The following is a 72,089-nucleotide window of genomic DNA, read 5'->3' on the forward strand; positions in this document are numbered from 1 at the left end:
CTCAGATAATAAGTCCCATAGTGCTTAGAGCCTTTTGAACTATTTGAACCATCGCAAGCGATGTCGTGCTGCTAGTAAAGGCACTCGCATCGCTCGTCTGCTGCTATAGCTCATTAACACCGAATTTCGCTGCACTGTCTTAACGGATACGTCGTACGTCCCATATTGATTTCTGCGATTATTTCATGCAGTGTTTCTAATCTGTTAGGACAGACAACTCTACCCAAACGCCTTTGCTCTATGTCGTGCCTTGTGCGGGGTGAGAGGCACAAATGGCTCTGAGCACTATGGGACTTAACAGCTGTGGTAATCAGTCCCCTAGAACTTAGAACTACTTAAACGTAACTAACCTAAGGACATCACACACATCCATTCTCGAGGCAGGATTCGAACCTGCAACCGTAGCAGTCGCGCGGTTCCGAACTGAGCGCCTAGAACCGCTCGGCCACCGCGGCCGGCGATGGGTGAGAGGTAATGCCAGAAATTTGGTATTCTCGCCACTCTCTTCACACCTTGGATCTCGGAATATTGAATTTCTAACGATTACCGAAATGGAATGTCCTATGCGTCTAGCTCCAACTACCAGTCTTGTTCAGTGTCCGTTAATTCCCGTCGTCGGCCATAATTACGTCGGACACCTTTTCTTATGAATCACCTGAGCACAAACGACAGCTCCGCCAATGCACTACTATTTTATTCCTCGTGTATGTGCTACTACCGCCATCTGTATGTGTGCATATCGTTATCGTATGACTTTTGTCACCGCAGTGTAACCAATCACGTTGAAGAACGATGCATCTGTTGGAAATGTTCTTCGCTTTACAGTGCTAGCATTAAAATCCAATGAAGATAATGCACAACGGCGATCAAAATTTAAATAATGCTACGCTTCTTCTTTAATGAGACACTCATTCGTTTGATTCATGTACATTGCATTTGTCAATTGCAACATAAAAAATGTTAAAGGTAAAGAAATCTCCGGCATCAGCTACTGGCTAAACACCGCGTGCTTTGACACAACGAATAAATCATGTTGTCAATGTCAAAACATTTCAAAAAACTCTCACTCACTCTGATATATAGTGCTTCATGCTGCAGCCGGAGGGAGCGCATGACAAACAAACGGCGCGATCGCAAGTTCAAAAGTTATACTTTCGGAAGGTCATAACTGCAAACTATGAGCACGTAAGCAACAGCTCGCTGCCGAAACGCCGTGATCAAACGGTATTATGTGGGGCTCATAACTCGGTTTCTGTTGGTGCTAGAAAGGTAGGGTAAAGTGTTTTGGATAGATCTTGCGCTAGGGATCATTTCTGTACCAAACGGAGGGATCTCCTTACTGCAACTATCCTACAGTACATAGTCAATTTTTTGCTATTACGCACTTCATCAAGTTTAGGAAATGGAGCAAATTGGTTGGTTCTTTTAGGTTTGGCTGTGGTATATGGGACGCCTTAAGGGGCATAAGGAGGTGCCATTTAGTTCATGGGCGGGTTATTGAGAAAACCCGAAAAACTTGGTTTTTGTGTACCAAAATAGAGCTGTTGATTCCTGGATGGCTCTTGACGACAAATGGCTCAAATTTTTACTACATATTCGTAACATCAAGGTCCCGAACAAACTTGAAAACTTTCTTTATCTTCATTTCACATAAAATACGCACGTGATATCCGGTGTGAGGCGAAAATTATAAAGTGATGTATCACAGAGAAATATGCTGCAAAGCGCCTCCGTTATCATCAGAAAGTTTCTGGGGACCCTACGATGTAGTACTGAAGCATATGCAAAATTTTTGGGCACCAAAAATCCAGTGTGAGGTATGGAATTAGTTTTGTGTTATTTCAGTTTGTTAAAGTAAATCACCAAAATTTTACTACACCGTAACGTTCTTCTCATATGAGTCCTCGCTGTAGCAGAGGACGAAGGGAACTAGCCGAAAAATGATCCTGTCGGGATACAGAAAAGGTTAATATGCGCCAATTTTAAAGAAATTTTGCTGAAAAGTCGGGTACCAACTGCCTCAGCTCCTTGAAAAATTTTTCCAGAAAATTTGGCATACATATTCGTGCTTACTGAGAGAGAATGGGATGATGGGAAAGAGATGGAAAAGTAACAAATACTGAGAGACTACACAGTGGTTCTGGTACATAAAGAGCGAAGGAGAGAATGGCATCGTGGGAGAAAAAGAGGGACCCAATGTCAGTGAAACGCAGTTGGCAGTGATAGTCCTAGGAAAAGAGTGATGAAGGAGACAGTGACAGTGACAGTGGCAGAGGAATAAAGAGACGGAGAATGTGAAGCTGGCGGGTGTCAGTGGTATGAGAGACAGAATCTACAACGATGTTAGGTAGGAAGAGAGAAATAGTGACGGGGAGAAAAGATAGCAGCGTTGGGAAGGAGTGACTGAGATAGTTTCAGTAAGAGAAACCAAGAGGGAAAGACTGGTACTAGGAAAGAACGATGGAGACTTTGGCTGTTTGACAGGAGACAGTGACGGATGAACTGAAGAGAATGAGTGAGTGAGAATGGGGAAATGAGAGTGGTATGAGCGACTTACAACGATGGACTAGAGGGTGTGAGCTACAGTCAGGGGAGCTTATGGGAGTGAGAGGTGAATTGCATGTTAAAAATAGTAAGAATACGTGTGCATGCCAAAACAATTTGGAACATTTTTAAAGATTCTGAGGAAGGTTGAATGAGCAAGCTGGTACCCCACTTTTCAGTCATAATCTAATACAGGAGCATATTAGCCATTTTTCGATTCTGATAAGAGCATTTTTCGGCTGGTTAGGATTAGGGCTCAAATTTTCTAGTGGCGAAGGTCGCTCGGGCTGATGTCTTGCTGGTGTGGTTTTCTTTCTCTTGAAAATATGAGGTCAAGTTGATGTTTCCTTGTTAGTTGACTGTTTTCGGGACCCTCGGATAAATCGTTGATATCGAAAGATGCTAACTTCGAACATCCTTACTTATTGGCAAAATAAATAAAACTTCTAATTTCACTCCCAGTAGATGATCGCGGAGGTGTACGGCCAAGTTACCGAAAGGTACACGGAATGCTTCGTTGGAGGTCCTGTGGGCGGCAGGGCCACACGCGTGGGTGAGGGCACCGGCTGAAAAAAATGGGCGTCCGCTCGGGCGAGAGCGAAGCGCATCGCTGTTGCTGTTGTTGATTCCGGGCCTGGCTCGGCTCGGTGCGGGCAGCGACGGAGAACGGCCGGCCGGGCCGAGAGGCGCAGGAATCCCGCCGGGCGGGTCCTGAAAAACACAGCCTGTCCGCCTGCCCGGCTGGCGGCTGCCCCCGGCGGCACACGTGCGCCGCCCGCGGCCCGCGGCCCACAGCTGCTGCGCCCGCGCCCGCGCCGCCACTGTACTTCCTGGTGCCGGGCCGAGGGGACGGCTCGGCTCATCCCGCCAGCGGCTACCCCCGCAGCAGCCGCCTCGCGTGAATCAGTCAGCCGTCGATGTTAAGCGTACGAAAATCGTCCGCTGCCGTCGCAAGAGTGCTTCAGGCAATAAGGGATGCACGTGATAGCGCCACGCGACGTAAATGCTCCGTAGTCAACTACATTCATCTTCCAATCTTAATGAACTCATGTACTCCTGTCTTTGTGAAATGCTTTCTTATGAGAATCAGCAACTGTATTGATATTTAAGATAATTCTCATTTATCGTTCCGTCTCAGTTGCAAATTTTGAATTAGATTACTTGTTTCGATCACTTATGAACAACTTCAGATATAAGTAGACGCGTCAGCAACCTTTGACTTGTAAGCCATGGGCAGTCACAGATAAAACGAGCCTTGCAGTAATCGGAAATATTCTTAATGCGTCCACAACTCCAGAATAACAACATTGTGAAAAATTGTTTACCTGCATGACCTCGGAATTTCAACAAAAAAATTGAGGTCGCTCTGTTCCTCCGAGCTCCATAGAGCTGTAGACCGTGGCTGGTGTCGTGTCTTTTGACTGGAAGAAGGGATTTGACACCGTCCTGTGCTGCCGTTTAGGGAAACGAATACGAGCTTACCGAGTATCAGAACAGATTTACGGATGGATTCAAGATTTCATTGCAGATAGAATGCAATGCATCACATTTAACGGAACCAAATCGACAAATGTAAAGGTAATTTTAGGAGTACCCAAAGGAAGTGTGACACGAGCGTTACTGATAACAGTGTATATAAATGATCTAAATGATCGGAAGTTCCATAAGGCTGTCTGCAGATGATAAGGTTGCCTATAAGAAAGTAGCAAGGCTAGAAGACAGTATCGATTAGCAGGATGATTTGCAGAGGATTGATGAATGGTGCAGGGTCTGGCAGTTGATCCTGAACGTAAATAAATATAACCCACTGCGCATACGTACGGAAAAGAAATCCACCACTGTACATCTATACTATTTATATACACTAATTTCCAGAATTCTGAAAGGCATGACGTCAGCAACTATTCTAGTTAACCAAATTATGCAATAAATTGCAGAGAACCGTCAAATTTGCAATATTAATTTCCTTTATTACTTGATAGCTACTTTCGACCCAAAGTTCATAATTAAATCACCCAGTAAACTATGCCATAACATACATTACGTCTGTCACATGAAAGTTCATTGTAGTTAAGCATATCTTTAGTATATACCAGTACAAGGCTGAACTTTATTCACCCAACTCATGTGCCTGTCATAATGTATGTTATTGCATAGCTTATTGGGTTATTTGATAATGAGATTAGGCTCAGAAACTAGTCATATGGTAATATTGCAGCTTTGACAATTCTCAGCAATTTATTTCGTAATTTGGTACACTATTTATGACAAATTGCTGAAAACTGTATCTACCGTAAAATATGTAGGAGTGATGATCTGTAGCGACCTTCGGTGGAATGACCACATAAAATAAATACCACGAAAAGCAGATGCCAAACTGAGATTCATAGCAAGAATCTTAAGGAAATGTAAGAAATCGTGCTCGAAAAAGGAGTATACATGAATTGTTAAAGACTAGTAAAAACAGTTTACACCTGTAGTTATCTAAAATACAAATTTCTTTACGTCTTTCGTTCCATCGGCGAAAATACATAGGCATCAAAATGAAACAGGAGCAGGAGGAAAAGGTTTGAGTATCTTGCTCCTCTCCAAAATGAAAAAATACATAAGTGTATGTTAATGACATTTCAACAAATTTTATATATGCTCTTTTCTTTTCTTCTAGTCTTGAAAAATGTCTGACATTACGAGAGAACAGATTACTTACAGCTATAACCTGTGTGGAAGAAATTGGGACAAGGGAATATTATTCTCGAAGGGGTATTTCTGTCATCAAAGCAAAATTTCACTGCCTAGATTCGGCCTTCGGCCATTTTCAAATGTTAAATGTAAAAAATCGTCCGATTTGTGTGAAGCAAAGGTCATAGAAAAGTACATATCAGGTCATACTGTATAAAACAGTTGTCTCGTGCGTAAGTCTGAGGATATATCTGTAATACATAAAAAGGCTGAAAACCTGCATGTCTAAAGAACATATTTATTTATCGTATGTCAATAAATATACAAAGATGAAAAAACTACCACATATCAACATTAAAGCATAGCTCTCCAGCACACAATAACACAATAGCTATATGTGGATATCAAGGCCTTTTATGTATTTTATAACATCACTCGTCGCTACCAGGAAATCGTCGAAAAGAGACAACATGAGGAACTGTCATTCCGCACCAAAGTCAAACGGTGGTGATAAAGATTTGTCCCAGTTGTGGAGACGGTCTGCACATCGTCCACGGCCCGTTCGGATGCGGTTCAAGGTAGTCCAAATTTCCCGAAGCTAATCGAAACCAGATAGTTTCTTCTGGAAGCGAGGCAGATTCAGGCACTGTGGAGAACAGTTTTGTTACCAGCAGCGTTTCCTTTATCGATGGTATCGAATTCAGTCTCCAGGAGAGTCCTGGCTGTGATGAGAGTGGGATGTCTTGATCTTTGTCTTTTTCGCTCCGCAGGAAATACGTCGTCCATCATTGGAAAATAGATGCTATTAGCAATCTTCTGGTATTCAGACAGTAACGCGCTCTTCCGTCTGATACGAGGTCGTGAAATGTGGCTCAAGACAGATAGCCAGTATGCGGGAGTAAATCGTATTGAGCCACTAACAATGCGCATAGCCTCGTTAAGTTGTACGTCTATCTTTTTTATACATGGACTTTTAAGCCGCACAGGGGTATAGTACTCCGCTGCTGAGTATACCAGAGTTCTGATAGCCGAAGAGTATCTGCTAACGATCCCCACCGAGGGCTACAGAGTTTATGGAAAATGTCTCTGGTTTTGACCTTAAATGAAAGTGACCTATTCAACGTGATCCCAAAGTATTTGGGATGCATATTAAGATGAAGTTGTCTCCCTTAACACAGACATCGAGGGCTCTGTGTGCCAATCTACTGGACATATGAAAATGTGAAACTTCTGTTTTGAGTTTGGTTGTAACCTCCAATTACGGAAACAGTGGCATAAGGTGTCTAAATAAGAAGTTAGGATTTTTCACTTTTTTCAAAGGTTTTGTGTTGGTAGCTGTTGCCCAGTCGTCTGCATAGCAAACCTTCTGGACTGTGTTGGAGGAATATCAAACATGCATAAATTAAACAAGAGAGGAGCAAGGACGGATCCCTGTGGCAGGCTATTATTCAATACCTTTGGGCAGCTAGTGTCTTTTTCTGTAGTTCTGTAAGTTTACTTCCAGCTATCAAGTTGTCAGTTTTGTTGTCCGTTTGCATGGGACGAGTTGTAATAATTCATAAAGCAACCCATGCCTCCAAACCGTGTCATATGCTGCACTTACATCAACGACAGCAATTGATGTCTTCTGCCTCATCTGGTTGAAAAGATAAGACTTGATCAGCGCAGCTCAGTCCTGGTTGGAATACAGTTTGCTGAATAGGAAGGCCCTGAAAGATTACTGGATTAATCCAAGTGTATAGAATTCTTTCAAGGAACTTATAAACAGTGCTCAATTGTGCGATTGGGTCATTGTTCTTAGGCCTGTCTCATGCGCTGCCGGGCTTGAGTATTGCTATAATTTTTTCTGCTTCATTTTTTGTGGGGATAAACCAGATATAATAATGACAGACACGCCAGCCACTTTTTGCTTAATTCCCACTGTGCAGAAGAAATTATGGTTTCCGTCATTTCCCTGTGCCTCTCCAGGTTTTAAAGTTTTAAGAGCAGCAGAAATCCAGATACAGAGAAAGTTCTTGAGAAGTCAGATTGTTCTTAGTGTTGTTTTTGAGCAATGTAAGTTTGTGTCTGAAGTAACTTGTATGAAATTTACCCCTTGGTGATCTTGATGTGGATAGTAAATGTGTTGCAATCCTATTAGCTGATATAAAAGTATTGTTCCCTACCTTAATTTTGTTTCCATCAAAATTCCTTAATAATGACCACGCGTTTCTACTTGCTGTTTGAAAACTGAGTGACTCAACAGTGTCTGTCCACCTAATACGCCTAGCTGTATCGCGGTTACGAAGTAGGTTATCCGCTATTTTCGGATCCCTGCTTTTTATAAATTCATCATGTTGTTCTCAGTAATACATTGCTTCCAGTAGCCCCTAGGGATTACCTTCTCTGCTGCACTTATCATAACTCGAACAAGCCTCTCATAGATTTTGTTTTTTTTTGTTTTTGTTTTTGGGAGAATCCAACCAAGACATTTGTCCAGATTTTTAGCAAATACATTCCACTTTGAGTATCTGAAGTTCTATCTGGGTCGTGTAAATGATGAAACCAGTAGGATATTTCTCCCTATTTGAATTAAGATTGGACGGTACTGCTGTGGGGGAAGTCGTAATAAGAACCGCGAGCTTTGGAGACGTAATTCATTTTCATTAGCTGTTACAAAGCATAGACCGTAATTATACTCCTGTCTCCAAATTGGTGATACAAATATTCCTTTACCCGGGATGACCTGTGCAGGCCAAGAGACAACTGGAGGTTTATATACATTAATTACTTTTAGTTCTACTATTTTAATGTAACTTCGTGCACGTAATTGAGATCAGTTCCGGAGCATACACGTGCATTGTTGATTGGCGATTGTACGTATGCTGTTACTCCGTAAACAAGGTGGTACTTTGCTCCTAGTAATTCAAAGCCAGGAATTTAACCCACTGCGATTCATTTGCTCTTCATTTTCAGTATGTGTTTCCTTATCAGCTACAACATCGATGTTATATTTTGATAAAATATTTTGTAAGACCTGTCATTTTCATTTACTATTCCTTGTTGATTTGACATCTCTTGATAACAGGCCAAAAGCTTTCCAACTGTAGCGTCCTGAGACGGATGTGAGAGTCCATGTCTTGTGTCGAATTCATTTTGGCCAGGAGGTCTTTGAGATTATCTAGCTGCATCTGCTTCTTGGCTTTATATATTTGCCTTGAAGTGATTGTTCCTTAGCACCAGAAAATATAGTGGAAGCTACGATGTCAATTATACGTCCGAAACATAGATGTAAGCTTTGAGTGTAATGTTTAGGTACAGTGAAATGAGGCCTACACCTGTGCTTTGGACAGCTCATCTACATTACAGTTTCATTAAATTTGCCAGATATGCAAGTTTTCAGTCTTATGTGTAGCAGCTACGTTCTCGCACCTCCTTACGAGATAACTGGTATGTATAACCTGAAAGGAATTTTCGACGGTGACTTGACGATTTTTGACGTTGTAACAGTTGAAAATGGCCTAAGGCCGAAATGTAGACAGTGAAATACTGTTTATATACAGTAACACTGCGGAAATATTCTTTCGAAAATTTTTCATGACTGTTGCTCCAGGGAACGAAGAATATCATCAAAGAAAATTAACTTCTCTACACTATTTATTCACAACCTTTTAAATTGAAGTTGAAAAGATAGTGCATTGTTATTCACGCTGAAGATGAAAATAAAAATGAGGAGGAGGAGAAGAAGAAGTTGAGAACGTGAGTGCAAAGACAAGAGGCAGCAGCGGCTGCTGCAGAGGGATCTCGCCAGGTGAGCAGCCTGGTCCCATTTGCATATCCTGCGCAAGGCGCAAGCGAGTCGAGCAAATTTCTCCTTGGGCCGGCGCCAAGTCAGCTTTTATTCGGCGCGTTCGTTTTGCGCCCGTTATTTTCCGTCTCTGTCGGCAGTAAACACGTCGCGGCAGACTGCGTGGCAGCAGCGCCGCCGCTCCCAGCTTGCCGTCAGGCCGCCGCACCTCGCCAGCACACCTGCGACCCGCTCCCGCCGTCGCCTTAGCTACTCTTACAGCTTCCTAACTTGTTTGTCTCACAAACTACGCTTGGCTTTCGTTAATTTTGTGATAATCATTTTCACAAACTAATTATTGTACCAATCAATACTCCTGAATTGTCCAAAGGCGACTTACAAATGCGATGTGCAAGACAGTAGTTAACAGGATTCCGTGGGAATGCAGCAAATATCTAACCGGGAAAATCCCACTCACCGTCCAGCACCGCACTGTGGAGCACCTGCGGCATAGTCAGTCGTAGCTTGGTATTAGTATTGCGCAGTAGCCTTACAGTCTTTCCGAGAAAAGGTTTTTGAACCGAATCACTCAAGACTATAGAGGGCCACTCTCACTACCATTTGACCTGCTTACGTCTCATAAGCTGTACATTGTACAGTCACATTAATGTGACCACCGCATATGTTCGACGTCAAAGTGCAATAATCACTCACAGACGGCAGCAGGCTCTACATGAAGTTTGTCGTGCGGACGTCGACAAAAGCGCAGTCGTTGTCGTAACGCAGAAACAGAGCGATTTATCTGACGTCCAAAAGGGCATGACTATTGGATTTCGGGCCAAGAGTTGAAGCATTTCCGAGACGTCTAAGATTTTAAACTACTCGCGTACCGCTATGGTTAAACTATAGCGTGCTTGGCGAAATGGCGGTACCCAAAACCGGACCACAGCAGACAGGGGTGAACGATGGTTGCAGAGATCTGTACGACGTGCAACTGTTCAGCAACTGGTGACCCAGATGATCCACGGGGCTACCAACAGTGTCTCCCCATCGACTATTTAGTGAACGTTGCTGCATATTGATTTCTGCATTCCAGCAAGTGCCCGGTTCATGTACCCATGCTGATGTTGTTCATCGTCGACAAAGCTAGAATTTGCACGCTATTACCGCAACTGGACGTCCACTGAGTGGTGACAGGTGGCTCTAGTTGACAACAGATAGCTGTTGGCCAGTACGGTGTGGAACTTCTGAAAGTGAACACTCTACAACAGCCGTCGGAAGGGTACAGGCCGCAGAAGGGAGCGCTATTGTCTGGGGAATGTTTTCGTGGCATTCCCTGGATGAATCGTCATTCGGGAACGCATACTGGGTTAACACAAGTACGCATCTCTCCTTGGGGACTATATCTACCCATATACGCAGTTTGTTTTTCCTCAGGACGATACCATCTACGAGAACGACAATACAATGCGTCACACAGCTGGTAGTGTACGCGCTCGGCTCGAAGGGCAGCAGGATGAGTTTATCGTACTCTCCAGGCCACTAAAGTCCCCGGATTTAAACCCCAATGGAGAATGTGTGACCACCTCGATCACGCTGTCGCGCTGTGTATCGTCAACAGAGAAACCTAGCGCAGCTGACCACGACACGACTGTCGGCATGTTACTAATCCCTGTCGGTAATTTCGAGAGCCTACGTCACAGATCCCCTAAACGAGAACAGAAAAGGAAAGAAAAAAAAGGTAAAGACTTATTCCTTCGAGAATAAGAATTTCCTTAGGTTGGACACGGTCGGAAAGAAAGCGTGTCTTTGCTGAATAAATTGTCGATACTGGATACGGACGTAACCCATTTTCTGCCGAATACGAAAAGTGTCCAAGCCACTAAAACACTTCTCTCGGCGAGTTTCTGGCGTCTAGTCCGTCAGATATTTTTCAGATTAGTTCTCTGCCGGTCGCGAACAACGTGCTGTGCCCACATGCCTGCTCAGTTCGACTGCGGCCAGCGTGCGGAGGGAAGGGCCTCGCACCTGCTGAGACGTCATCGCCAACCTGGTCACGACGCCGCTCATCGCCACTCGATGAAAGGCGGCCGCTTGGCTTTCGCATTCAGCAGCATGTACGCTGCTTGCGATTTAGTACGCAACGGTTGCGTAACGACTTGCCTGTCGCGCATTCACAGGCGTTTACAACATCTTTGGCTCGCTCACAATAGAATAGTGCATGGTCCAGAAAACATCACGTTCCTGGCGTCCCAACAGCATTCTCGAAAAGGAACGTGTTCGACATCATCGTCACCTAATTCGTAATCTTGTCTGCTGTGTTCGAGTGCACTGTTGCGTAAAATTCGGCAGGAAATGGGTATGATAAAGTCTGGATCATTTGTCCTTCCAGTGAATTTTCGTACCGTATTTCAAAACGAAAGCCTCCATATATATTAAAATGACAGAGGGATACATGTTTGTCTGCAAAATATACGCAAGCCTAGATACACCATGAGACAACCTGACCACTGTTATGCAATAACAACAAAGGACTGTTAACTCATAATGAATTATCCTTGTGGGAAACTGGCAATAAATAGTCAGATCGTCATATTTCGATACATACAGCTGTTATTCCTTGCTCAACAAAACACTGAGACTAAGCAAGGAAAGTTTTTCTGTACATTAGGAACCTTAAGCACTTAGCTATGGTAGCAACCAAACAGTGAATATTCACAAACATCCATGCCCGAGGCAGGATTCGAACTTGCGACCGTAGCGGTCGGGCGGTTCCAGACTGAAGCGCCTAGAATCGCTCGGCCACATTGGCCGGCCAAGTACAGTTTCTAAAAGTATTGACAACATGGAAACCACTAAAATTGCAGCAAACGAACTGTACCAAAATACTAGCTCTACGGCAGACGTCGGACTGCAGAATGAACACAATGGGAAATCGAAAAGTTCTGTTTGAGGACGTTTCTGCAGAGTGTATGCAACGTAGCGCAATCCGATGCCGGCACATAATCATTGACTTGTATGCAAGGGATTAGTGTTACATTCGTGTCTTTCCAACGCGCTTGCGGTAGATGCGGGAACGTGAACTACGGTGACGTTATTTCCAAATACATCCAAACAGGTCCAAATTCTTTTCTTAGATGCCGAAGGACAAACACCGGTAGAGATCTTTCCGGGAATGAAGAATGTGTATTAGGCATCACGTCTATAGAAAACCACTGTTGTGTAATGATGCACCATGTACCGTGCTGGTCGCAATTCGACACAAGACGGCAGTCGATCTTGAAGACCAGCTCAAAGGGGGGATACTCGTACATCAGCACTGTAGTCCTGAGCTCTTCCTAAGTGGTTATCACGCTTTTGGTACCTTTTAAGAAATGGCCTTGCAGGGTTGACGGTTCCTATCGGACGAGGATATGCAGCAGGGAGTTGCTGAATTCTTCACTCAGTGGGACAGGGAGTTTCACCAAACGGTTACCTTCAACCTGGTACGTCGGTAGGGTGATGTCTCGACGCTCACGGCGATTGCAGTGTGTTCGCCACTCTTTGCAGGTGTAAATATCCATCCGTACACCGACTCAGTGAGAAAAGAAAAAAAATGTTCAGTGAAGAAAGAAATCGGATATTACCTTGAAAACAAGATAAATTTTTCTCGATACATCTTCATTAGGTGCAATAAGTCTCTATTTGCCCCCAAGGTCCGTAGTCAGATTTTCTAAACTACCGTTCCAGGTTTATGTGTGGTAAGCCTCAGGCTGAGCTTATGGTCAGTTGGTTCTCTGTACGATATACGAGTGGACATAAGTATTGTACTTTCATAGTACGTGTCTTATATCAATGGCGTGTCGTGTTAGTTTCTACAACATGGTCGTTTGCCAAATATTCATGGTAATACCCCTGAGAGCAGTTACGACCACAATTTTTTTGAACGTATTTCCAATGTAATGGAACGAAGAGAGACTCACATTAGAACAGATACAGTGCATTACAACTACAACCGCTACGTTATTATCGCTGCCCACCGCGAATCAGAATGCTGCCTGAACGCTTTGCGGGCACGTGTTGAGGTAAGGAGAATATATACGTGGAGCAGAGTCGAACTGAGAATCATTTTATTGACGATGTGGCCCGGCGCATGGGAACGAGCGTCTTCGAAACGGCTAAGGTGATCGACTATTCGTGTGCTATTGTCTTGAACATCTAAGAAAAGTGGTTGAAGGATGGTGAAACAACGAGTAGGCAATTAGGTGTTAGACGTCCACGTCTCATCACACAACGTGTAGGCCGCAGGCTTGCCCGCTCTGTAAAGCAGGATAGACGCAGTTTTGTGCAGGCATAAGCGAATCCGAAAAAAACTGTTCAAGCACATTGTTGAACAACGGGCTCCGAAGCAGACGATCCCCACGTTGACCCAACGACACCGTCAACTAATACTGCAGTGGCAATTGGACCGTGGATCAATTGAAATGTGTCCCATGGTCGCAAGAATCACGTTTCTTGTTACGCCAGGTCGATTATCGTGTACGCCGTCATCCAAAGCGAACGGCTGCTCGAAACGTGCATCGCGCCATGGACACAGGGCAGTGGAACAGTATCATGCCATGGGGACATTCACCAGGGCTTTCAAGGGATCTATGGTAATATTCGAAGGTACCTGGACTGATCTCGATGGAACACATCTGGGACGCTATCAGGCACCGGATCCGTTTCCACAAGCCACCGGCCCATAGTTTACGGTAACTGCGTAACAAGTGCATAGACAGCTGGTGCCACAGACCTCCAGAATAACACCAAGGACTTTCCAAATCCTTACCAAGCAGAATCGCTGCAGTATCGCGTTCTGAAGGTGGATCAAAGTGCTATTACACAGGTGAACATAACAATTTATCTTATCAGTGTGTTTTCCACCAAGGCTACTGGCTTCATATGCTTTATTATTACATGCTGCAGGCGTACATGCACAAAACCACAAGTGTGAAAATTATGGACTTGACTCACAATATTAATTAGGAGATAGACATATCTTTAAGACTCAAGCCGAACTACTGTGCGCAAACGGATTACACGATAGTGTTAAGACTCTAGCTGTGAATCCTAGCAAGAAGAATTGCATAATATTGAAAATGAGCTAAACTGAATGCGTCAACAGAAACAAGTTTTAAATGAATACATTAATTTATTCAAACAAAACATAAACTTGAAACGCATGTGACAATAATAAATTAATGTTACAAAACTGCACTATATGGTTTACGCCAACTGAAACTGCTGGTTCTCAGACTTACTTGAATGGTTTGAGAATGTGCCTTGTAGAAGAAGCTGACATTTCGAAATGACGCGCGATTTTGAACTTAACAAACAGTGACTGTTTGCTCGACTGTTAGACTGAGAAATGCATGTATCTACCATTGCATTAGCCGGCCGGTGTGGCCGAGCGGTTCTAGGCGCTACAGTCTGGAACCGCGCGACCGCTACGGTCGCAGCTTCGAATCCTGCCTCGGGCGTGAATGTGTGTGATGTCCTTAGGTTAGTTAGGTTTAACTAGTTCTATGTTTTAGGGGACTGATGACCTTAGAAGTTAAGTCCCATAGAGCTCAGAGCCATTTGAACCATTGCATTGGTGGACTTAGGACAGATAACCGCAAAGCTCTGACCAAATTCTGAATAAGGATTGGCGTAAAGTGTCAGTGCCGCTAATAATGCTCATGGTTAATTACCAGTACGACACGTGCAAAAGGTTGCTTTTGCGACTCGCTCTCTGAAGTACAGGACGAGGGTCGTGAATCCACAGAAACTAACTCTGAACTTCCGATCGGTTGCAGAAGTGGAAACCGCAACCCACACAGACCCCTTCAGCCCAGATCGACATAGAACTCTCCGAATCTTCTGTCTGAATCTTACACCCAGCTCTTTCCTTTCCACCAAGCAAGACCTGATCACCAATCGTTGTTTAAGTACTCTCAGTCCGCCATTGATATAGCTGCTTCTTCCGCAAAAATCCTGCCAAGGAAAACGCGTCGTGTGAAACTACAATGACTTTTTTATCCACTCCCCTTTCCCGAAAAACTTTTCCCTATGCTCTGTCCTCCTGACGTCACAAGCACCTATTGTGGTGATGCAGCTATCTACACTGGCAATACCTCACGCTACCTGCTCTGTTTTCTGTGAATGCCAGAATTCCTGCTGCCTGCTCGGACTGCTTTTTCTTTGTCAAACACTGCTTTGCCTGTCCCAAATCCCCATGTGCCCTGTACCCAAGCACTCTCAGAAAACATGGAAAAAGACGAAGTGTACCATGTGAAATGTAGTTAAGGCATTGAAATAGATACAGTCAAAGCAGTCCAATTTGCTTTTCTAAGCTGTTATTGCAACAGTCCACATCATACCCTCTTAGTCGAATGTAATTCTCATATTAAATGAAAGGGGGCATCGTCAAGTAAGATACAGGATGCAGTAATGTTAATAACAGTGCTCATAAAATACGAAATAAATAAAATGGAGAGCCACGAGGTTTACCTTCTGTTGTAAAGGCCTCTACTACCTATTACGCCCTCGTCCACTGGCTCTCATTTGGTCGATTTTGATGAAACTCTCCATAATGTTAAGTTCTATTCGAGAAACTGTCATGCAATAATGCACCACAAGGAATAGTCGCTTAGTAATTCGAGCAACGTCATTTCTTTAATGACAGTGTGTTAGGTCAGGCCTTGTAATTCTAACCTTTCAACCTGCACACACCACCTTAGAGGTATCAAGTTTGTAACAGAGGAAACTAATACATAACAGGGACTGAAGTAAATAAACTTAACATACTTTTCGTAAATAGTTCCTCCTGTAACTTGTTTCCGGACCTATTGCTATCTGTAACACACTGGCACTGTACTTAGTTTCCCTTCCGCATTATAATATTCCAGAAAATAATCTTACATATCAGTCGATCTGCGAGCAGTGTTATATTATTTACAGCAATGATGCAATGACAAAAAGGGTAAGTTGTTCCGGTGTATGCTTTGGTGTTCTAAGACGTAACGGCAGCACAGACACTTAATGGCAAAACCTCGTCAGCTTAAGACAGTGTGGAAGGTAAATAAAATTTCTTAATGGAGGCAGGAGCCATTAGTGTCATGTTGTTTACATCTAATAAGAAAACCACGACCACAGACGTGGTTGGATTCAGTAAATGTATCATCTAATTCTATCAGATGTGAACTGTGTAAGAAAAACACAATTGTAGTAGAGTTGCTATTGCCAGACCTCTTGGTAATCAGGTTAATGCGAAAAAAGATCCAATCGTCCAAGCAACACACAACCTTGACACACAGTCAATAGAAACTTGAAGTGTTAGTGGATGAGTCGATCTGTAAAACGTATCTTAGCTCAGGACGTGCTCACTTGCTGAGAACACACGTTTTCTTTCGACTATGTGTTTCTGCACCGGTGTTGACGGTCGTGTCGTGGTTAACCAGTGGTCCTAATGCTACACTATGTGATCAAAAGTATCCGGACACCCCCCAAAAACATACAATTTTCATATAAGGTGCATTGTGATGCCACCTACTGCCATGTACTTCATACCAGCGACCTCAGTAGTTGTTAGACATCGTGAGAGAGCTGAATGGGGCGCTCCGCGGAACTTACGGACTTCGAACGTGGTCAGGTGATAAGGTGTCACTTGTATCATACATCTGTACGAGAAATTTCCACACTCCTGAACATCCCTAGGTCCACTGTTTTCGATGTGATACTGAAGTGGAAACGTGAAGGTACACGGGCGGCACAAAAGCATACAGCCCGACCAGGTCTGTTGACTGACAGTGACCGCCTACAACTGGAGAGGGTCGTAATGTATAATAGCAGACATCGATCCAGACCATCACACAGGAATTCCAAACTGCATCAGGATCGACTGCACGTACTATGTCAATTAGGCGGAGGTTGAGAAAACTTGGATTTCATGGTCCAGATGCTGCTCATAAGCCACCATCACGACGGTAAGTGCCAAACGACGCCTCGCTTGATGTAATGAGCGTAAACGTTGGACGACTGAGCAGTGGAAAAACGTTGTATGGAGTAAAGAATCTGTATCTGAATATGCATGCCTATACCAGTTTCTTTGGCGCTTCAGGGTATATTACTTCGCAAACACAATTCAGGAGATATGACATTATAAACACAGAGCTGCGCCAAAAACTGTTGCACTGTTCATGATCCTTTAATTTATTAGTTCTTTGCTCTTAACTCAATCCGCAACACACTTCGCAAGGCAACCATTTTCAAATGGTTCAAATGGCTCTAAGAACTATGGGACTTAACACCTGAGGTCATCAGTCCCCTAGACTTAGAACTACTTAAACCTAACTAACCTAAGGACATCACACACATCCATGCCCGAGGCAGTATTCGAACCTGCGACCGTAGCAGCAGCGCGGTTCCGGACTGAAGCGCCTAGAACCGCTCGGCCACAGCGGCCGGAAACCACTTTCACCATTGCAAAATTAAATCATTGCACGATACACAGTTCAAATGATTTGATGTCATAAACGCCGAGCGGCTTGAAAATGAATTTGCAGGGCGAAATGCACTGGAGATGTAGGTGAAATATATGTACAAATAAGTGTGAAATATGTTAAATATACGTGAAAGATAAGGACCAGGTGCGTACGCGAGCTAAGCCATGGATGAAAAGCTCGTCCTAAACCCGTGGATCTATTAAGCCGAATACTACAACTATTGACAGAATCATTCAGAAAAGTTTTAAGAAATTTGATACACATGTACGAGGGTTGACTGAAAAGTAAAGCTTCCACCTCCGCTAACTCTTCAAAGTTGGCAGCATTGGTGTGCTGCAGGTACTGGCTTGTTCCGTAATCTCTTCTCTATACCTCCAGTTGGCGGAGAGCCTTAGCAATTAACGGTTGTGTTGTTACAGTGTAAAGTAGGGAACCCTGCTCAGACGGTCGGCAACGTGCAGTCACTGAATTCTTGACAGCAGAAGGTGTCACCCCAAAGGAGATTCATGACAATGAAAGCAGTTTATGGTGATTGTGTTGTCGTCGTTGGACGAGTAAGTTTAAAGATGTTGATGCGGGAACATCTGACATGCGTGACAAACAGAGTTGGACGTCCTGTGACAGCAACAACCGAGTTTCACAAGCAAAATTTTGACAGATTTATTCAGGACGATCGTCGTATCACTCAGAGAAAAAGTGCAAGCACAAGCGGCATTTCACAAGAACGTGTGGCTCACGTTACTGCTTTGCTTGGCCATCGGATGATCTGTGCATGATGGATATCCCGGTTGCTGACTCCTGAAATGAAAGCGCACAGACTTGAAATTTGCCAGGAACTCCTCTCGCGTTACGAGAATGAAGGTGACGCCTTTCTCCATTCAGTTGTGACAGGAGACGAAACGTGGGTGCACCATTACGACCTGGAGACGAAACGTCAGTCTATGGAATACCGACACAGACTCGCACAAGAAAAAGAAATTCTAGACGCAGCCCTCAGCTGGAAAAATCATGGCCACAGTGTTCTGGAACGCAGATAGTGTTATCCATGTTGATTTCCTTGATAGCAGAACAACAAAAAATTCAGGGCGTTACATGAAAACGCTGCGAACTGCGAAACGACGACTAACATGGGTCCGAAAGGAAAAGGGAAATGTTTTCCTGCAGCACGACAATGCCAAACCTGACGCCTCACGTGCCACCACATCAGAACTTCAGAGACTGAATCTCAACACCGTACGGCATCCTCCATACAGTCAAGATTTATCTCCGTCTGACTTCCATGTGTTTTAGATAATGAAAGACGATCTATGGGGATATCATTATGCTTCTGATGAAGACGTTGAGAGAACTGGAGACTGGTTGCGGAAACAGAGTGTTGATTTCTTCCGTGACAGCTTCAGAAAACTTGATCATCGCTAGCAAAAATGTATCCAATTGGCTGGTGATTATGTGGAAGAGTGAATATTGGTAATTAAAGATCACATTCTAAGGATTATTTCTGCATTTGCTTTAATATTATATTCCAATCCAAACCCAATTTAGGAAGGTGGAGGCATTACTTTTCATTCAAACCTCGTAATTTGCTATCTGGCAAGAATTACTGCGGAAATAAGAACCAGCAATCTCCAATTTGGGGGGGGGGGGAAGAGGAGATGGACACAGATATTGAGGGGAGGAAGGAGGACAAGCACTGAGAAATGGGAAGAGGAAACGGACAGACAAAGGGAAAAGGAGGAGACGGCCAAAGGGATGAAGAAGAGATGGACAGAGAGAGGAATGTACAGGAGGTGAGTACAGAGAGAGGATAATGAGGAGATGGCCAGAGAGTGCGGTCTGGAGGAAAAGGCCAAACAGAACAATGGAACAAATACTTACCAGGGCAATGCTGGGTAGTCAGCTAGTATATGGATAAGAATTAACTTCAGCACTGCTCTCGGGGCCATATCTTCTTTCACTTACAAAATAGAATTTTTGAAGCACTCATCGTATGGTGCTTATATTATCTTGCCCAATCTCTGTAGAAGAAAAGAATGTTTCGTCATTTGCCCGCGGTTTTAGGCCACTCTCTCCCACCACCCTTGCTACTCTCGAGCTGGGCTTCACCGAGAAGTACATTGTTACGGTACAGCTAACGTCGCTATCGTGGCGCGGTCTAGTATCGACACAGCACGCTGTGGAGTCGCGCTGCAGTAATCCACACTGCATTTCTAACTGGTCAGATCCAAAAGCAGATTCTTAACGTCGGTAGTACGCTCGGACAAACAGTCGACTGCAGCATTCACTCCGAGGTGGCTATGAGAGCTGTGCGGTGGTAGTTGCAGCAGACAGCACGTCTCCCGCCGGCGCAATTTATTTTTAAAAGTCGCCAAACTGGAACGAAGTTGTAATGTGCACAGCGGCCCGCGGGCGATGCGAGTAGCGGCGCGCGGAGCTGGGGCTGGCGGCCCGGGTCTCCGGAACAGGTTACGCTGCCGCCGCCGCTGCCTGGCCTGGCGAGTGGCGTGGGGAGGCGTTCACACGCAGCCCGGCCGCCTTGTCACGTTCCCGGCGCGTGCGGAGCCGCGGCCAGGGCAGGCGAGGAGGTGGCGGAGGCGGCGCCGGTTAGTCTTAACTATGAAACTACCGCATTGCGGGGCCGAGTGCATTGTATTTACGTCTGCATCCGTACTGCATTAGCCAGACGGAAAGTAGCTGCCACTTTCTTCTACGCCTCCGTGTTCTCACTCCCCACCCCCGTTCTACAGTAACCTAACCCTTCGTTGTGTGCTTTTTCACACAATTCTACTTACAAATGTAATACAGGGGGTGGACAATAATATAAACAGCTGGTATCTACACAATATTTATTAACTAGCTGAGTAATCTGCGTTTTCGGGATAAGTATTTATATAAATCTTCTTTTAATCCATCTCCTCCACCTCTCCTCTCTTTCCATCTCCTCCTGCGCCTCTCTCTTTCCATCTCCTCTTCACCCCTCCATCTATCCATCTGCTTCTCCATCTCCGTCCATCTCCTTCTCCCCTCCAATTCCTTCTTCTCTCCGCTTTTTTTCATTCCTTCTCTTCCTCCCCCTCTGTATATCGACTCGTCCTCCGTCTTTCTATCCATTTCCCCCCCCCCCTCCTCTCTGTGTCCAATACCTCGTCCCCCTCGCTCTGCCCATCCCATCTTCCCCCTGTCTATCATCTCCTCCCATTTCTCTGTCCCTTTCCCCTTCACCCTTTGTCTGTCCATCTCCTCCTGCTCCTGCCCCATCTCTCTCCACGTTATCAGCCCCATACTCACAGGAGGCTGGTGGTTCCTAACCCTCACAGTATTTCTTTCCAGATTATGACTAATATCTGTACCAAATTTGACTGAAATCATTCTAGGGCTTAGGATGAGCTTTTTACCCGCGTTTTTATCCATGTACACACTTGTAAAATATATTTCTCTTATATTTAACGTATTTCATCAGTATCTCCAACGAATTTCATCCTGTAGTTTCATTTTCTCCGCAAAATAACGTTTGACACCACATCTCCTGATCTGTGTCTCCTACCATGATATAATTTGCAGATACACACAGTAGTATGTGAGACCACTATCTGAGAAATGAGTTATGAATAGAGTTACTAGGAAATACGTAATAAATTAAAACGTCATGCATGATGCGATAATTTTTCAAACACCTCAGTATTTGGCGCCATATTTCATGAACGATGTGTCGCACAGTGACATAATTTCCGAGGTAAATTAGGTGACATATGAGTCCTATCGCGAATACAGTTAGTGATAAAGAAATAATAAATTAAAATGTTATGCTTCATGTGGCAGTTTTTCTGAATGAACGGCAAACATTTAGTAAGCGATAAATTTCTTTCAAAATGGCTCTGAGCAGTATGGGACTTAACTTCTCAGGTCACCTGTCTCCTAGAACTTAGAACTACTGAAACCTATGTAACCTAAGGACATCACACACACCCATGCCCGAGGCAGGATTCAAACCTGCAACCGTAGCGGTCGCGCGGTTCCAGACTGTAGCGCCTAGAACCGTTCGGCCACTCTGGCCGGCAAATTTCTTTTTTTTGTCATTTATGGAGGGGGTGGGGTGTCAACAAGCAGATTTGAATTTACGTGTAAAGTTTGTTGCAAGTCAGTAAGTGCCGTCATTCTCAAACACTGGAGGAATAAGACAGGTGTTCCGTGCATCGTGGCCTACATTGCTTTTTCACTCCAGCTCCCATCCCTTTGACACGTAGATCATTCTTACCCCCACAGCAATTCTTTTCAGACAGTAAATTATTTGTGTACCAACTTTGATGGAAATCTGTCCAGTGGTTTAGCTGGAGATGTGGAACATAAATACGTACACCATTTACTTTGGGAACGGTATCAGTTTTTTGCGCAATAGATTCGTAGACTGTTTGAATAGTTTCCAACGGAATGTTCTCCTGTTCTTGTACCAAACGTCGACCAACTGCTTCAACGATGTTGAAGATGGAAATCTGCTCCACAGTCTCTGCTCTAGAACTCCCCATAACGATTCGACGATCTTCAGTCATGTTGGCCAGGGAAGACGTTTGATGTTATTCTGATGCTCCACAAACCACGTCCGAACCTTTTTGGCTGTTTGTATGGGTGTATTATCATCTTGGTATATGACAGTGTTTGATATCATTTTACTGTCGAGGATCTCGAAATATTAATTCGCAGTAATCCGTCCAGTGACGGCGATGGTAGGACCAGCTGAACATCACGATATAGCCACCCAAATCATAACGGAACCTCCATGCTTGATGTAAGATGCAGGTAGGCCCGATAGTAGGCTTCTTTTGGAGCTCTCCATATATATACTCCGCCGTTTATGGGAAACGATGATTCATCGGAGTATACCACATTCTTCCACTCATCAAGTGTCCAAATTTTATGATCATGGTATCACTTCTTTCGCAGTTCTGCATTGGCTTCGGTTATTATGGATTTCGCAACTGCAGCCCTCCATGAAAGTCATCTTTGTGAAGCTCCTGTCATATTGTTTTTGTCGACACAGTATTACTCAAGTTGAGTTGTGAGTTCTGTATGACTTTCGCTACAGTAGTTTTATGTTGTTTGACCACAGTCCTTTGTTAATGCTAATCGGTCCCTGTCACTTAACTTCGTCTTGTGTCCACTATTCCTTTTTGCCGAAGGTGTTTTACGATGTTTCGTGTATGCTGTCATTACTGTCGATATTGTCGTTCGTGGAACGTTAAACAGTTCAGCTGTTTGTCACAGTTGCTCCCACGACCCGTGCGTCAGAGAGTTGCCCTTTTTTGAGTCTGAGAAATCACACTTCACCGATCGCTTGTTAATCCGGCAGAACGAAGTGTATAAATACACTGGAATGTAATCGAGCCGTGTCGCAATATTTACACATACGCAGTGGTTCCAGCTTGCGACAAGATGTACCATATTGCAGGGTGTTCATTTTTCATCGTCGTGTTCTTCTCCTGAGATACTTGTGTGGGAAATTACAGTATGTAAATTTTAACAGGAAGTTCTTCCGTCATGCACAGCTTCTCTTGGTGCAAGTGCCACTGCACTATAGTGGGATATGATCGACGAAGTTGTTATAATCGACGCCGCTTCAGAGAAATAGATCCTTTTTTTTTTAATTATCTACAACAAATAACACTTTATGCCAACACAGAATGAAATGTAGAAGACAGAACGAAGAAAACACAGTGACTGTGGATATGGAGGCAGTCATACCGTGTTAATACTCTCTTTATAAACGGTAGTACAGCCATTCATCTTCATCTACAGTGCAAAAATAAAATTGCCCGGGCCGCGCTGGGAGCCGCGCGGTCCCAGGCGTCTTGTCACGGTCCGCGCGGTGCCCCCCCCCCTCCCCCCCACCGGAGGTTCGATTACTCCTTCGGGAATGTGTGTGTGTGTGTGTGTGTGTGTGTGTGTGTGTGTGTGTGTGTGTGTGTGTGTGTGTTGTCCATAGCGTAAGTTAAAGTAATGTGTAAGCTTAGGGACCGATGACCTCAGCAGTTCGGTCTCATAAGATCTTACCACAAATTTACAAATTTTTACAAAATTGTGCTATACGTCCTACTGAAAGGTCTCGGAACAAATATCGTAACATATAAATTGTCATTCTCGATACCTCTGAAAAGAACTTTTCATTGAACAGGAGGCACAAATGAATACATGGACAAAATAAAGGATGATATATTCCCTGTTACCTTAGGTCCCGGGCTCTTCGGCCGGCTTTTGTTTGGTAATTTTTCTGCTATCTCACCAGCATGAGGGGCAGTCATTGTCAGAGCTTCACCCCCCCCCCCTCCCCCTTTGCTGGTGGTGGACTGGAGTCTACGCTTGCAGGTGGAGATTATATGTATCCGTTGCGCTCACGTCTGAAGATTTTTCACTGACAGTTTGCGCTGTGGTTCTCCCCTTGCTACCTGCAACGGTCGTTCGCTACAACACACGAATCCAGCATCCGTTTAGCTCCAAGCTTACTTCTTTATTATTGAAGCTGTTGCCGTGTTTGTGGACTTTATGGTTTCCCTAAGCAAGTGGACTTGGTAGCTCTTCTCCACAACAACAAAATTCGGCGTCGGCGAATTTTATTGTGTGGTCAGTCTCACACAGAGCTCCGTGCTCCGGCACGGCCGATTTTTCCAGCTGTCTTGGCCTGCAGTGCTGTTTGTGTTTGGTGTTGATGGGTCGTCCAGTCATTCCGACACGTACGAGGTACGTGGTATTTTCACGAGGTAGCAAGTGCGTCCCTATTATCCCTTGGTGATCTGAGACGATCTTTGATCTTCCTGAATTGTTTGTAAATCATGTTTATGTGGTGTTTGCGGAACATACGGTCAGTTCTGTCCATCACTGTGGGAATCTATGGCAAAAAGGCTGTATGTGACACCTCTTCATCTGACGTGTCACTGTGCGGCTTGTTTGATTTCGTGGCACTTCTTGTGCAACTGGTTAAGTACCATAGCTCCTCAGAACACTTTGCAGTCGTTTGTTTTATTTCGGTCCGAGGTGTTGCGGCTCACATATTCGTCACGCACGCATTATGAATGTATTAATCATTCCCCTTTTCTGGTTCAGGTGATGATTTGACAGTTCGTGTTGGTGTCAGACCGTGTATCCCTGTTTACGATATATGCTGCGTCCCAGATTCTCACATTCCCAACAACTAGCATATACGTAATAAGGGGTAGTTGTTGGTACTTTTCTACCGTTTTAGTAAATTTTAAGTTGGCGTGGACATCGTTCAGGTGCCTAGGAAGTTACTGAGCTGTTCCTCACCATGACTCCACACGACGAAAGTTATCGTCGACGTGCGTGTACCAAACCCTAGGTTTACAAGGTACCAAGTCAAGCGTCTGTCTTCCGAAATTCTCTAGGAAGAAACTGGCCACCAGTTGTCTAAGTGGACACCCATAGCGACACTTTCAAGCTTTTACTACAAATTGCCATTCCACATTACCTCATGTGGTTATACTTGCATGAAAGAGCTTGGTGATGTCATGCGGGAAAACTGAATAGATATTCTCCAGACAGTGACTGATTCGAATTGTGGTAAACAGAGACTACCACAGCTTCTCAATGAAGTGTCCCGAGTCCTTCACGTTTGTGTCAGTCTTCCCCAAGCGCAGCTGAAGCAGAGAAGTCACGTGTTTCGCCAGTTTGTGCGTGAGTCAAGAACACTTACAATCGCTCTCGCTCTTAATGGTACACCATGTTTTTGGATTTTTGTAATCCATAAACCAAGGTGTAGGGCTTTAGTGTCGTACAGGTTCCTCTGTGAGCGAGCCGAGAGAGTAGACTCTGAGATTAATAGTCATATTTCATGTGACCCGCTGCGTTGATCTGCAGTTGGTTTTCAGTACGTCGTCGGATCAAATAGGTCGCAAATGTTCTGTTCATAATACTTTGTCTTCGCTACAACGCTCGCAATCCCCTTGTCGGCAGGCAGTCCCAATATACTTTTGTTGGCGTTAAAGCTCTTAACAGCTCGTAGCTCTTCTCTTTTCAGGTTACATGCTGGCGGTTGCGCTCGGTGCGACATTCAGGCGGTTTCATTGCGCATTTCCTCAGCTTTTTCACACGGAAGGGTCCGGATGGCTATTTCGGTGTTAGCGATGACATCCTCCATAGGTAAAGTTCTAGGGATGATCCTGACATCCCCTCCTTCATGAAGGACAGATAGTTACTCTGAGGCCAAGGGTCGTTCCGTTCACTGAGGATAAACACTGTGCGTGACACATCTGGAATCGACCTGTCGACCTGTTTTCGCTATCTTGAAGACTTTTCCTCGTGTATCTCGGTGCAGTGATAGAGTTCGTTCTATATGCTCCTGTGAGAGATTCTGTCGATCTGATGCCAGTCTTCTCGATGCATGCTGTCACATAGTAGGTAGAAAACGCCACAAAGTTCCTCATCAGTTACGCCAAGTCTCGTGAATTCGCTCACGAAGAAAAGTTCGTTCCATTCTGCTGTAGGTAAGATGTTCCTAGATGGTTGTGATTACGTTCTTACAATTAGGAACTTTGTTGTGGCCCGTTCACTCCGGGGGCGCGACAGAAAGGAGAGTGACGACAGCAAAGGGGATTTTATGTTCCGATGTTGGTCACACGTCAGAAAAGTCGTCAAACAAACGTTGGTCGAAGAACCCGAGACAGAAACCAACAAGTAATACGTCAATAAGTGGCCTCGAAAGCCTCTATAATTTTGTATAATCAAGGATTTTCGCATTACAATAAGAGATAGGTCTGCTTCTCTCCTGTTATTCTCTACACTAACATGCCAATTCGGCAAAATGCAAACATTATTAGTAACAGTCATAATAAACACAGTATGAGATTACGCTAAGTTACTTAGACTGGCGTTGTCATATTCTTATTCTTGCAATATCGAAGATGTAAAAATCTTCCTTGATGGGACAAACAATGAAATTTATGTAACAGTAACCATAGCGACCGATATAAAGTATAAAATTCACCGTGGAGGACGAGACCAATAATTATATCAATGTGCTAGAACGAAAAATTTGGAATAAAAACCTTAGCCATTACTCCGAAATTCGTAGTCATCAGTGACTGATATGAATATCAAGAGCACAATTGTAACCCAAACTAGCACAAAATTGCATGTTTTAGTGTCGTGTTGAATCGGGTGCACAAAATTACTCTGGTGCCAGTTGAAGAGCACAAATAACTTACTATCGTTGAATCAGTAGCTATAAACAATGGGTATAGCCCCTTCTTTTCATTGAAGTATAAAACAAAGTTGACTACTACGAAGTGCGAAGCCCCATACCACACATCCATGCGGTAAGCACCAGAAAAAACTGCAAATTGTGTTAAATTGTTTTAGGAGCCTTAACCAATTTCTTTAAAAACAAAACATAGATAGGCTTCCACAGCTTCAACTGCAGGTCCTTCTTAATTTCACAAAAAAGTAATTCCCTCCATAAAACATCAGATTTCAATCTTTTCCCAAAACTGCCCCTATCACAGCGTTTGTCACATAGGTAAAAACCTCTTACACCGCGTTTAAGGAATGGATAGATGCCGTAGCTCTGGAAAATACTGAGAGAGACCCTCATTTGCAGTACATGCAAGTCTAAACAGCCTCTAAACAGCCTCTCTCAAAATTCCCTTCCTAATGAACAAAAATAATTACATAAAATTGCTTTTCTATAGACCTTCGGTCGATTGATCTCTGCCTTTAAACAGACACAATGCTTGCAGTGAAATTTTTGCGAAAACAACTAGAATAATCTTCGGCTCGCATCATGACAAACCAATGCACAAATTTAAATAAACAAGTTTTGTCAAGAGCTGAAATGTCGTTTTAATAGAGTTCCTGACAGGCATACTGACACTGTCCCTTTCATCCTCGCTTTTGAGAAGGATTTGTTTCCATAAAGGATGAAAATAATGGATTGCCGCTATGATGTGAAGCCATATTTCCCACAGACGATGTGGTGGTTGAAATGTTAGTGTTTGGGGCATGTGTGTTCCCAGTGTACACACAATCTGATGTGTGGAGAAGGTGTGTGGCCACTTAACCAGTGGCAACTTGTGAAAAATTGTACCAATGTACTACAATGTGGTGACGTATAGCTTTTTGACTTACAAGGTTAGTAATCATAACTAAGTTGAACAAACATAAATTTAATATCGTTTAACGTTGCGATGAATAAAATAAAATGAAAGAAAAAAAGATGGAACCAGCGGGAATCGAATTCTAGTCGTCGAATTGCGAGTGCGCGCTGACTACCGGGCCGTTCTGAAATCTGTTGCTCGAAATTTCCTCCTACTCTACGCCTAAATCTTTAGAGAATGTTTTACCTTTTCCTAAGACCCTCTCAGGTTAAATATTCTAGGAACCTGAAAGGGGCAACTACCTGCTTTTGTTCCCACAGTTTGAGCCAAATCGGTGAGCCTCGTCCCATGATCTCCTCTAGCGACATTTTGGCAGACGATCTACCTAACTCTTTCAATCTCACTGTCACTTCATAAGATCTATTGGAAAAATGGCCTCCTCAGCAGATCTATAGAAAGCACTTCCATACTAAAAGGAAGTGACATTTTCCACCTTTCCCGTATTAATTTTATTTGTTCACAACTAAATTCCGTCTTCTAGGCTATTCTCAAGTGATTCTGTGGGTCTGCAATGGAAAGTTACTCGTTACATATTGTAATGTCAGCATCTATACACATGTAACATGTCTGTGGCACTACTTCCCCTACTTCGCGATAATACAAAACGAGCTGCCCTTCTTTGTACTTTTACAATGTCATATTTTTTCTATTCGTTTTGGTTCACAAATACTGTCTTGGTTCTTCAGCTTGACGTTTCCAATTTTAGTTCCACCAACAGTGGAAATGATCTCGGTTTTCTCCGTGCATCTGGTTTTTATTCTGAAACATGTTAAAATTACTTTCGACATGAGGGCAACATAGTTGAAGTTGTGGTATCTACCACTGTATGCTGCGTCTTTAATCATTCTCCTATTCTGTATTAATTATTTTGAGATATGATAGCACATTTCCTGTGGCACCTTATTTCCTATTTTGTGGCTAGCAGTCTGATGAATGGTGGGTGCAGTTCCCCTCTTCAGAACTAAGGGGAGACAATCGCCAGGCCTCACCCACCTACTGACCTGATTATTTCTTTCACCTTATTTTATTATTGTTGGTCCAACTGATATCTATTACGTCCTTAGTCTTTTCATTTTTACTATAATGAACCGCTTGGCTGGAAGACATTCTTGAACAGAGTTTCTGGTGATCAGATGTCAGTGGGGTCTATTTCGCCACAGAGAAGCCCTGGGAAAATTTCGTCTGCTCTGACCTACATACTGGTACAATCGAAATACTTTTACTACTCTTTAAATTATTTCTCAACTTTGGCATATATACTTCTTCCAAGGCCTTGATTTTACCACACCTACATAGTTTCACAATTCAGTCAAACGTCTGGTGCACATGACTGACTCCAACTGGATTAACTTCCGACAGAGTATTAATGCTCTTGCTGTTTAGTCCTTAATACCTAATCAAACAACTAATCAATTTCTAAAACCATTTATCAAATATTATAGCTGTACAAGTTATGTTCACTATGCAGGGTGTTCGGAAATCCCCGTTATAAATTTCTAGGACTTACTTTGGATACGAACCTGTTTCAGAGTTACTTATCCTGGTATGCAATAGCGTAGACGAGATGACGTATACTACGTCAGACGGTAACCTGATGTCAGTTAATGTCAGCCTAGCACAGGCATTTACGAGACTCCTGTAGAGACAGAAGAAAATCTGATGGCACTAGTTCAGCCATTGCACACCAGATAGCAGATGGGATGGAGAGCGTGTACCAGAACATCCTTCGTAGGTACTATGTCTGTAACAACGTGGGTGGTCGCTACATCGAGCCGCTGCTGTAATGCATCAGTACTGCTCTGTACGTGCAGTATGCAAGGTTTTCTGTTTTGGAATAGTGTAAACACGTAATGTTTTAAGTCTTAATACAAACAAATGTATATATCGAAATATTCAGCAACCAGCTGCATAAAAGAAATTTAATTTCTTAACCAGTTTCAGTCACTTATTGCTCTTCTTCAGAAGGTTATACCTATCGCATTATTTCCGACTGTCAACAGTAAGATGCATGCAGCGTATTGCTGTAATCATGTGTTTCATAGTGCCTATACTCCATTTTTGTATGGGCACCATGAAACACATGGCCACAGCAATATGCTGTATACATTCGCAAATAATGCCCTTCTGAAGAAGGGCACTAAGTTCCTGAAACCGGTTAAGAAACTAAAATTCTTTTATGCAACTGGTTGCTGACTATCTCGATATATACAACAAAAGTTGCTTAAGATGGACAAAATACTAAACAAACAAATGTGATTTAGTGATAAATGAATTTTTCGTTAAGTTTTCTTTCGAAATGTTACCTAATAATTCCACTGCATCACGCCTAATGCAGTTCCTCAAGCAGAAGTGGATGAGTTAAACATCTGAACTGAAACCGTCGTAGAATGAAAATTATTTGTTTCTGGACGTGGGTACCTGTCCAAAATATTATGTACTCACTACCCTCTATAAGTCATAGAAGTTTTAACGGGAATTTGCGAACGTCCTCTTTATATATATTGCCTATTCCCCGCGGCTTCTCTCAAGTACGCACTCGACATTTTGCACACGTCTCTTGCTCCCACCCTCTCTGGTCCCCCCCCCTCCCCTCTCCAGCAACTTCTCCACGCCTCTCCCTCTCCACCTGCTAATGTTTCCCCTCTCTCCCTAGCCACCCCCTGCTGTTACTCTCTGTCCATTCCTTCCTCTATCCATCTCAACCTGTCCAGGCACTAGAGGACGTAATCGAAGCAACCCCAGATTTTTAGACTTTGAGGATGTGCACACAGTGGTTCTCGAATAGGTGCGTAACTGAGGAGCGGTTTTTTATTGTCAGGGATCTGAATAATTGGCTGGTACGCACCGAGTGTTGTTTAAAGATACTTGGTGATGGTGTTGGTTAATAGTACCATACATCTGTGTATAGCTTAGTAATTGCGTTTTATACTATTTAAGATTGTATTTCATGGATAAACACTTCACATACAATATAAAAGTCTGGTCCAGTGCGGAGAAACAACTCGAGATATTTCTAAAAGTAACCACACAAAATCTCCTTGAGACGACTAGAAAAATTCAACGGTGTAACTAGGGAAACGCTTAAGTTGTGAAGGAACTATTTTATAAGGGATGAGATTCCGTAATTTATCCTTGAATAGTAACGAATTCCTAAATGAAAATATCAGCCAGCAGCCGAAGAAATCGTCGATCTATGTAAAATAGAAAATTTCCAGATGATCATTAATACTGATGACGTGAGAAAAGGCAGCGAGACAAATATATAGACATGCCACGGTAAGTATATGAAGTGACGGAAGATGAGCTGCGAAATAAATCTGCATTTAAAATTCCTTACAGGCTTCGCTGCAAGAAGATCTGAAAGTTCCAATGCATTAATGGAAACTATTGTCTCTGAATATCGCTCGAATGCTTAAACGCTGAGTATAATCGACAAGTGGTTGGTGTCGCCCGGAGTGCAAGACCTTACCTCTTTCAACGTTATGAGAAAACAGTGCAAATATTAATACGGGAACGGTAAAGTGCTCTCCAAATGGGTCAGCTAGCTAAGTATATCCTAGGTAAGATTACGCCAAACTGTTCGTTTCTTACATTAGACTGCAGAGTAAAGCGATAGTGATAAACATAGTTTCACCGTTGGGGTAAAGTGAGTAAAATTCCATAGTGTCAGCACAATAAATGATTCTGGCTCTGAGGAGAGTAAGCTTCACTGGAAAACACAAAATACCATCATCACAAACGACATGAAAAACTGACACTGCTCCGTTTGCATCTGTATTCCATGTTTCGTAACGAGCAAGCGGATATAAGGTGGCCTTGTCTACTTATCCTGTCTCCAGTTTTGTGCAAACTGCTATTGTACTTTGTAAGGGAGCGGACAAAAATATGGAAACACAGTAGACCAACACATAACCTTGCTTAATATGGTGTAGTAAACCCACTGGATTTCAAAACAGTTTCCAGTCGTTTTGGATGGACAAATAAGTCCTGTGTGGTTTCCGAGGGAATCTTATACCATTCTTGCTGCAAAATAATGGCAAGTTCAAGCAAAGATCACCATAGTGGATAGCGATGACACAACCTTGTCTAGACCACAAAGGCTCAATAATATTCAGATCCGGTGACTGTGGTGGACAGGGGAGATAAGACACTTCATCCTCGTGATCAAATAACCAGTCGTGGACGATGTTAGATGTGCGCAACGGTGCCGTCTTGAAACACAGCACCATCATTGTACCTTCAGATGGAACTCACCTGTATCAGCCCAAATGGTCACATAATCCCTGGCGGTAAGCGACTTTGCAGAGTACTCAGTGTCCAATGGAATACCATGACATGACTGCCCAAATCATCACCGATCCTCCGCCATGTTTCACTCTTGAAACGTAAACTCTGTCAGAAGTTGGAAGCAGTATGAAAAAAGACTCATTTTAGTAAATTACTTTCTTTCATTGCTCCACAGTCGAGGTTTTACGGCCCCGGCACCATGTTTTCCAATTACAGAAACTTCAATGACTGATGAGTAGTTTTGGAATTCCAGCTCGCCCTGCAATTCCCTGCTTATGGGTCTACCTTCGCTTTGTTTTGGTGCTGACAGGCTTCACGAATATGACATTCAGTTCTGTAGTGACTTCTGCAGTTTTTGTCTTATTTTCCGTCACGATCATATTCAATGATTGTCTATCACGATCACTCAGTACACACTTTCGTCCGCATTGTGACTTAGCGGATAATGTTTCTCCGCTTTTATTACATGCGGTATAAATCTTCTATAACGGACTTCTTGGAAACACCAAAAACTTCGGCTACTTTGGATACTTCAGCTACGGAAGCACCCATCATTCGAGCACCGGCAATTTGCCCACGTTCGAATTCACTTACCTCCAAGATAATGTACTCACAACTACACAGAATGCTGTTCCGATCACGATTGACATTTGCAACATATTGAGGACATTGCGGAGGTGCTGTTCGTGTGGAACTAAAATAGCGTAGCCTGCAGGTTTGGCTAACGTCTGTATTTATGTTCAAGTATTCATTTTCCTGGTATTTCCATATTGATGTCTAACCATTCTAATACTAACCGAATGACATAACGTATGATTTCCTGCTACGGTTTAGAAAATGAAAGTAGCCTGTGAGCCTATAGCCTCTATTGTGGAGAAAATCCACCTCGCACAACACCATCTGATACGTTGTTCGATCAACCTTTCAAGCCTTTCGCGGAAAATAGGTTTTCCAGCACACCAAAAAGTAAACAGTGGAACTCATCGTATAGTTTGCAACGATATTATGGCAAAATGTGTGGTATATTTCGTGGACGGAATTCTGGAACCAGTATGTGACGATTAGCAGCAGCAAAAGACGTGAGTTGTCCTTTTTGAGTGGGTGGTACTTCATAAACAATAGTTGCAGGTAACCATTTCCGGCGTTACCAGGTCATGAGGCAACATGAAAACAGTGACAGATGGCAGTTATGTCGAAGGCTGTTACAAGAAAACAAATTGTGATAATCCATTGTATATCTACTCACGAAGAGCTGGTGGTATGAATTTTCATAACTACAGAACGAGAACATCAGTACCGTTTCACAATCAACGTATGGCCAGGCTTTCTTTGCTATCGATTAATAGGCTCATTCGTGTGGTGTCGTCCGAAGAGCAGGGTTCGTAACTCGCCAAGAAACCACAGAAGAGTTTAGTCGCTGCATGCCACACCGACAATTGAGGAACGCCGGTGTACCCAGGCCTGCTAGAGCTTCGCTGCTCCGCCGCCATGAACTACTTACGCGCGCCTAGTGTGTAGTCAGTGGTCAAGACGACAGCATCGCTTTAGATAAGCCACCAGCCATTCTTCGGAGGAACTTAATGTTAACATTGTCAGTCATTCTTCAAGTGAAGAGTCTTTCAAATTTGTCTGTATCAAGTGGTACTTATACATTCAGAGAAAGTTTTAAATACGCAAAACAGTCCTGTGGAAATAGATTATACACACATCTATATTGTAATAAAGTGAACTAATATTTTGTATGTTCTGGCTCCGCTCAATCCTCCTCCCACAGAGAACCAAAGAACTCACCCTTCTGCCGGAGAGTGTATTTTCATACGGGCACAGTAATACGTGCTACCAAAGAGATTAAATGCGCCCCAGCACTTTTTAAGTACGGTATTGCCTACCTTGCTGGAGGATTAGTGATGTCAGAAACGATTACAGGTGTGGTTATGCACGATGGCATACAGGCACATTTTCGCCGCCTCGTTCTTCAAAAGTCAATCACCAGGCATTTTGTTACGGGGTACTTTACTGAAAATGGAGTGGTGTAGGCCAATTTCTTCAACAATGTGTAGACACTACAGGATCGTGTCTACAGTACATGCTGTCTCATCTACTAACTGGCTGAATTTTTTGAGTGGGTAGTACTTCATAAACAATGGTTGTAGGTGTGATTCCTTATCACGATTAGGCGGGCATGAATTGCATGGATGGATGTCGCATTGGGCATTTCTACGAAACGATGCCATGGAAGGACGATACGTCGACCGCTTCCTTGAACGAGTGATTAGATCTCAAAACCATACGTTTCTTTACAGATGTTTGGTTAATCATACAATGTAGACTTTCACGGCCGGTGTTGTCTTCAGTTAAAACTTCCGGGCTGAGAGGCCGTGGTCAATGTATAAAATTTCCACCTGACGTTTCGTCTCCATCTGCGGGAGACATCTTCTGAGGTCGTCCGGCTACTGCCACTGAGGCTGCTGGTACTCTCGCATTTATAGAGCGCATAGAGGGCACCACCATTTGTCACGTGATGCCGACGGTATGCCTATCTTTGGAAGGCGTCATCATTCTCGATTAACAGTAATCGATTGTCATTCTGCTGGCGCAACGTCGACATCAACATTTTGTCCAACTTTAAAACTTCCTCTTTTCTATTGAAATTGTTGTGGTGCTTGTGAATTTCTATTGCTTCTCTATACATGCGCGTATGATAATGGGATGTTCGTGCTAGAACGCTTGTCTCATTAAATTTAATTTCATGATTCCCATCTCGAAAAACATGCTCAGCTACGGCCGATTTTTCGATGTGTCCTAAGCGACAGTTTCTTTCATGTTCGGCTAAGCGGGTGTTTACACTTCTTTTCGTTGTTCCAATATATACTTGTCAACAACTGCATGGAATTTTGTATACCCCAGGTGTTGGTAGGGGATGTCGGGCGTCTTTTGCAGTTCTTAAATGTTCCTTAATCTTCTTGGTGGGTCTGAAGATTGTTTCGATCCCATACTTGGCCAGAACTTTCCCGACACGGTCCGTAACCTTATTAATAAACGGTAGGAAAACTTTTCCAGTAGGTGTCCGTTGTTGCTCTGGACTTCTGGCTTCTTTTCTTCTTTGATGGAGGGCTCAATCAATTTCCTTACTTGTATGTCCGTTTTTGATGAAGGCTTGACCGTAGGTGATTCAGTTCATCTTGTAAGTTAGCCGTCTCGCAGATTTTGTTGGCTCTGTCCACCAAGGTTTTAATGACACCTCTTTTTTGCCTAGGATGACGGTTAGATTCGTTGTGGAGGTATCGATCCGTGTGTGTGTTCTTTCTATATACCTTGTGGCCCAGCGTCCCATCCCATCCACCCGTTGAATTACCGACACATCCAGGAAATTGAGTTGACCATTGCTCTCTTTCTCCATCGTAAACTGTATCTTCGGGTTAATGCTGTTCAGGTGCACCAAGAAGACATCAAACTCTTCGTCACCATGAGTCCACACTACAAATGAGTCATCAACATAGCGGTACCATTTAGCAAGCTTTTTACTGGCAGTCTGCAGCGCTCGCTGTTCAAAGATCTCCATAAATAAATTGGCAACAGCTGGGCTGAGAGGGCTTCCCATCACCACCCCGTCGATCTGTTCGTAAAACTCGTTGTTATACTGGAAATAAGTTGTCGTCAGGCAGTGTTTAAATAAAGCCACTATGTCAGTCGTAAAAATATCTGCTATATATGAAATAGCTTCGTTTACAGGAACCATGGTAAACAATGACACTACATCGAAGCTCACAAGAATATCACTTGGGCTGAAGTTAATCTCCGTCAGTTTTTCAATAAAATGCGCCGAGTTTTTAATGTAACTGTCCGTTCTGCCGATGTGTGGTTGCAGCAAGCAGGCAAGATATCTGGCCACCTCTTGTGTTGGAGATCCTATGGCACTCACAATCGGTCTCAACGGGAACTGTTGTTTATGCACCTTTGGGAATCCATAAAGTCTGGGTGGATAAGCTTCTGTTTTGCGGAGTTGTTTTTTATCATCCGAAGAAAGAGAAGATTGTTTCACCAGTTGATTGGTATTTCTCAAAAGTTCGGTTGTAGGATCCTTCTGAAGTTTTTTGTACGTAGTGGGATCCAAAAGGTCACTAATCTTCTTGTGATAATCTTCGGTGTTCAGCAAAACCGTAGCATTTCCTTTATCAGCTGCAAGTACAATAATGCTCTTATCCGCATTGATCTCCCTCAGTGCCCTCCTTTCCGATTGAGACAAATTGCTGGTAGGTGGTTTCGCTTGGCGTAATATTCTGGCTGTTTCAGTCCTGATTTCATCCGCGGAGTGCGATGGTATCAAACGGATTCCTGCCTCCACATTCGCTATAATGTCCTCCGTAGGAACCTTTCGTGGCGTGACTGCAAAGTTGCCTCCTTTCGACAGAACTGAATGTTCCTCTTTTGTTAATTCTCTCCCAGACATGTTAATCACAGATCGAGAGTTGCCAGCGACTGATGTTTCACCTCTGCCTTTCTGTAGGCCATCGAATTTCCTGTTTTGCCTATTAGTTGCCATTTCTGCACTGAGCTCCATGGTCCTGAACGTTAGACAGTCCACCTTTTCAATAGCAAAGAGGAATTTTTAAAGTTGGACAAAATATGGATGTCGACGTTGCGCCAGCAGAATGACAATCGATTACTGTGAATCGAGAATGATTACGCCTTCCAAAGATAGGCATACCGTCGGCATCACGTGACGAATGGTGGTGCCCTCTATGCGCTCTATAAATGCGAGAGAACGTGGAGCCTCAGTGGCAGTAGCCGGACGACCTCAGAAGATGTCTCCTGCAGATGGAGACGAAACGTCAGGTGGAAATTTTATACATCGACCACGGCCTCTCAGCCCGGAAGTTTTAACTGAAGACAACACCGGCCGTGAAAGCCTGCATTGTATGATTAAACGCCTCTACGTGGAGAAAGTGTCAGTTTTGGTTCGGCGACTGGAGGGACTGCGCAAGAAGAAAGGACAACAACTGTGTGCGCTTACTTTCCTGCTACGCTGCCGGGACACCGCGACAGTGCCGAAGTTTCTGAAGGCGAGGAGAATGTTTCACTCGGCGCAAGCGCACCGTATTTACAACCGCATGGAACTAGCGATGCTACGGGAACGAATTCACCATACGCGGCGAGAACTAGCGGAAACTAGCAGTAAGCTGTTACATCTCCATTTATATATCAGTAACATAATGCAGTGTTATGACTGGAATAAGGTAGACTGTCTAACGTTCAGGACCATGGAGCTCAGTGCAGAAATGGCAACTAATAGGCAAAACAGGAAATTCGATGGCCTACAGAAAGGCAGAGGCGAAACATCAGTCGCTGGCAACTCTCGAACTGTGATTAACATGTCTGGGAGAGAATTAACAAAAGAGGAACATTCAGTTCTGTCGAAAGGAGGCAACTTTGCAGTCACGCCACGAAAGGTTCCTACGGAGGACATTATAGCGAATGTGGAGGCAGGAATCCGTTTGATACCATCGCACTCCGCGGATGAAATCAGGACTGAAACAGCCAGAATATTACGCCAAGCGAAACCACCTACCAGCAATTTGTCTCAATCGGAAAGGAGGGCACTGAGTGAGATCAATGCGGATAAGAGCATTATTGTACTTGCAGCTGATAAAGGAAATGCTACGGTTTTGCTGAACACCGAAGATTATCACAAGAAGATTAGTGACCTTTTGGATCCCACTACGTACAAAAAACTTCAGAAGGATCCTACAACCGAACTTTTGAAAAATACCAATCAACTGGTGAAACAATCTTCTCTTTCTTTGGATGATAAAAAACAACTCTGCAAAACAGAAGCTTATCCACCCAGACTTTATGGATTCCCAAAGGTGCATAAACAACAGTTCCCGTTGAGACCGATTGTGAGTGCCACAGGATCTCCAACCAAGAGGTGGCCAGATATCTTGCCTGCTTGCTGCAACCACACATCGGCAGAACGGACAGTTACATTAAAAACTCGGCGCATTTTATTGAAAAACTGACGGAGATTAACTTCAGCCCAAGTGATATTCTTCTGAGCTTCGATGTAGTGTCATTGTTTACCATGGTGCCTGTAAACGAAGCTATTTCATATATTGCAGATATTTTTACGACTGACATAGTGGCTTTATTTAAACACTGCCTGAAGACAACTTATTTCCAGTATAACAACGAGTTTTACGAACAGATCGACGGGGTGGTGATGGGAAGCCCTCTCAGCCCAGCTGTTGCCAATTTATTTATGGAGATCTTCCAACAGCGAGCGCTGCAGACTGCCAGTAAAAAGCCTGCTAAATGGTACCGCTATGTTGATGACACATTTGTAGTGTGGACGCATGGTGAAGAAGAGTTGGATGTCTTCTTGGTGCACCTGAACAGCATTAACCCGAAGATACAGTTTACGATGGAGAAAGAGAGCAATGGTCAACTCAATTTCCTGGATGTGTCTGTAATTCAACGGGTGGATGGGATGGGACGCTGGGCCACAAGGTATATAGAAAGAACACACACACGGATCGATACCTCCACAACGAATCTAACCGTCATCCTAGGCAAAAAAGGTGTTATTAAAACCTTGGTGGACAGAGCCAACAAAATCTGCGAGCCGGCTAACTTACAAGATGAACTGAATCACCTACGGTCAAGCCTTCATCAAAAACGGATATACAAGTAAGGAAATTGATTGAGCCCTCCATCAAAGAAGAAAAGTAGCCAGAAGTCCAGAGCAACAACGGACACCCACTGGAAAAGTTTTCCTACCGTTTATTAATAAGGTTACGGACCGTGTCGGGAAAGTTCTGGCCAAGTATGGGATCGAAACAATCTTCAGACCCACCAAGAAGATTAAGGAACATTTAAGAACTGCAAAAGACGCCCGACATCCCCTACCAACACCTGGGGTATACAAAATTCCATGCAGTTGTTGACAAGTATATATTGGAACAACGAAAAGAAGTGTAAACACCCGCTTAGCCGAACATGAAAGAAACTGTCGCTTAGGACACATCGAAAAATCGGCCGTAGCTGAGCATGTTTTTCGAGATGGGAATCATGAAATTAAATTTAATGAGACAAGCGTTCTAGCACGAACATCCCATTATCATACGCGCATGTATAGAGAAGCAATAGAAATTCACAAGCACCACAACAATTTCAATAGAAAAGAGGAAGTTTTAAAGTTGGACAAAATATGGATGTCGACGTTGCGCCAGCAGAATGACAATCGATTACTCTTAATCGAGTATGATGACGCCTTCCAAAGATAGGCATACCGTCGGCATCACGTGACGAATGGTGGTGCCCTCTATGCGCTCTATAAATGCGAGAGTACCAGCAGCCTCAGTGGCAGTAGCCGGACGACCTCAGAAGATGTCTCCCGCAGATGGAGACGAAACGTCAGGTGGAAATTTTATACATTGACCACGGCCTCTCAGCCCGGAAGTTTTAACTGAAGAGATGTTTGGTTGCTGCTTTTTTTATCCTCGCGTATGGAGGCATACTTCGCGAAGATAAACAACAGAATGACTCGGAAACAAATAAGTCGCCAAGTCCGGATGGAATCCCAATTCTGTTTTACAAAGTATACTCTACGGCATTCGCCTGTTACTTAGCTTGCATTTATCACGAATCTCTCCCCCAGCACAAAGTCCCAACGACTGGAGAAAAGGGCAGGTGACTCCTGTATACGGGAAGAGTAAAAGAACGGGCCCGGAAAATTACAGTGTCTACATCTACATCTATACTCCGCAAGCCACCCAACGGTGTGTGGCGGAGGGCACTTTACATGCCAGTGTCATTACGTCCCTTTCCTGTTCCAGTCGCGTATGGTTCGAGCGAAGAACGACTGCCTGAAAGCCTCCGAGCGCGCTCGAATCCCTCTAATTTTACTTTCGTGACCTCCTCGGAAGGTATAAATAGGGGGAAGCAATATATTCGATACCTCATCCAGAAACTCACCCTCTCGAAACCTGGACAGCAAGCAATGCAGAGCGCATCTCTTACAGAGTCTGCCACTTGAGTTTGCTAAACATCTCCGTAACGCTATCACGCTTACCAAATAACCCTGTGACGAAACGCACCGCTCTTCTTTGGATCTTCTCTATCTCCTCCGCCAACCCGACCTGGAACGGATCCCACACTGAGTGTCGCAGTCTATATCTGGCAAACTGAAATCTCAACCTAAGCCTATAATATCCATAAAATCAGTTTGTAACAGAATTCTTGAACATACGCTCAGTTCGAATATAATGAAGTTCCTTGAGACGGAAAATATTCCATTCTCAAATCAGTACGGTTTTAGAAAGCATCGCCCATGCGACACTCAGCTTGCCCTTTTCTCAAATGATATCTTAGGAAGTTGGATGAAGGACAACAGGCAGATTTCTGGAAACCATTTGATATCGTGCGCCACTGCAGCCTGTTAACGAAGGAACTAACATACGGAATAGGTTCCCAGATATGTGAGTGGCTCGATGAGCTTTGAAGCAACAGAATCCAGTACGATGTGCTCGATGTTGAGCGTTCGTCGCAGACAACGGTATCGTCAGCAGTGCCCCACGGGAGTGCAATAGGACCGCTGTTGTTTTCTGTATACATAAGAACAGGGTGAGCAGCAATCCGCCGTTGTGCGCCGACGATGCTGTGGTGTGGGAAGGTGTCGTCGTTGTGTGGCTCTAGGAGGATACAAGATGAAAATTTGTGTTAAGTTCCTACGGGACCAAACTGCCGAGGTCATCGGTCCCTAGGCTTACACAATACTTAGTCTAACTTAAACTAACTTACACTAAGGACAAAACACACACACACACACACACACACACACACACACACACACACACACACACACACACACACACGCGCGCGCGCGCGCCCAAGGGAGGACTCGAACCTCCAACGGGGGGAGCAGCACGGACCGTGACAAGACGCCTGAGACCGCGCGGCTACCCCGCGTGGCATTACAAGATGACTGAGACAAAATTTCTAGTTGGTGTGATGAATGGCTGCTACCTCTAAATGTAGAAAAACGTGAGTTAATGGAGATAAGTAGCACAAAAGATCCATTAATGTTCGAATACAGCATTAGTAGCGTTCTGCTTGACACAGTCACATCAATTAAACAAACAGAACAAGCATGTAAGGATTGTAGTAGGGAAGGCGAATGGTCGGCTTCGGTTTATTGCAAGAATTTTGGGAAGTGTGGTTCATCTGTAAAGAAGACTGCTTATGGACGCTAGTTGATCTATTCTTGAGTACTACTAGAGTGTTTGGGATCACTACCAGGTCGCATTAAAGGAAGACATCGAAGCAATTCAGAAGTGTGTTACCAGTAGATTCGAACAACATTAGAGATGGTTCGGCAACCCGAATGGGAGTCCCTGGAAATGAGGTGACATTCTTTTCGAGAAACACTATTGAGAAAATATACAGAATCGGCATTTGAAACTGACTGCATATTGATTCGACTGTCGCCAACGTACATTTCACGTAAGCTCCATGAAGTTAAAGTTTGAAAAATTAGGTGTCGTACGCAGGCATACGGACAATCGCTCTTCGTGGAAAAGGAAATACAATGCGTAGTGATGCAGGGTACCCTACGCGAAGCACCGTATGGTGGTTCGTGGAGTATGTATGTATGCGTAGAGTTACTTGGCATTTTTAATACCTTATGTTTCCACTCTACTGTCGGTATTAAGATAACTGTTGAACGCAGAACCACAAACGAAACAAAACGGAGAGCATGGAAATGCACACGTGAAATAGAGTGTAGGTTGTCCCAAATAAGAGTGTAGAGGAGAGAGGACACCTGTCGCGGCGCCACGCTGGAGCTGGAGGAGAGCGCTCCTGCCGAGTGCCCCAGCATCGGGTAACCTGACCTACTCCAGCGGGCAGCGCACATACCTTGCCGCCGTTAAATTTAGCCTCTGCGCGCGCCGCCACCGCCGTACCTGTACCGTCTCCCTTCACGCGGGGCTCTGGGTTTCTGCGGTTCCCACAGATCGCTTTGTTTTCTCTTACCGTAATTGTAACATACATCCATTCTAGAATATATATAACATTTTGCATATTCGTGGCACCACATGTAATACTATGCAAAAAAAATCGGGTAACTGTATTCGTTGCGAGTAGAAATACAATGTACAAATTGTACATCAGTGTTGTTCCACTCATCCCAGTTCATACAATCGTTATTCATTTAACTTACAGAAGCCAAGATACGAACAAGATTTTGATCAAAAATCGGAAATCTGACACTCAGGTGGACATTTTTACTGTCAACTTCCTGATTGTTAAAGACTTCAGAATTCGTTTGTATGAATGTGAAATTATTATTATCTCTAGATTTCGCGCATTTTCTCTTTCTGGGATATGACATAGAAATTTACGCTAGGTTCAAAAATGGTTCAAATGGCTCTGAGCACTATGGGACTTAACATCTGAGGTCATCAGTCCCTAGAACTTAGAACTACTTAAACCTAACTAACCTAAGGACAACACACACATCCATGCCCGAGGCAGTATTCGAACCTGCGACCGTAGCGGTCGCGCGGTTGCAGACTGAAGCGCCTAGAACCGCGAAGCCATTCCGGCCGGCAAATTTCTAGGAAGATTATATATTAAACCGTGCGACAAAAAAAAAAAAAAAATTAATCGTCCAGGGGAAATGAAACGAAACTTCACAGGTTGAGAAGGTATGTAATGTTATTTCATTGATTACAATATCGAGTCGAATTTACGAAGGACTTGGCAGTATGAGCCCGACTACCACAAATAAACTGTGCCATCTCTTTCCTGGATGCATGCACTGATTCGGTTAAGAAGGGTATCATACCGCAGTAGTTTCCTTTCTTGAGGTAAGTTGGTCCACTATTGTAAATGGCCCTTGATAATCCTGATACTGGCACGGGGCGAATTTTACATCCCTACTAGATCCACCCGTGTTCATTGCGGACAGATGTGAGGATCTTGCTAACTACAGGAGTAATCGGCATCAAGCAGACGGTTCATATCCAACGTGCCATATATAGACGACCTTAGTCCTGTTTTAAAAATGGCACTACGATACTGTCGAGACTCATGTAGCACATGAGGATGTGGGAAGTTCGAGACATACCGTTGTGCCACCAGTTCCTTCAGCCACTAACAGGCATGACCTGAATAGCTCCTCTTACCATGCCAGGAAGAATACCGTTGTATATCTCCAAAATAGTGGAAGAACAGGACGTTCCGCAGGTCGCCGCCGTAGTCGCTGACAGTTGTTATCCTGGATAGTGCAGAACAGCGATTCATCGCTAAACATAATGAGACGTCATTCACAAGCTGTCCATGCTTCCCGGTCACAGTAACACTCCAAATGCCGCCGTTTGTGTTGTGGTTTTAACAGCAGCTTACACATGCGAAGGTACTTCACCAGTCCAACTTCTGCTAGTTTCCAAGCAGTGTTGCGGAATGAGACAGAATATTACGGGGACTCTATACTTGTTCTCGGATGACACGTCTAGAGGTTTGGATGTACTTGATGCACAATATGGCGATCCTCCCTCCTGGTGGTCAGACGCGGTCGATTGGAAACTTGACGACTGGTATGCCTTCGCCCACGTTCCCTGCATTCTAACATCGGGCCACAGTCACACCCGAAATGAAGTCCCACAACGAGGCCCGCTTTAAATTCTGGCAGATGCAGATAACGCTGTCTCACATCAGTACGCCGCATATTGGTGTCCTTGACAGTGATCACTCAACATGAGACTCTGTTCACGTCCATTTATACCCTATCAGGCCTGGTGACAACACTCATTACGAACATCGCTAACACACTCTGTCACAAGGAAGGTATGTACGGAAGTTATTGGCATCTTAGCACGTCTTCTGTGTGTTTCACTTTTTTCCAGGCACTCTGTTACGAAATGAAGCCAAATATCGCCATGTTTAACGCGATAGTTGTGAGAAGTAAACAGCCAGAGTTATAAAATTTTCTTGCACACGAATTCGTCAGTGATCGATACTAAAATAGTCACTTTTAAAACACATTACCACGTTTCGCGACGAAAAGACCTCCGACAGCAGCGAGTAAAGTTTTGTTTGTTTTCAAACTAGCAATTATACGAAAAGCAAAAGCAGTTGAACTTTAGGGTCCTAGCACCTTTTGTAAAACCCTTCTTCCAGTTCGTTTTCATCGATAACCTATGTGCACCCAACGACTCCTATTCATGTACTACATGATTTGTTGGTATGAACCTATGAAAGTTTCTTTGGCGTAATTGCATGTTTTAATTTCATGCTGTCTCTATAATGAAGTGCATGGTTCGTATTTTTTATTTGAAAAGACTAGTGACGTATACGCTTTCTTCTTGTACTGCATTGTAAGTCCTCGTCTCAGTTTCTGCTCAGAGGTAACATTGTCTTTATATGCGTTCTACATCATTTCGCAGTACAATCATAGTGGGGCATCGCTAGTCTCTTCTTAAAGCTCCATGTTATTTTTAATACTGGTGCTTCCTAACAATAGTCGGTGTGTGTAAAAATGAAAAGAATTTAATGTAAGAGAAGGCTACCTAAACTCTTATAGATCTAAAAGGTGTAAGTACCCTTTCAACTATAATTGTGGAGAAATAAAGTTAAAAAAAAATTCTCAAATCACGCAGTACGCGTGGATCTGCATACCCATCGTTCAAACGTAGTAGACTAATACTGAAGTGTTTTAAACATTCGGTGCTCTGTAGCTCACACGAACATTAGGAACTTCATTTTTGATGACTAAAATATCAATGTCGCCTACATTATAAATAAAATTCCTGGTAACGTTGAGGTTACGTTTTTACATCCTAGGGAAATCGCAGTAGAAGTAGCGTGCACTCAACTTACTTAACTTCAACCGTTGCGCGGCCGTAGATTCTGACTCGCGGGGAAGTCATAACACGTGACGTCAAGCCTGTGGTCAATAGTTGTATACCAACTTCAACGATTCTTTTTGTGGGATACTGTGAAATATATGTAAGTGATTTATAAAGAAAATAAGTACGCGGAAAGTAATTGGCTGTTCGGAGGAGAAGAAACTGAAGAAGATATGCATCGACAAGAATGATAGCTGTCCTGTCCGTAAGCAAACGCTATAGCATTCCACGACCAAAGTAAAAAGCACAGTTCAAATCACAGTTATTTTCGAGTTTTTTTATAAAGTGCAATATTGCTAACTGTGAAATACGATCATGTAAAGAGGACTGGTACGTGAAAGTAAGCTACCTGTCAACTTCTTACGAGGAATAAGTGAAGACAAAATTGACAAGACACTACGCGGCCAAACAATGTAATCGTATCAGAAGAACATAATTTTTCACATGACTATTTTAGCAACACGCTTCTGAGAAACAAGAATTAAATTAAAATGTGAGAAGAATCGTTGCTTCACTTCTATAAATGAAAGTTTATTACTCACTTCTGTGGCAGCTATGAGATATGCAATGTACCATCAAACATTTCTAATGCAACAGCTGCACACGGCAAATATCTTCATTGCTTTGTACTGGAACAGAAGAGGATCGAAGTGTTTGAGATGTGGTGCTACAGAAGAATGTTCAAAATCAGGTGGACTGATAAGAAATGAGGTGGTTCTCTGCAGAATAGGCGACGGAAGGAACATACGGCAAGTTCTGATAAGAAGGGACAGGATGATAGCACATGTGTTAAGCTATCAGGGCGTAGGTTCCATGATGTTATAGGGAACTTAGAGGGCAAAATCTGTTGCTCAAGACTGAGGATTTCAATACATCCAACAAATAACTGGCGTCGTACGGGGCATGTGCTAGTCTGAGATGAAGTTAGCACAATAAAGAAATTCGTAGCGGGTCACATCGAGCCAGTTAGAAGACTGAGGACTAAAAACGAAAGTACCCCAATCGGTTCCTGTTACATGCTGTTTAAAGTATATAACACCGCCCAAAACAGTCTTCTGCCCGGAGATGAATCATATTTCATATTACTTCATCGATCGTAGTCTCGTATGCATGGATCATAATCGATAATTGTGCAAAAATCTTAAACACATTACTTTTGAATATTTATGTACACCAATTTACCAGAGCCTCGACACACTGTCTTTAACGGTACAACATGTGAAAAGAATAGGTTGTCTGTATACCACCTTCGACTGTTCACAACTACGTTTGTATCGAATTGTGTCCCCGTGCACGAATAAAATTTAAGGCTACAGAACCCGCCGTTTACAGATGCACATCAGGGTTTGAATTACGAACAAGTACTTTAAATTTCAAATTTCGTTCGCGTTGGCACAGTAGCGCCATATTTCACGACCACTGGACTGTTTGAAGAGGCCCCACAGCTTACATCTTTCCTCGATCCTCAGACCTCAGTCCATTGGATACGAACGATTTGTTCCTCAGTCCTTATCTCATCCGAAAAAAAGCACAGTTTCTAATTAAGTCTATGCCGAGGGGATGTCATCTTCAATCAGCTGTACGTCGTTCAGTAAGTAAACGTTTATGAAAAAGGAGTTAAAATCACATTTTGACTGGCCGCAGTGTTCACCACATTTGTTTCGCGTCAACTGAACCTGTAAAACTGTGCAAGTCATTTTGTTTATTCTCGGGCTGTATGAAAGGGTATATTATATGCTTTAAGTCTTATTACTTTTCTCAAAGTCATAATCACCGCACCTCCTCGATGGCAGGTATTTAAGGGAAGAAATTACAAAGCAGTCAGAAATTGTGTAATATTGCTTTGTATTTTCGCACGTGGAAGCACCCCTCCAACTGAAAATTTCGGAAACTTAAGGAGCAATAATGTTATATATCGTACTAGATGATGTAGGTGCTGACTGAAAGGTCCGGCGGTATGCTGTAGTGTGCCATCTTCGTCAGGATCGCGCGGTAGATATTAGTGCAGTCTGTCGAACTGGTCATTGCTCGTTTGTTCCATACCTGGTAACTACTTCATAGATTTGTTTTAAGATCATTCGCTGCTCCTTGTTAACTAATTACGCTTAGCCATTATGCATATTTTAGAATCCGTGAATGCTAATTGCATGTAAATACATATAACTGTAACCAGTCACTTTTTTCAATAATTATTTATTATTTCAAGAACCGGTTTTCGAACCTTTTCAAGTTCATCTTCAGATGGTTTTATTGAAGTTTCATCGCTATTTCTAGCGTAATGCTGTCGTAAGCCAGCACCCAGCATTATGCAAGAAATAGGGATGTAATTAACGTGGAAGAGTTACTTCGAAGAAGATAACATAGCACAGCGTTCAGTCCTACGTCAAAACTAAATGAGACTGAGACTACAGCTGTTATCGAAATGGTGACTGTTGGGACACATCAGTAATATCCACTGCTGCTTAGGACATTGTTCTCCAATACCAGCTATTATCTTTGAATTGTATTACTCTTCCTAGGAGATAACACGCTTTCTTATTGATACACGATGTGATTTGCAATCAAACACACAGTTACGCAAAATTTTTGTTACATTTGTCCTTTAGCCAAGGACGCAACTTCTCCAGACGACGTACAGTTTGGACAGCTGTGGTACAGTCTCCTGCTTAAAAGTTAACAAGGATGTAAATACATAAAACTGCAACCAGTCACTTTTTTGAACAGTGACTTATTATTCCATGAACCAGTGTTCGAACTTGTTCAGGTTCATCTTCAGCTGGTTTAAGGAAGTTACATCACTATTTCTAGCATAATGCTGGGTGCTGGCTTGCGACAGCGTTATGATCAATACAGAACAATGGTTCTTTTTGATTTCGATAGAAAGGCCATTTTCAAGCCAGCACATATCTATAATTCCCATCCTCTATCTCCTCGTTACATTGTAACATCGAACTGAGAAAAACTACGATGTCGGTCTAAAATTCTGTTGTCGATGACCAATAAGCAAACTGCAAAGGTCAGGGCTCTATAATGATACATCTCTAACAAATAATAACTTCTCGCATATCCCTTGTACACGTCTACCGTGCACAAAATCGATAACACATCCTAAATGAATCGGAAACTTCCACTATTTTGGTGTGAAAACTACCGATCACAGCAGAATGTCCCTCTTATTTCCGAACATTCATCTGAGTAAAAGTGAAAACCTTAATCTCCGAAACATTCAATGTACCGAAAGATCTATGTTATACTATTGTGTGATGGAAATCATCAGTGGAACAGTTGTACCTAACGCCACTTTACCTCTTGTAAGCTACGAGCTATTGAAAGAAACACAAGCATTCGTAAAGATAATAAAGCAGTCATAGTTCCACAAGTTTCAGTTCGATGAACAAACTGCCATAGTTAAGAGCCTTCCTCATGTTCAAAATTAGTGTAAGTCTTGTAAATAAATTGTCATGCACGTGGGTATTACACGAATTTTAGGTGCATGAAATATCAATACAGAATACTGTCATGCTACCAATTCGTATGTTGGGGGGGGGGGGGCTACAGACATTTTTATGTTCAACATCAAGCTACAATTCACATCTCTCTCTCCTCATTACTTTGTAACATCCAACAGAGTAAAACTACGAACTATAAAAACTTCACTAACTACGTCTGGTAAAGAACTCGATAACATATTTACCACATCGCTCTCTTCCGATACATCGAAAGCAAATACTGCCCATGTGTTGACATATAGCATATGTGGCGATCCCATTAAATATACACGTATTGGTCCAGTGGATTGATTGAAGGCACTTCCACAAACCTGTGTAAAGTTTCATCAGCTATCCTGGAGGAAGACCATACTCCACAGACTATCAGTCACAATGGAGAATTCCTACACTGTAGTTTCGAAAGCTGTTTGATATATTGTTTTTTGCTGTTGCACATCCAAGCAGCGTAAGATTACAGATTCATATACTGCCATTCACTCTCTTTCCATACCACGACTTTGCGGTCTATGTCAGTTGCTTAACTGACATTAACACGTTTTGATCCATTGGCACTCACAGAAAGTTGGACATGGTATGGTGTAGTGTGTGCTGATCCAACAATTAGTGTTTCTTAACGACAAAAATGTAGAAGCCATTGCAACATATAGAAACTGGAAGAGTTTAGAATTTGCAGAACTGTAGAGCGTTTCCAAACAGCTGTCCAAAGCCGATGATATCGAAAGTTAATCTCATGTTCCACAGTGATGGGGTAGCACATGTCTCAGTGTTCTGTTTTCAAAATGACCAAGACAATTGATTCCTGATATTGCACCAAGATACGTGATCACTGTTTCAGTGTCTCTGGTGTTGGTAACCCTGACCTCTAAATCTTTGGATACTATACATTTCATTTTTTATGGCTTACAATGTGTAACTGCACTTGGAGCAGTGTGTGTTCTGTGGGACTTAAATCCATAGAGCACCATTAGTATGCACTGTTAGTTGACAATCACACCAATGGAGGAAGGGAATGATTTTCATACACCGAGACTACTATGTAAGTACCTTCATTTTTGTCATATCTTCCTTGACTTTACACATTTTCCATCAGTTTTCGAAATTTTACGAAGTTTTCCGTAATTTCAATGCATTTTACCCAAGTTCGATGGCTTACAATGCATAACTGCATGTGGAACAAAGGGTATTCTGTGGGGCTTAAACTCATATAGCACCGAGGTATGCCCCATCAGTTGTCAGTCACACTTGGTAGGACTGGAATCATTTCCCTACAGCAGGTGAACATGTAAGTATCCTTATTTATGTTGTATTTTCCTCATTTTTTACGTATTTGCCTCATTTTTTACGTATTTGCCTCATTTTTTACGTATTTTCCTCATTTTTACGTATTTTACAGCAATTTTCACATTTCCATAATTTCAACTCATTTTACCCAATTACCACTGCTCTCGATGGCTTGTCACATCAAGAAAACGTCTTAACGGATCGATCCGTGATGCTCTCAACCAGTGACATTACGGTATGTTTCTCAATTTCTGTATCATTGCTAAATCACACTTCCACAACTCACATGTGTATGACTTTGACTGAAATAATACAACAAGCAGTATCCTTAATCCAACCTGCTAAATGTCAAAATGTTTTGTATATGTGAGATCCAAAAATGCATGTATACCGGAAAGTCATAGCTCATACCACACATGCTTCTACTTCAAAATCTGCAGCGGCGACTCCAATTGCTGTCTTGAAAGGATCCAGCATTTAAATGTCACTCAGGATGAGCTGGGATACTAACCTCATTGAGTATCCTAATTCCATAATCTCTGGCCACAGTCATATTGATACAACACTATGTGCATTCATTTCTATGGCTCACATTTCGTATCGAAACGCTCCCAAACGAAAGCAAAATGTCTATCCAAATACATCCAAACTGCAATAAACTATTTCCAAAGCTATAACCCACCATTACAACTTTAAACTCCATCACCTCTACAACAAGAACCCCCCCCCCCCCATACTGACTTGGCTTATTTCCTGTACAGGTAACAAAACTTTAACAGGTCTTCAATATAACTATGGAAATGACTTCGATCACAAACCGATATATGCAGCACAATAAGTAAAATCCAAGCAGCTACTCTGTGATGTTACGCATTTCCAGTACACACAGATATCCAGCAAGAATATTTAGTAACGGAATTTGATTGTTTTTTGACGTTTTTCCATACTTCAGGTATTTATCCATATGTATATATACTTACTGCCTACCGGATGTCGTTGCTGTTTCTGTTTGTACCAAATAACAGCTAGCGCTCGCTCTCTCTCGCTCTCTCTCTCTCTCTCTCTCTCTCTCTCTCTCTCTCTCTGTGTGTGTGTGTGTGTGTGTGTGTGTGTGTGTGTGTGTGTGTGTGTGTGTGAGAAAGAGAGAGAGAGAGAGAGAGAGAGAGAGAGAGAGAGAGAGAGAGGAGGAGGGGGGGCGGGGGGCGGGGTCTTGTACTGTGGAAGGATGAGATTCCTGCTGGAAGGACGGTGGAGGAATTTTACATAGGTCATGTATTCCTCATGGAGTAACACATTGTGTCTCTGCCTAAAGTACCTCCGTTCTTAACAGCTCAACCGCTCTAATGTCAGCTCATTTATTTAAAAAGGTGACTGAATAAACACGAACCCTATTCAGCTGCATGAAGTGTTTGCATCATGTATTTTCCAGAAGTGATTTTATGCTTGATACAATGAATACTGTACCGACAGACCTCACCTCACATCGTGTAAAGGGAATAGTCTTAAGCTTTTGAAACTAACGCTGTGATGGCAACAATGGAAATAGCGGATATGGTACTAAATTCATGAAATCTCCAGCAAAATAAGTGTAATCTGACCCTGGTAGTATGAACTTTTGCTTGCCATAACGAATATTGAACCAAGAACATTCAATTTAGCGTTGGATATACTAAAAAACAAGTACTTAACACCATACAGCAATCCTAAGACATTCAGGTAACTAATTCCACACACTGACTTCGCCAATAACGTAATGCTAGTAGGACAAAACAACAACACAATAACCAATGCTGAACGAACATACTGGGATTGACAGACGTGTTTTTTTTTGTGAGTAGTAGCAGTGTGTCTTAGGAGGAGAGAAACACAATCCCATTATTTTTGAGCAATTATTAAAAGGAAGCCATTTTTACAACCAGCAGCTAGCCAAAAGCTACGAACTCAGTCTAAGACACTGTTGACGATGACAAATGTGCAACCTGCCAAGACTGCAGCTCCACAGCAATACATCTGATACATGTATGAACCTATCACACGTCTCGTGACACATGTCTACCATGTATAAAATAGATAACACATCATAAATGAATAGAAAACTTTCACTATTTTTGTGTGAAAATTACCGATCTCTGCAGAACGTCCCTATTATTTTGGAACATTTCATCTGGGTAAAAGCGAGGACTATAATCTCTGGAAACATTCAGTCTATCAAATCATTAGTGTTCTAAGCTGTTATGTGACGGAAATTTTCAATAGAACACTTGTATCTAACGTCACTTTACCTCTTGTAAGTGACCAGCTTTTAAAAGAAACACACACATTAACGATGATAATAAAGCAGTCATTGTTTCACGACACAATGTCTTCCATTTTTTATGGCTTACAATGCGTAACCACATGTGTAGCAGGGTGTATTCTGCAGCATTTAAACTCAAGGAGCACAGATAGCATGTACTATCAGTCAACAATCGCAGTCATGGAGGAAGAGAATGATTTTCATACACCCAAACTGATATGTAAGTACCCTAATTTTAGTCGTATTTCCATCAATTTTGAGCGTCTCAGACGTGCTGGCACATCCACAACGTTTGAAAGCACGCCATTGTTCGCCATTTAGTCCTTCATCCATGTCAAATACGTAGGTATTTCGCTATTGTTCCATGAATGATTTCTGCAGACCAGAAACACTATCAGCAGATTGATCTCTTTATGTGCCTTCAGCAACAGGTTAGAACATGCCTGGAAAACCATGATCCCCATGTACAGGAGGTGGAGGCGGGGGGGGGGGGGGTGAGGAAGGAGAGGGTGAGAGGAAGGGAGGTAGAAGATAAGACTGGTTCTAAGCTGCTTAGTCTGTATCCACATATCAAGGTGAATATTTGTGCAACTGCCACCACTCCCTTGGTGAGATTTTTTGGGATCACACTGGTAATACCACGTCACCTGATTCTTTCCACATAGTAATTTGCTTGTGCCATGACTAATCGTGTTATCAGTGACAATTCTTTATAAGCAATCCAGCCTTTTTATTTATTTTTAAATATTAGCATCCAGTTACTATAAAATATTTTCTTTTTATTTTTAGATGCAGGAAAATATTAAAGAACGGGGCATGTCTTATTTACTTTTTGCTTCCCATAGTATTGACAATATCCTCTGAATAGTAAATTTTCATTAGGAGTGATGTGTATGGCTATGAGGTTTTAAGATTGTGAGTATATTTTAGACATTCCTTCACTAACTTTAACACCCACAAAATGTGGTGACACTATATTTTGCGTTTTGCCATGTAAGTTCACCTGATGATGCAGTTTAAAGCTGCAAAACTGGTCATGTTCTAATAAACAACCATTTTACCAGCTGTAAGCGGAGGTCTTTCTAACATGCAATAGATTGGTTGAATTAACTGCCTATTTTATGTCATGAGATCCGTTTTTTTCATGAGAGCGTTCTTCTATTGTCCTGCCAATGTTTAGTAGTTGTATTTATTTATATTTCAAGCAATAAGGCTGTAGGATAATCGTCAGTTCACTTTCCCCACCAAGAGTACCTTACCACCTCCTCCTCCAGTAGCTCAGCATAGTCAGTCTTTTTCCCACCAGTTCCCAAGTGGGTGAGGGGAGGGGAAGTGGAAGATGGGGGGGGGGGAAGTGGGGCTGGTGACATCATCAGTGTGACATTGCCACATCTACCCACAATGGAGAGGAGGTGGGGTAAACAGCCAAGGAGAGCCACCATCTTCAATAAGTTTGGCAACAATGCAGACTATCAGAGGTCTCTCTTTATTCCCCTACTAACACTTCCATCGTCCTGTTTCTTTCAGAACCATAAAACCTATCTACCTCCAGTGCTGTCTCCCTCAGCCTAGGTCTCTCTTGTTAACTATGGAAGCCCTTGACTTCTCCCTGCTGTCAGAGCCAGTGCAGAATTACTTTCCAAGCACACAACTCTACATAGAGTTTAGAATGAGGCTATCTAGTTCAAGTGGCTCTGAGCACCATGGGACTTAACATCTGAGGTCATCAGTCCCCTAGAACTTAGAACTACTTAAACCTAACTAACCTAAGGACATCACACACATCCATGTCTGAGGCAGGATTCGAACCTGCGACTGTAGCGGTCGCGCGGTTCCAGACTGAAGCGCCTAGAACCGCTCGGCCACTCCGGCCGGCCAGTTCGATAACACCACCTAAAATGCGACCCCATATAAGTACATGCGAAATACGCATCGTCAAAGTTAATCACATATCGTGACAAAATCTTATCACCTTACGAAGTATGATCTCACAACCATTTACACTTCAAGGGGGCTCCTGAGTAAACTGCTCAAAACAAATTTTCACAGAAAGCGTTTAATACAATTCTGAATAAAGTTTTATGCCTACCACCGACTTTAAATATGCATTTTCGCCAACACACCGAGGGTGCTAGAAGTAGCCAAAAATTATATCTGTATGAGGGGGTACATATCTGAAATAAGATTTTTTTTCTTTGAACCTTTCAGCAACTGTATCATCTGACTCAAAGGGGGAAGGGGTCGGTAAAAGGGACCAATTATTCAATTATTTCGGTTTTCAAGTACAGCCTCTGGGCATACTGGCTCATAGGAACTACCCACTTGAATTTCAGTATAAGATAAACTATTCTGAAATGCAACAAAAGTGCCACCTACAACTGAATTTAATCTATCGTTTCTGTACACCGTTATGCCTTTGGTAAAAGTTTCGACTGAACTTACCTCTGGCTTTAGCCGGTTTACTTCCTACAGTAATTTGAACTCCTGTGCTTACTATTAGCACTTGCAGCTCTGCTTCTGTCGCAAAACAATGACAGTTTATGAATATAATACCGATTGTTCGTAGGTATACGCTCGTCTTTTGTTTGATCTTCAGCCACTTAGACTGAAGACCTTTCCTAAGACCTTCTAACTTAAAAACCCGCTCACACCCTGTGTTACTCGTGTTGCAGCCTCGCAGCCACCTGTATGTACTGGACCCCTGACATATTAAGTAGAATCCGATACCCCACCATCCTATGGCGCAAGTCAATGAATCTGCAGCCTACACAATCGCAGAACGGTCTGAGTCTCTGTTCAGACTCGCCACTTGCTTCTCTACCAAAGGTCCACAATCGGTCCTGTCGCCGATATTATGGATGTTGAACTGTGCCTTCATCTTGCAAGCAAAACTAACAGTCTTTACCATTTCAGCCAGCCATCGGAAACCATAGGGAATCTTTTCCCACCCAAAGTGACACACATCTTTAGTGCCAACACGAGCCGACACCTGCAGCTGGCTGCACCCTGTGCCCTTCATAAGATCCAGAAGGAGCCATTCCACAACTGAGATCATTCCCTGTGTATGCACATAGAGTGCACACTGGACTCCTTCACCTTCTTGAGAGCCATATGTGTAAGGGACGCAATTACGCACCTAACACTGGAGCTCCCAACTACTAGAAATTCCAGCCTCTGTGAATACCCAGATCCTACAGAGCAAGCGACTGCATCTGGCTCAAGACCTTAAGCTCTTTGTAAGACAAAGATTTCAATAGGTTCCCAAAAAATATCTCGCTGCCTGCCACACATTGAAACAAGGTCCCACTCGATCACAGGTGAGGGTTCAGCCTCAGTGCGGCCTTTGACCGGGCCCGTCACAGGACACGTGACACTTACTGAACTTCCTTTGAATTTCCACGTCCTGCTGCGAAACATTGATGCCCACTGGCAACAGTTTCCAGCATTGTCTGGAGTTGTAAGCGAAGGGTCGACAACTGATCCTCCATCTCACAAAGAAATTAAAGTCCCTGTCCATACTAAAGACAGTGGAACTATACACTAAACAGCTGTTAAAATCCAGGACTGAGCGTAGGAAGTATACAAACACGCAAGAAATTTAAGAATTAAACTATAAAGCGCATAGGTAACTCTGAATAAGTTACAAGCTCTAAAAGTAAAACTCAAACGAAATGCTGTCCTCTCCTTAGTGCTGCTGCAACGGAATCTGGCACATAACTGAGCTATCTTTAGTGCCGTTCCCCGTACGAACAAAAACAGACAAACGCGGTGAACAACTTTGAATACCATTTTTTGTTCCAGTCGTGAAACATGCGCGGGATGAACGGCTAACGGTAAGCCTCTGTATGAACTCGAATTTCTTTCTTTATCCTTGGTTTTTACTGTTCTTGCGTCCGCAAACATCGATTAGAACAACTCGTAGTACCGTAGGGGTCCTATAATATTTGAATAAGATGCTTTATTTACTACTATGGTCCAATTTCAAACATAAGGCCATTTGAGTACTCATGCAGTTGTGATCAAACAGATACTATTAGGAGATCGTCCATGAACCCAAACGTACAGAGAGAATGACGATTATACTGAATATCAGCCAGAGAACAGAAATAAATACCAGTCAAATGTGCTCACAACTATTGCCAAACAAACATGTCTGGCACGAATGCGTTGTCCTGTATATTTTCTTTTATATTCTCATATGAAAGGAATACATATTTCTGATGAGTCTTTGGTATACTGAGTGTTGATTTTTATTCGTTTTATGTGCTACTTCATGTCACATTACTTCTGCAGTCTTATAGCTTCCAGATTCGGTATGCTAATCACGCGAAATCGCTATGAGCACCGAAGCAACCATACCAACGGCACACCAGGTTGAAGATAATCGCTTGGTAAAACACCGTGTCCTCCTGTGTGAAGAAGTCCGTAACTACCTGCTGCACATCTTCATCTGAGAGCAATCGTCGACCCACAAGGCCTTTCTTAAGGAACCAAAGGCGTGATACTCGCATGGGAAGAGATCAGGACCATAGGGCGCGTGCTCAAGTGCCTCCCACTTCAGTCCCTCAGTTTAGGCTCGCCTCCCACATCCACCGGCGTCTTGTGTCGAATCACGAACAACACGGAAGTGGCACAAAATGTCACAACTGTGGCTTAGATATGCTCTGTCTCAAACGGTCTTCATTCTCCAATGGATGTCTACCGGTGTTTGTCCTTGGGCAGCCAAGAGAGTAACAACACGTTGGTCCTGTTTGGACACATTTGGTAATAAAGTCGCCATAAATCACGTTACTACATTTATTGATTTATTGCTTATTGAGCCTGACCACTTTACGGCCTTACCGGCCTGTCTTACATCTGCCCAGGAACAACTCATACCAAAGCTATTATAAAAACATTCACAGGAATTATAATAATAAAAATAATAACAATAACAACAACAAACTGTAGCTCGTACGTTCGGGAAGACACGAATGCCACAGTAATCTCTTGCCTACATGTCGATGTTGATATACCTGCACCTGAATCTTGCAGCGTTGCATATATTCTGCAGGAACACCTTCAAATTTATACTTTTTGGTCGCCCTTCATAAAACATGATCAAACTTTTATTAATAACAGTAATAATTTCAAGTTTGCTAAAATATGAGCTTTCTTCACTTCTTAGAGACTTGTTAAACAGCATATTTGCTGATATATTCAGCACAACAGCCAGTATCACATACAGTAGTACCGTACATCTGAGCCGCCATGAACTGCGTATGTTAGCCATAGAACCAATTTTCCCGTACATTTCGGAATAGGGTATGTTTGCTAGTTGCTGGAAACTCTTGCGTTTGCAAGTAAAAGGAATCCATCAGTAAAAAGTAGTCAGTTCGAGAAAGATATCCACTATACACTCGGCATATTTTCTGTAGTTCTTCTTGTCCGGCGTTCGGAGGAGGCTCTCACGTGCAAACAGCATGAGTATCGCTTTACTCCGATAGACTGCATGCATACTAATGGAACTAGTTGAGACACGGAGGCCAACATAAAATTTCGCATCACGGCTACTGTCGGAGAGGGGAAACGATTCTCCAAAGCACTGCAGTTCACTTAGTGATTGCCTATAGCTATTACATCATTTCAGCAAACATCTGTAATCAAATCTTAATTACTTGTATGATGAATTCATCACTGATGCCAAATACGAAACAATTTCCTACTCTGTAACCACTAGTTTGTCTATTTCATCACTACGTAATGACGATATTTAGTGGATACATATGGGCTCCGCTGGCGATGATGAGTATGGGAATTAGTCCTGTTGATTCCAGGCTCGGCGATCCGGAAGTACTCAGACTTGGGCTGAGACTGTTGTGTGTATATACCGGTTGAATGTCTCAAGTCATCAGGAGCCTTTTCTATGGTGTTTCCTTGGATATTTGCAGTCAAATACTACTCATCACGCCTTTCATGCAACGTCCAGTGCCAAAGGAAAAATAGATTTCTTTCACGTTACAAATGAAATGGCTTTACAGCGGAATTTTACGTGTATAAGCGATACAGCGGCTTAAAACGAGTCCAGTGCGATATTCAGTTAAGAGACACGTATTAATAGCGCTAGTGTAACCCCTCTGATGCCGACCTTGTCCCACGCTGCCTGCTTCCTCCATGCAGCAGTGCTAATTAGTCGCTGCCGAGTACAGGTTATTCTTTGTGTTTTACTGTCCGTGTTAATAAAGATCGCGAACCCGACGATCGCATTTGAGTAGTTTGGGACTACTCTATCGAATGAGAACTTAAAATTCCACTTTAAACAAAATTTTGTTCGTGATGGGGAACAAACCTACATGCCCCGCTGACACTGGGCGCAGCATGTGATGCAGCAAGAAACATGTGATGAGCGGTATCTGTTTGGGCCGACTCCACCAACATATTCCATAAAACTAAATTGAAAATATCTTGCGTCTTAGGAGAGACACCCTTTCTGTTTATTTCTCTCGCTTGTCTTCAGGTCCTAGGATGCTAGTGCATCAAGAAAATAGTTAGCGGATGCTATATAGCCAAACCAGCATTTAGCCTATGGTGAAAAATTATTAAATGTAGTTGTACCTTGGGGCTTGCTTCCTAAGATAAATGGTCAGCATATCTTCAGGGCATTATGAGGACCCGCACTCAATTCCTGGTGGTGCCAGATATTTATGACTTGTAGGGGGACTGGAATGGATTGCGCTACAGAAATAGCAGCTACAACGGTCAAGTGACTGCTGTGATGGTCACTATGACCTTTCAAATCGCATCCAAAAGATTCTGTATGATAGGCAGATCATGAGGCATGCACAGATGCTTCTACATCCGTTATTCAGTGCACGGAGTTTGGGTAAATAGATAATAACAAAGAATGTCTCAGGAGTAGTAGACAATGTGAAGGGATATGACAAGATCATTCGAAGAAAAAAGTCTATTAAAAAGTCTATTCGAAGAAAAAAGTCTATTCGAAGAAAAAAGTCTATGTCTCAAAAACGCTTAAGAGCTATGAGTACTTGGTCATCTTCGTTACTGTAAACGCATACCTCCTACTGAATGAATGCTCACTGCTCTTAAGATATGCATGTTACAGTACATGTTTATTTAACAACTTTGTCTTAGATTGGTTCATACTACCATCTATCAGAATATGGAATTCAAAGAGTCTGCAGAAAAACAGATCTGTTTCGCAGTATCAAAAACGTAGTACCTTAAGGTATGCATTTTAGCCCCTAAGGTACGCATTTTAGAGCTCATGTTTACTAGACTTTCTCGGTTTAATTATCATTCCTATAATACCACCGAATATTGACCATACCCCTGGGACAATCTTTGCAGACCTCAGAAACCTAATTGTCTCTATTACCTTATATTTGTGTACAGTAAATCAAAGAATGTTAGGATCAAAAGTTAGGTTAATGCAGTTGCTAGAAAACTTAAGCTCAGTGGGATATTTTGGATCATCAGCCTTCCAGTCAGCCGGCGCAATTCCCTCTTGGGCGGATCACTTCAAATTATTGTTACGTTTGTTTGTCACCATAACTTCATCAGTTATTTGTTCTGCGTGTTCTAATATGTCTTTACAAACAATTTTTGACCTCTGAGGGAGTTAGCTCCTCGAGTCTTAGCACATGTACTATCAACTTAAACGTTGTTCACTTTAGTGTGTTTCGTACACGAGAGTTTAAGAATCCAAAATAAAACGACGAAACTCACTCATAAAGTGAGTAAATTTCACTGGGTACCAGGACTTGCAGACATGTACCTGTAAAAAGAAAACAAAATGTGCCTTAATTGTTTCGAGATGATGATTAAAATTTTATGACTACCCCAAGACATACACCACTTTCTCAGCGGAGTCTGTTTTACTTTTATTGGTGTGCCCAATTTCTGCGATTATCCTTTTCGAGATGTCCATTTCTCCTCAACTAAACTATTGTGATATTCATTATCCTACTGTCTATAGCCTCAGAATCCTTGGGACTCAAATCATTCCTCGGTGTTTCGTATCGCACTTCGTTGTGCGTTGACTTTTACTGGTGATTCTTTTAAATTTCAGCCTGCTCTTCATCTGAGTCCACATTTCCTCCTTAGTAAGTCTTACAATCCAGGATCCGATTTCGGAATCCATGTCCCACCATTATGATGTAATCTCCCTGACTCTCGCGGTCTTTTCCATGTACATCTCCCTGAAAGTTGTTGCAAAACTCAAGGTGTCTTTCTCCTCTCTCATTCCCATTATCGAGCCCGTATTCACCTGTAACTGTGCCTTCAATTCCTTCCCGTACTATAGCGTTCCAAATTTCCCTTATTGCTATATTTTCATATCACTTAACACACTGAATTACTCGTTCGTTTTCCTCGCATACCTCGCTTCTATTTCTTGTGACGTACCTGCACTTACATTGTTATCGTTGCTTTGACTCCGATTCTAACGAGACTAGTGTCAGCTCGCCTGCGCTATTTGGTTTGTTTACTATCTGGAGTATTTAAGATAAACTGTCAAAACTGCGACCATTTATAAATATGTCAAAGTAATATTAATTTTAGAGTGATGTTTAATGAACATATTGCAGCTTTTCGCCTTCAACATCCAAATAAGTCAGCATTAGTTGTCCATCAAATTGAAGCTGGGGACACTGTAGTCGATACCGTAACCGATCTAAAAGATACATATATAAAATATAAGCCAAGACGCGAACATCCAGGAACATTTAAATACTTTCAGATAAATGACCATGCAGCCATACCACACACTTAACGACAAGACAGACGGCGAATGGACAGATTGGAGTTCTCAGTACTACTAATTCATCTTACAATTTTCTGTTTCTTCAAAATCAGCTCTTTACCAAAGTTAATTTTGGAAAGACTCTGTAGTAGTACCTCTTTTCATTGCGATTTACGTAATTCCCCATAGTAGTAAACACTATTTGACAGGAGTCTTCTTTATTGAGCGTATCATTTCTATAGAACTGAACTACTGTAAGCTAACATCTTCGACACAAAAGCTATTTATTTTCGATATTTTCATATTTCTGTTTTTTAACGATAAATTATGAGATGAAAACCAAAAATCTTTGAGGAATTTCAGCGAGGACCATCAGTGAAGTAGGTTCTTGTAATATGCAGGTAGTTTATAGCACTGCTTTTTTACTAGCACTCATATGTCTTTTTTAATGTATATGATAACATAACCACCCAAGTGCGTGTGATTCGGAAGGCGGTGGGTCGTGATGAAACAACCTCCAGTTTGAAATCCTTAAAAAAGGACCTTTCACTCTGAAACGTATGTCGCAAACACACACCTGAAAAATCGAAGTAAAGAAAGTTAATTCATAAAGTATATGCCATTAACTGAATTACCCTTCGGTACTTGGCAGAAGACGATAACAATATTAAATGGGGAACACTTCTTAATTTTCAGCAAAAATATTTATTTGGTCACAAACAGTTTCACCTTCTTCGGCCATCGCCATGTGACTACTAAATGTCGCATACGCAGATAAAATGCTGTGCGACTTACACAGATTCTATTTACACGGAAGATACAAAAGTCACAAAAATGGCTTGTAGTGTGTTAACACACAAAAACATTACATTTTTTGTCATGCAGAAATTATTACGTTAACAAAAACGAAAAAATAAAGGTTTTTATGTGGGGTGAAGAGTAAAGTTGAATTCACACTTTTAAGCTAATATTTGTAGATCGAAAACTTGATTTAATATAGGTCCAGGGAGGAAATTGAGTACAGTTATTTAATACTGAGCTGCTATTCTGTGCCATGTTTATTGATTTCCAATATTTCTGTTAGTCAATCATAGCTCTGGCAGTTCGGTTATCTGTACAAGAGAAGTTGGAGTTTAATGAAGAAAGAATCAACCTTTGCCGAACGTCTCTTAAGAGAAAACCATCCGTATGATATAAGTTGTGAAGTTTTATAGTCTATTAATAAAGCAGAAAGATCAGTCTACTGGAAATCAATAAACATATGACACAGAATTACAGCTTAAAATTAAATTACCGAACTGAATTTCCTAGTCAATCTCTGTTAAATTAAGTTTTAGTTACATAAAATTAGATTAAAACTATAAATGCAGCTTTTTTTCATCTTTTGCGATGTATCTATCCAAAAAAAATTCATTCTTATTTAAATATAGCTATTTCTGCGTGGCATAAAAAATTTAATGTTTTCCTATAACAGCCTACATTTCATCATTTATGTGTCTCTTGTATCTTGCTGCATAAACAATGTCTGTGTATGTTGCACGTCATTTTATTTGTTCCTGTGTGATTAAGTTGTCATTTGACGATAGCTTAAGAAGCCGAAAGACGGTTCCTTGAAAAAAAATTTTGTTTGCGAAATATTAAGACGTATTTCCTATTTAATGTTTTCAAAATATGTGTCTGTCCGTGTCTTTGCGTGCGACGTGACGCCATTATCCATTTGTTAAAAAAGAGGGTTTTCGCCTCCGTTTTGCATATTTCAAGCCGTATTGCAAGACTGGAACAGCAAGAATGAAGTGCTCGAATTAACAAGGAGGTAAGAATGGATGACATCTTTCGAGCTTACTGTAAAAAGTTTACATCGAAGAAGCTATCACGAAAATAAGATAAGTTTCAAGCGTGGAATTAAAATTCAGGGTGAAAGAATATCAAGGATAAGATTCGTTGATGACATTGCTATTCTCAATGAAGGTGAAGAAGAATGAAAAGATCTGTTGAATGTAATGAATAGTCTCAGGAATACAGAATATACATTCAGAGTAAACCACAAAATACTTAGGTAATGAAGTAGCAGCAATGTCAATAGCGAGAATCTTAACAACAAAGTTGGTATCAAGAAGTAGAGGAAGTCTTGGAAGCTAAACAACCCATGACTGTCGAAGTAAGGAGGACATAAAAAGTGGAGCAGCATGGATAAAGAGGGCGTTTCTGCCCAAAAGAAGTCTGATAACATCAAACATAGGCCTTAATATGGAGAAAAAATTTCTGAAAATGTAAGTTGGCAGCGCAGCATTTTTGATAGTGAATCATGGACTGTACGAAAACTGGAACAAAAGATAATGGAAGCATTTGAGATGTGATGCTACAGAAGAATGTTGAAAATCATGGGGACTGATAAGGAGTGAGAAGGTTGTGCTCCGAACTGGGGAAGAATGGAATACATGGAAACCATTGACAAGAAGAAGGGACAAATGATAGGATGTTTGTCAAGACATCAGGAAATAACTTCCATGGTATAAATGGGAGCTGTAGAGGGTAAAAACTGTAGAGGAAGAGAGAGATTGGAATATATGCAGCAAATAATTGAGGACGTAGGGTGCAAGCGCTACTCTGGGGTGAAGAGATTGGCACAGGAGAGGCATTTGTGGCGGGCCGCATCAAACAAGTATTAACACTGATAACAAAAAAAAAAAAAAATTGCTGTTTCCACAGTGTTTCAATTTCTCACTCCCTGTGAAATATTCCCCGCCAAAGTAAGAAACAACGTCACAACGCATGCTGAACAACTGAGAGAGGCGACATCAGTGGCGAAATTGAAACTGCTGCACTAAACTCTTCACCAAACAGCTGCGGCAGGGCACGTTAATTTTTTTAGGTGTAAAACGTTCTGGTAAACAAAAGACGCTGATAAGTATTTTTTTCTTGTCATGTAGTTGCAACGAACTAACACGTTTTCGTAATTGTACTGACCATGAAGAGAAGTAAATTAACATTATTTTTTTTGTACACCTATTCTGTGTCTTGGTCCCAGAATTGTACACTGAAAAGCTAAAGAAACTGACCTGCCTAACATAGTGCAGGGCCCACGCGAACACGTAGAAGTGCCGCAACACGTCGTGGCGTAGGCTCGACTAATGTCTGAAGTAGTTCTGAAGGAAATTGAACCCTGAATCCTGGAGGGCTGTCCATAAATCTGTAATAGTACGAGAGTGTGGAGATCTCTTCTGAACAGCACGTTGCAAAGCATCCCAGATTTGCTCAATAATGTTCATGTCTGGGGAATTTGGTGGCCAGCGGAAGTATTTAAAGTCAGAAGAGTGTTTCTGGAGTTACTCTGTAGCAATTCTGTATGTGTGGGGTGTCGCATTGTCCTGCTGAAATTGCCCAAGTCCGTCGGAATGCACAATGGACATGAATGAATGCAGGTGATCAGACAGGATGCTTACACACGTTTGACCTGTCAGTCGTATCTAAACGTATCAGGGGCCCAAACTACTCCAACTGCTCAGGCCCCACACCACTAGAGAGTCTCCACCACTTGAACAGTCCCCTGCTGACACACAGGGTCATTGGATTCACGAGGTTGTCTCCATATCCTTACACGTCCATCCGCTCCATACAATTTGAAACGAGACTCGTCCGACCAGGCAACACGTTTCCAGTCATCAAGTCCTATATCAGTGTTGACGGACCCAGACGAGGCGTGAAGCTTAGTGTCGTGCAGTCAAGGGCACACTAGTGGGCCTTCGTGTCCGAAAGCCCATATCGATGATGTTTTGTTGAATGGTTCCCATGCTGACACTTGTTGATAGCCCAGAATTGAAATCCGCAGCAGTGCAAACAGAGCGACCAAAATACTCTTAATAACTGTGTTAATGAAGGGCTGTACTTCCGTCACTTTGAACGATTCTTTTCAGTCGTCGTTGGTCCCGTTCTTGCAAGATCTTTATCCGGCATCTGCGACGTCGATTTGATGTTTAACGGATTCGTGATATTTAGGGTACACCCAGGAAATGGTCGCACTGGAGAATCTCCATTTCACCGCTATCTCGGAGGTGCTATCTCGTGCGCCGACTATAGCACCATGTTCTAACTCACAGAAGTCTTGATAATCTGCCATTGTAGCAGCAGTAACCGATCTAACAACTGCGCCAGACACTTGTCTTTTACCATAGGCGTTGCCGACCGCAGCACCGTGTTCTACTGTTTAGATATCTCTGTATTTGAATACGCATACCTATACCAGCTCCTTTGGAGCTTCAGTGTATTTCTCTATGAGAATGGCGAAATATTGTGAACATAATTTAAACTCATGTTTCGTGGGTGAATGACGTAACACATGGGCTTCTGTAGAAATTTATCCAGCAGGGGTAGGTTGAGGGGCAAAATTCTAAAACTGCCATTTTTTACATAAATGATTTCGTCAGTTTCGAGACGTGTCATGCCACAAGAACTAAATGATATAGGTGGAACAGCTGACTAAACGAGAGATTTAGCGAAGTCAAAGGAAATATAACTTCTAGAAGTATGAGACCGATGGGGAGAGAGCTGGCGGAATTCCCTTTCGTCCTCCTCCCCTCCTCTTTAAACGCCTATGTATACCACCCTGATGTTTATACAAATTTCAACAAGTTAGGAGATTAGGAAAGAATGAATGAAGTGAAGCAAACGAGATTTGCAGGCAGATGAAGTCTCTTGTAGGGATCACAAAAATTAAGATAGCTAAGAAGGTAAGTGTGGTGGAGTATAAGGTATAATCCTCCCAGCGCTTTATACTAGAATGAGTACGTAACAAGAAACACTTCAACACGTATGCATCATCCATGGCCTAGTACTACATTCTCCAGCGCATTTTGATATTTAAAAACGTTTATATGTATTTGAATTAACACAGTCTTGGCTGCAATTTATTTATTTATAAACGGTAACTGAATACAATTACATTCGTGCATTTTGTCAGCATATGATTATTTTTAAGATCAAATCGCTTTCTTAAATGGCTGATATGCCACGTTCTCCCTATTGCGAAGAATAGCTCATCATCAAAAGGAAAGCATGAAATCGTACTATTACTTTAAGTGTTCAGTGTTTAATCATAATCTCATACATCATTCAGAACTGGTAGTACTATCAAATCAGCAGAGTATTGGTGAAAAGTAGCACTGGAGTCCGAGAGACTAGATTATCATGTGTCTGTCCAGCTTTAGGACTTGCAAGAAGACAAGAGGATGATACATGGATGGTTGTTGAGCAACGGTGTCTGCAGTTCAAAGAACAGTCATTGGTCTACTTTAGGAATGTCCTGAATTAACAACAGCGATTGAGAAAGGGAGGCTATAGAAAAACATGTTGGCAGTTATTGACAGCTTTCTCTCTTGAGTTATTTAAGTGTTGAGGTGTAAACATGTGTTGCAAGGTTGCGTCAGCGTGGCGAAACTATGGTTCGCAAATTGAGACCGAGCGTTTTGTACTAGGGAACCACTTCTGGGAATATTTGATGAATATAGAACGGGAACCAAAGTACCCCAATGCAGATGTTACGTGCGAAGAATGTACATCAGGAATCATTTCATATATCGATGTAGTGCATTCTAATAATTTAATCCGTGATACGTTATTGGCATGTGTACACCTGTTTTGGTAATCATCGGTTTCTGGAGGAAACTTGTATTCAATCTCTTAGTTTTTCGCAAAGAAAAGGAAGATAAAAAAGGTAATTTCAATGACGGATTCACAAATATCACAGTCTGGCAAGCGAGATGCCGTGGTTTCTTGTTGTCTACGGTCTCTGGGTTGTCTACGGTCTCTGGGTTGTCTACGGTCTCTGGGTTGTCTACGGTCTCTGGGTTGTCTACGGTCTCTGGGTTGTCTACGGTCTCTGGGTTGTCTACGGTCTCTGGGTTGTCTACGGTCTCTGGGTTGTCTACGGTCTCTGGGTTGTCTACGGTCTCTGGGTTGTCTACGGTCTCTGGGTTGTCTACGGTCTCTGGGTTGTCTACGGTCTCTGGGTTGTCTACGGTCTCTGGGTTGTCTACGGTCTCTGGGTTGTCTACGGTCTCTGGGTTGTCTACGGTCTCTGGGTTGTCTACGGTCTCTGGGTTGTCTACGGTCTCTGGGTTGTCTACGGTCTCTGGGTTGTCTACGGTCTCTGGGTTGTCTACGGTCTCTGGGTTGTCTACGGTCTCTGGGTTGTCTACGGTCTCTGGGTTGTCTACGGTCTCTGGGTTGTCTACGGTCTCTGGGTTGTCTACGGTCTCTGGGTTGTCTACGGTCTCTGGGTTGTCTACGGTCTCTGGGTTGTCTACGGTCTCTGGGTTGTCTACGGTCTCTGGGTTGTCTACGGTCTCTGGGTTGTCTACGGTCTCTGGGTTGTCTACGGTCTCTGGGTTGTCTACGGTCTCTGGGTTGTCTACGGTCTCTGGGTTGTCTACGGTCTCTGGGTTGTCTACGGTCTCTGGGTTGTCTACGGTCTCTGGGTTGTCTACGGTCTCTGGGTTGTCTACGGTCTCTGGGTTGTCTACGGTCTCTGGGTTGTCTACGGTCTCTGGGTTGTCTACGGTCTCTGGGTTGTCTACGGTCTCTGGGTTGTCTACGGTCTCTGGGTTGTCTACGGTCTCTGGGTTGTCTACGGTCTCTGGGTTGTCTACGGTCTCTGGGTTGTCTACGGTCTCTGGGTTGTCTACGGTCTCTGGGTTGCCTACGGTCTCTGGGTTGCCTACGGTCTCTGGGTTGCCTACGGTCTCTGGGTTGCCTACGGTCTCTGGGTTGCCTACGGTCTCTGGGTTGCCTACGGTCTCTGGGTTGCCTACGGTCTCTGGGTTGCCTACGGTCTCTGGGTTGCCTACGGTCTCTGGGTTGCCTACGGTCTCTGGGTTGCCTACGGTCTCTGGCTTGCCTACGGTCTCTGGCTTGCCTACGGTCTCTGGCTTGCCTACGGTCTCTGGCTTGCCTACGGTCTCTGGCTTGCCTACGGTCTCTGGCTTGCCTACGGTCTCTGGCTTGCCTACGGTCTCTGGCTTGCCTACGGTCTCTGGCTTGCCTACGGTCTCTGGCTTGCCTACGGTCTCTGGCTTGCCTACGGTCTCTGGCTTGCCTACGGTCTCTGGCTTGCCTACGGTCTCTGGCTTGCCTACGGTCTCTGGCTTGCCTACGGTCTCTGGCTTGCCTACGGTCTCTGGCTTGCCTACGGTCTCTGGCTTGCCTACGGTCTCTGGCTTGCCTACGGTCTCTGGCTTGCCTACGGTCTCTGGCTTGCCTACGGTCTCTGGCTTGCCTACGGTCTCTGGCTTGCCTACGGTCTCTGGCTTGCCTACGGTCTCTGGCTTGCCTACGGTCTCTGGCTTGCCTACGGTCTCTGGCTTGCCTACGGTCTCTGGCTTGCCTACGGTCTCTGGCTTGCCTACGGTCTCTGGCTTGCCTACGGTCTCTGGCTTGCCTACGGTCTCTGGCTTGCCTACGGTCTCTGGCTTGCCTACGGTCTCTGGCTTGCCTACGGTCTCTGGCTTGCCTACGGTCTCTGGCTTGCCTACGGTCTCTGGCTTGCCTACGGTCTCTGGCTTGCCTACGGTCTCTGGCTTGCCTACGGTCTCTGGCTTGCCTACGGTCTCTGGCTTGCCTACGGTCTCTGGCTTGCCTACGGTCTCTGGCTTGCCTACGGTCTCTGGCTTGCCTACGGTCTCTGGCTTGCCTACGGTCTCTTTTTAGGATTGCGGTCGGAGTTGAGGTGTCGAAGTGGGGGAGGGGAATTTGATGGAGAAGAATGGATTTATGTCTCCCTTATCCGAACACATCGATTCTATTTGTGACTTTAAGTTGTATATAGCATGGCGTGTTTGTAATTGGTTACTAAGTTAATAATTCTTCACATGGTGAAACGCGTGACTGATGTTTGTTAGGCTACAGTTCAGTTCCAGAATTCCCCGTAGATAATAATAATTATTGACTTAAAGGCTATTTTCTGTTTAGTTTCATAGATCTGAGGATGGCTGTTAGTCAACCGAAACTGGTAACCCAACATGTAGTGGAATTGTAATGAGTTGCTATTTATTCCAAAATGTGTAATTAAGGGACGTAAAATTTTACTCCCTTTCTTACCGAGTAAGAAAATGCCAACAGTGACCAAACCACTCTGAAAAAAAATTCCAAGAACTGTGTTAATGAATACATAATAAAGATTTCAGTCGTTGCTGTGAGCGCCGATATTGTCTGCGGCAGCGCCGTCGACTGTGATAACTTAAATATTTTTTAAATCAATTTTTTGACTTGTTTGATGCGGCCCACCACGAATTCCCCTCCTCAACCTCTTCATCTCAGAGTAGCACTTGCACCCTACGTCCTCAATTATTTGCTGAAAGTATTCCAATCTGTCTTCCCCTACAGTTTTTGCCCTCTAAAACTCCCTCTAGCACCACGGAGGTCATTACCTGATATCTTAATGCACGTCCTATCATCCCGTCACTACTTCTCAGTGTTTCCCATATGTTCCTTTATCACCGATAATGCGAACCACCTCATACGTCATTTTATCAGTCTTCGTAATTTTCCACATTTCAAACGCTTCGATTCTTTTCTGTTCTGGTTTCCCATTGTCCATGACTTACTACCAGACAACGCAGTGCTCTAAACGTACATTCTCAGAAATTTCTTCCTCAGATTAAGCCCTACGTTTGATACCAGTAAAATTCTCTTGGTCAAGAATACCCTCGTAACCTGTGATAGTCTGCTTTTTGTGTCCTCCTTGCTTCGTTCGTCATGGGTTGCTTTCCTTCCAAGACAGCGGAATTACTTAACTTCGTTTACTTTGTGGTCACCAATTTTGATGCTAAGTTTCTCGTTACTCTCATTTCTGCTATTTTCCGTTACTTTCGTTTTTTCCGGTTTATGTCAATCCATATTCTGTACTCACAAGATTCTTCATTGCATTCAACATATCCTGTAGTTCTTCTTGACTCACAGAGGATGGCAGTGTCACCAGCGAATCTGTCATTGATATTCTATCAGCCTGAATTTTAATCGCACCCTCAACGTTTCTTTTATTTCCGTCACTGCTTCTACGATGTATAGACTAAACGGTAGAGGCGAAAGACTGCATCTTTGTTTTACATCTTGTCTCCACCTGTCCACTCTCTCCTCCGCGTTTAGCAGTGGAATTCCCATTGCAGTCTTAATAATACCACCATTTCTTAAAATTTCACTACTCACTTCTATAAAAATAAATTAATAAATAAAAATATCTATAAAGTTTTCTGTTGGAAATGAGAATACGGTCCCATTCCGTACCCGATAAGAGTGGATAAATAGAGGCAAGCAGTTATCCAAAGTGTGCATCATTCAGCCATCGCCTCCTCATTTTGTACTACGCCAGTAGCTTATTCTGTAAGGCAAACCAGAACCATGGCCTTAGTTTGCTGCTCTTTGTCAAAATTTGACATGATATCGACTCACATAATGTTAACATCAAATTCATTTTCAGCGGATTGATTCTAGTTCCTCTTAACAGTCTCTGCCACGCACTTCATAATGGTTTGTATAGTATGTATGTAGATGCAGAACGCCGGGTTGTAAACAAACTGTGTTGAAAAGATCCCTTATCACAACAGGGAGAATGTCCGATTATTCTGCTGATATTCAACTATCGATTTTTCTTTAACCGAATATTGAGATTCTGCGATCTTTCTAAGAACCCAAAGATCTGCATTGTAGAAACGACATGGTTTCTACAGACAACAATTTGGTGGAATCCAGCTTGTTCTGTTCGTCCACGAGACCCAGAAGGCATTAGTTACCACCGCCCAGGTTGATGCTGCCACGCTCCTAGACGTCCGGTATGCATTCTACACATTTCCGCATTGACGCTTAATAAACGAAGTTATGAGAGTACAGAACTTCAGGCCAGCGTTGTGGTTAAACTTAAGAGCTAAATGCAAATGCAAATACAAATACAAAACAGCATATCTTTGTTAACGGGGGGAAAATCTTCAGCCGTAAAAGCAGTTTCGGCCGTACTCTACGTTCCCAATTTACACGGTCCAGTCTGATTGTGTGCGGTCGTTGTCGTAACGCAAAAACGGAACGATTTATTTGACCTCCAAAAGAGCACGACCATTGGCTTTCGGGCCAAGGGTGGAAGTATATCCGAAACGACTATGTCTGCAGCCGAATATACCGTGCATGACAAAATGGTGCTCTCCTCATCCGGCGCCGAGGCAACTGCGGTGGCCGCCAGACTATAAATGACGGGAGTGAAGGGCGGCTGCGGAGATACAAACGGGGGAATAGACTTGTTGAGCAACTAACCGCCCAGACGAACCGTGTCCCCTCAACAATAATTCAATGAATGTTGCTGTGTACAGGCCTACGCACCGGTCGCCAGTTTCATGCCCGCATGCAGACTGTTGTTCATCGGCGACGTAGGCTGGAATTTGTATGCCGATACCGCAATAGCGCGTCCACTGAGTGGCGACAGGTGGCATTTTCAGACGAATCCACCTGAGAATTAGCTTTTGGCGTGTGAGGCGTGAAACGTCTGATAGCAAACACATTCCAACAATGGTCGGAAGGCTCCAGGCCGGAGGAGGAGCGTTGTGGTCTGGGGAATGTTTTCGTTGCACAGCTCGAGTGATTCCTCATTTTGGAAGACACAATGAATCAACACAAGTAAACATCTATCCTTGGGGATCGTGTTCACTCCTACATGCAGTTTGTTTCTCCTCGACACTTTGGCATCTACCAGCAGACGCGTGAATTCAAATACATAATTAAAAACTGAGCATTATTGATATTGTGCTATTAAAGTGGTGGCCCTACCAAAAGAGTCCTTGGCGTTTGGGATCACAAAATTGTTAATGAGAGGCGTGGAAAAGGGATTAACTAACAGTGGAATTAAAATCTTGGCACAACTGAGTCTGAGTATATTATCAACATTGCCAGGGTGCAGAAGTCAAATAAGACATTAGTACGGATATTAATTAAGCTTACATAAAAAATTTAATTATAAGAAATAAATGCGACACAGCTAGCACTGTATAACTTGCCAAAAGTTTTCAGTAAAGAAGTGCGTCCAGAAATGGTTATCATCCTAACAAATTAATCACGTGTAACATAGACATGGGGAAATACAGTGGGTGTAAGATCGTACCGTTTGGAGAAGAGAAAATAGCATGCAAATACTGCTGCTCCCCTAGTCATAGATGAGCTTGCATTAATTTAATTGAGAACTGCAAAATGCCTAACTTCTCTCTGTTCTAACCACCCGAAGCCCCCAGAGAATCTCACCATAATTGTTGTGAAGGAATACAGGCTGCGCACAGGTGGATGCCACGGCTAGTGTCGCAACGCACAGTCCGCATCTCCAAACGGAACTTCCACTCACTGATGCATCCCGTTGCCGAAGACTGAAGCCTCACGTCTCAATCCTAAAGT

Source organism: Schistocerca cancellata, chromosome 7 (assembly GCF_023864275.1).
Source record: "Schistocerca cancellata isolate TAMUIC-IGC-003103 chromosome 7, iqSchCanc2.1, whole genome shotgun sequence".
Lineage (NCBI taxonomy): Eukaryota > Metazoa > Arthropoda > Insecta > Orthoptera > Acrididae > Schistocerca > Schistocerca cancellata.